The sequence below is a fragment of the Aethalodelphis obliquidens genome, unplaced genomic scaffold (genome assembly GCF_003676395.1).
Source record: "Aethalodelphis obliquidens isolate GAN/ISIS:26980383/991018 unplaced genomic scaffold, ASM367639v1 scaffold60, whole genome shotgun sequence".
NCBI lineage: Eukaryota > Metazoa > Chordata > Mammalia > Artiodactyla > Delphinidae > Aethalodelphis > Aethalodelphis obliquidens.
In genome coordinates this window covers 3,951,513-4,023,452 of record NW_020838004.1, presented here as the reverse complement: position 1 = coordinate 4,023,452, position 71,940 = coordinate 3,951,513, and the positions used below count along the sequence as shown (strand labels likewise).

The following is a 71,940-nucleotide window of genomic DNA, read 5'->3' as shown; positions in this document are numbered from 1 at the left end:
GCAAGCCCCTATCTCAGGTTCTGTTTGGAGGGAAGCTAGGCTAGTCTAGTTCAGTAAGAGAATATAGTATTCACTCACTTAAAACATATTTCATGCCCACTGTGGACCTAAGCATGGGTATTTGAATTTTATCAATGATGAAAAATAAATTAAAATATTTACCTAAACTCATCCTCCAAGTCAGCTGTAAAATCAGTTTTTCAGTTATTCAGTCCTGTGGTTGTACCTTAATTTTTTTTAATGATTTTTATTAGGAAAACACTAAATAATGACAACTTATAAGTGCAGACATGTTCAGATCAGCTAATTTATTTGTTCAGTGGTTTATCTGTGGCTCCTGCTAGTACAAAACTAATTTCCCAGGCACAGGTATAGATGGTTGAACCTGTGAAATTAGTGCATCAGTGTGTTGTCTTCTTTGGACCTTATTTCAGCAATACTTACTGGATTAATTTTGAACAGTCTCATTTTTTAACTCTTTATTTTGAAATATATCACATTTACAGAAATTTGCAAGACCAGCATAAAGAACCTTTCACCAAGATTCACAGGTTAATATTCTGACATATATGCTTTATTATTTCCTCTTCGTGTACACACACACACACACACACACACACACATACTTATATATATATACTCATGACCCATTTACAAAAAAGTTGTACACATAATACCCTTTGACCCCCTAATATTTTAGTGTGCATTTGTTAAGAATAACAATATCTTCCAAAAGATGGCAGGGTAGGAGGATGCAGAGTTTGCATCTCGTCACAACTAGGGCACCTACTAGGCAGTGGTGGGAGACCTTGGACACCTAAGGGGACAGGAGGGATCCCCACATGACCAGATAGTACGTGGGCAGAAAGAAAAGTGTAGGCAGAGTGGGACCAGCACCCTTGAGGGGGGCTGGAGGAGGGCAGAGGTTCCCACACTTGGAGGGAATCCCACAGCGAGGGAATCAGCAGGGACGGAGAGGGACTTTCAGGGGATCTGAGGGACATGCAGCCAGCATCTCAGCCACCCGCTTTGGCCCTGGCAAGCCAGCTGCTGTCTTGGGCCTGAAACCCCACCCCCAGGGCCCCCTCCAGCCACACGGCTCCCAGGCCTGAGCCCTGCCCCAGCCGGGGTCTCTTCCAGCCACATGGATCCCAGTGGAACTGAGTACCGCCCCTCACAAGGCCTCCATGGGCGGCAGGGTGCCCAACAGCCTGAATGCCACCCCGACAAAGCCTCTTCCAGCCAAGCAGGTCCCGGGCCTGAGCCCCACCCCCACCCGCATCAAAGCCTCTTCCAGCTGTGTGGTCCCAGTCCTGAGACCCACCTCTGCCAAAGCCTGAGTTCCACCCCCCTCCAAGGCCTCCTCTGGCTGTGCCGGCCCCTGTGGGTGCACCTGTGGAAGCCTGCACCCCAGCTGGCCTACTCAGACATGTGTGCTCTGGGCCAGCTTAAGGGACAGACACTGGCAAGAGGAACACAGGCAGAGGTGGGGCTGACAAGCGGGTCCAGAGACCTACCTAGAGGTCTTGGAGGACTACTGGGGAGGCGGAGGTAAGCTGTAGCTCACCATGGGGTCAAGGACACAGATAGAAGAGCACCAGGGAATTTTTTATTTTTTTTTAAAAAAAAATTTTTTTTCTTTTATTTTTAAATTTTATTTATTTATTTTTATCTTAAAATTTTCTTTATTTTATTTTCCTATTTATTTTTTGGTTTTGTTTTGTTGTTGCTGTTTCATTTTTTTTTAAACATCTTTATTGGAGTATAATTGCTTTACAATGGTGTGTTAGTTTCTGCTTTACAACAAAATGAATCAGTTATATATATACACATATGTTCCCATATCTCTTCCCTCTTTGTCTCCATCCCTATCCCACCCCGCTGTTTTGTTTTTATTGTTATTTTTTCTAATATATTATTTATTTTTCTAATTATTTTATTTTTATTCTTCATTATTGTTCTAATCTTTTCTGTTTATTGCTTTTTTTAAATTAATGGCACTATTTCTAATTTTTTATCTATGTATGTATGTATATATTTATTTATTTTTTGGCTGCATTGGGTCTTCGTTGCTGCACATGGGCTTTCTTTAGTTGCGTCGAGCAGGGGCTACTCTTCATTGCAGTGCGTGGGCTTCTCATTGCAGTGGCTTCTTGGTGCAGAGCACGGGCTCTAGGTGAGCAGGCTTCAGTAGTTGTGGCACGTGGACTCAGTAGTTGTGGCTCACGGGCTCTAGAGCACAGACTCAGTAGTTGTGGCACATGGACTTAGTTGCTCTGTGGCATGTGGGATCTTGCTGGACCAGGGCTTGAACCCATGTCCCTGCATTAGCAGGTGGATTCTTAACCACTGCATCACCAGGGAAGCCCCTGTTGCTTTTTTTGTTTTTGTTTTTTTCTGCCATGCCGCATGGCTTTGCAGAGTCTTGGTTCCCAGGCCAGGGGTCGAGATTGAGCACCTGTGGTGGGCGCAGCAAGTCCCAAACCTCTGGACTAACAGAGAACTTCAGGTCCCAGGGAATATTAATTGGGTGAGGTCTCCTGGAGGTCCTCATCTCAGCACCAAGACCCGGCTCCATGCAACTGCCTACAAACTCCAGTGCTGGACGCCTCAGGCCAAACAACCAGCAAGACAGGAACACAGCCCGACCCATCAAAAAAAAAAAAAAATGAGATGACCAAAATTATGCTACAGACAAAGGAGCAAGGTAAAAACTTACAAGACCAAATAAATGAAGAGGAAATAGGCAACCTACCTGACAAAGAATTCAGAGTAATGATAGAAAAGATGATCCAAAATTTCAGAAACAGAATGGAGGCACGGATTGAGAAAATACAAGAAATGTTTAACAAGGACCTAGAAGCACTAAAGAAACAGGGATGAACAACACAATAACTGCAATGAAAAATACAATAGAAGGAATCAATAGCAAATAACTGAGACAGAAGAACGAATAAATGAGCTGGAAGATAGAATGGTGGAAATAACTGCCGAGGAGCAGAATAAACAAGAAAGAATGAAAAGAAGTGACGACAGTCTCAGAGACCTCCAAGACAACATTAAATACACTGACATTCAAATTATGGAGATCCCAGAAGAAGAAGAGACAGAGGAATGGTCTGAGAAAATATTTGAAGAGATTATAGTTGAAAACTTCCCTAACATGGGAAAGGAAATAGTCACCCAAGTCCAGGAAGCACAGAGAGTCTGATACAGGATAAGCCCAAGGAGAAACACACCAAGACACATACTAATCAAACTAACAAAAATTGAACTCAAAGAAAAAAATATTAAAAGCAGCAAGGGAAAAGCAAAAAATAACATACAAGGGAATCCCTATAAGGTTATCAGCTGATTTTTTAGCAGAAACTCTGCAGGCCACAAGGGAGTGGCAGGATATATTTAAAGTAATGAAAGGGAAATACCTGCGATCAAGATTACTCAACCCAGAAAGGATCTCTTTCACATTTGACAGAGAAATCAAAAGCTTTACAGACAAGCAAAAGCTAAGAGAATTCAGCACCACCAAACCAGCTTTACCACAAATGCTGAAGAAACTTCTCTAGGTGGGAAACACAAGAGAAGAAAAAGACCTACAAAAACAAACCCCAAATAATAAAGAAAATGGTAATAGAAACAAACATATCAATAATTACCTTAAATGTAAATGGATTAAATGCTCCAATCAAAAGACACAGACTGGCTGAATGGATACAAAAACAAGACCCATATATATGCTGTCCAATTCGGACCTAGAGACACATACAGACTGAAAGTGAGGGGATGGAAAAAGATATTCCATGAAAATGGAAATCAAAAGGAAGCTGGAGGAACAATACTCATATCAGACAAAATAGACTTTAAAATGAAGACTGTTATAGGGCTTCCCTGGTGGTGCAGTGGTTGGGAGTCCACCTGCCCATGCAGGGGACACGGGTTTGTGCCCTGGTCCAGGAAGATCCCACATGCCGTGGGGCGGCTGGGCCCGTGAGCCATGGCCGCTGATCCTGCACATCCGGATACTGGCTCCACAATGGGAGAGGCCACAACAGTGAGAGACCCGCATACCGCAAAAAAAAAAAAAAGACTGTTATAAGAGACAAGGAAGGACACTACATAATGATCAAGGGATTGATACAAGAAGAAGACATAACAATAATAAATATTTATGCATCCAACATAGGAGCACCTCAATATATAAGGCAAATGCTACCAGCCATAAAAGGGGAAATTGACAGGAACACAATAATAGTGTGGGACTTTAACACACCACTTATACCAATGGACAGATAATCCAGACAGAGAATAAATAAGGAAACACAAGCCTGAAATGACACAATAGACCACAGAGTCTTAATTGATACTTACAGGACAGTCCATCTAAAAGCAGCAGAATACACTTTCTTCTCAAGTGCATACAGAACATTCTCCAGGATAGATCACATCTTGGGTCACAAATCAAGCCTTGGTAAATTTAAGAAAATTGAAATCATATCAAACATCTTTTCTGACCACAACACTGTGAGATTAGAAATCAATTACAGGAAAAGAACTGTAAAAAACACAAACACATTGAGGCTAAATACTATGCTAATAAATAACCAAGAGATCACTGAGGAAATCAAAGAAGAAATAAAAAAATACATAGAAACTAATGCCAATTAAAACACAACAACTGAAAACCTATGGGATGCAGCAAAAGCAGTCCTAAGAGGGAAGTTTATAGCAGTTCAATTCTACCTCCAGAAATAAGAAAAATCTCAAACAGCCAAACCTTACACCTAAAGCAACTAGAGAAAGAAGAACAAACAAAACCCAAAGTTAGTAGAGGGAAAGAAATCATAAAAATCGAGCAGAAATAAATGAAATAGAAATGAAGAAAACAATCGCAAAAATCAATGAAACTAAAAGCTGGTTCTTTGAGAAGATAAACAAAATTGATAAACCATTAGCCAGACTTATCAAGAAAAAAAGGGAGAAGATTCAAATCAATAATATTAGAAATGAAAAAGAAATTACAGTGTATACCACAGAAATACAAAGGATCATAAGAGACTACTACAAGCAATTATATGCCAATAAAGTGGATAACCTGGAAGATATGGAAAACTTCTTAGAAAAGTACAACCTTCCAAGACTGAACCAGGAAGAAATAGAAAATATAAACAGACCAATCACAAGTAATGGAATTTAAACTGTGATTAAAAATTTTCCAACAAACAAAAGTCCAGGACCAGATGGCTTTGCAGGTGAATTCTGTCAAACATTTAGAGAACAGCTAACACCTATCCTTCTCAAACTATTCCAAAAAATTGCAGAGGAAGGAACACTCCCAAGCTCATTCTACTAGGCCACTATCACCCTGATACCAAAACCAGACAAAGATAGCACACAAAAAAGAAAATTACAGACCAATATCACTGAAGAACATAGATGCAAAAATCCTCAACAAAATACTAGCAAAGAGAATCCAACAGCACATTAAAAGGATCATACACCATGATCCAGTGGGATTTATCCCAGAGATGCAAAAATTCTTCAATATATGCAAATCTATCAATGTGATACACCATATTAACAAATTAAAGAATAGAAACCATACAATCATCTCAATAGATTCAGAAAAAGCTTTTGACAAAATTCAACACCAATTTATGAAAAAAAACTCTCCAGAAAGTGGGCATAGAGGGAACCTACCTCAACATAATTAAGGCCATATACGACAAACCCACAGCAAACATCATTCTCAGTGATGAAAAACTGAAAGCATTTCCTCTAAGATCAGAAACAAGACAAAGATGCCCACTCTCACCACTATTAGTCAACATAGTTTTGGAAGTCCTAGCCACGGCAATCAGAGAACAAAAAGAAATAAAAGGAATACAAATTGGAAAAGAAGAAGGAAAACTGTCATTGTTTGCAGATGACATGATACTATACATAGAGAATCCTAAAGATGCCACCAGAAATACTTGCAAATGAAGAGAAAATATTTGCAAATGAAGCAACTGACAAGGGATTAATCTCCAAAATATACAAACGGCTCATGCAGCTCAATATCAAAAAAACAAACAACCCAATCCAAAAATGGGCAGAAGACCTAAATAGACATTTCTCCAAAGAAGATATACAGATTGCCAACAAATACATGAAAGGATGCTCAACATCACTAATCCTTAGAGAAATGCAAATCAAAACTACAATGAGGTATCACCTCACACTGGTCAGAATGGCCATCATCAAAATATCTACAAACAATAAATACTGGAGAGGGTGTGGAGAAAAGGGAACCCTCTTGCACTGTTGGTGGGAATGTAAATAGATACAGTCACTATGGAGAACAGTATGGAGGTTCCTTAAAAATCTAAAAGTAGAACTACCATATGATCCAGCAATCCCACTACTGGGCACATACTCAGAGAAAACCATAATTCAAAAAGACACGTGCACCCCCAATGTTCATTGTAGCACTGTTTACATAGCCAGGACACGGAAGCAACATAAATATCCATCGACAGATGAATAGATAAAGAAGAGGTGGTACATATATACAATGGAATATTACTCGGACATAAAAGGGAATGAAACTGGGTCATAGAGACATGGATGGGCCTGTCATACAGAGTGAAGTTAAGTCAGAAAGAAAAAAACAAATATCGCATATTAACACATATATGTGGAATCTAGAAAAATGGTACAGATGAACCTATTTGCAGGGTAGGAATAGAGACGCAGATGTAGAGAACAGACAGGTGGGGAGAAGAGGGGGAGTGGGATTAATTGGGAGATTGGGATTGACATATATACACATCCATGTGTAAAAGAGATAACTAGCGGGAACCTGCTGTATAGTACAGGGAGCTCAGCTCGATGCTCTGTGGTGACCTAGATGGGTGGGATAAGGGGATGGGAGGGAGATCCAAGAAGGAAGGGATATATGTATACATATAGCTGATTCACTTCGTTGTACAGAAGAAACTAGCACAACATTTTAAAGCAACCATACCCCTATTTTTTTTTTAAAAAAGTAAGTGTAAAAGTAACATCAGATTTTGTAACAGTAACTTGAATGCAAGAAAACAATAGATATTGTTTTGAAAGAAAAGAACTTCATTTTTGTACTTTCACAACCAAGCTATTATTGAAATGTGATAGAAAAATAAATGCCTTTTGGGGCAAAAGAAAAAGAATATCTTCCATTTCTCATATAAGCTCAATCCAGTTGCAAAATTTAACGTGGATAAAACACTGTTGTCTAACCTACAGTCAATAGTTACTTTTGACAACTGTCCCCAAATGTCCTTTAAAACATTTTTCATGTCCAAAATACAGTTAGGACAGGATAATACATTGCATTTTGTTGTTATGCCTCAGTCTTCTTTTATCTGTGACGTGAACAGTCTCTCTCTCTTTTTCTGTCTCTCAACAAATTGTAAGAAATAGGTTATTAAAATATCGAGAGAAAGAAAGATTCCCATTATGTATGATAACTGCTTAGCCATTGTGAAGGAAATCGTCCCAAAACATTTTATCTACCTCCTGCTCTAAAGGTCAATTAACTCCTTCTGGAGACATGAACTTACAAGCACTAAATATTCCATGCTGCAGAGGTGTTTCTGTTTATCTGTGTGTGGTCCCATTGTGCTCCAAGAAGGATTTACGATTATTTACACACATGTACAAGATAAAACAAAAGAAAAATGTTTACAGTGGAGAGCTTCTCTATTTCCTAGTTTCTCCCCTAGTTCTCTAGCCATTACCTTTACACCTTCCTCATCCAAGCACTCATTCCATGGGAAAATCCATCCATCTTCAGCAAGAAAACTCACTCCAATGACTGCAGGCTGCCATCTTGACGTTCCTTGGTCATAAGCACCTTCACTTGGTGGGTTCCTTTTTCAGTTAAAAATATTAAAAATTATATCTTATAAGTTAGACGATATAAAGATGAATATATTAATATTATATATTAGAACATTTTCTTGGAACAAAAAAATTGTTTCCTTTTCTAATTTAAAAGAAATCAAACATTTTCTTATGCCCCCCCCCCCGCAAAGTACTGTGGGCCTTAGACACTGTGCCTACTGCATCTAATGCATAAGGCAGCCCTGCTGTCACGTCCATATGCGTTTGCCAAGTTGAGTGATTTGATGTGGAGGCCTACTCAGGCACTACATCAGGAGGGTTATGGATGGCCCCTGGCTCCCAATCCCCACCAGAAGTGTGCAGAAGGTGCATGAAGGTGGATCCCATACCCAAGATCAACAGCCAAGGGTAGACGCAGGTCTTCCGGGTCAGATTTCCTTTGCAGTAGTCCCCTCTGTGTGAGTGCAGGTATGTCCGCTTATTTTATTTAATTATGGAAACTTTTTGGTTTTGTTGATTTTCTCTATTGATTTCCTGCTTTCAATTTCATTGATTTCTGCTCTAATTTCTTTTCTTCTGCTTATTTTGGATATAATTTGCTATTCTTTTTCTAGTTTCCTTAGGTGGAAATTTAAATGATTGATTTTACATCTTACTCCTTTTCTAATATATGCATTCAATGCTATAGATTTCCCTCCAGCACTGCTTTCACTGCATCCTGCAATCTTGATAAGTTGTATTTTCATTTTCCTGTTATTGGATGAAGTAGTCCATAGATGTCGATTATATACAGTTGATTGATAGTGTTATTGAATTCAACTATGTCCTTATGATTTTCAACCTGCTATCTGTCCATTTTTGAGAGATGGATGTTGAAGTCTCTAACTATGAAAGTGGATTCCTTTATTTCTCCCTGCAGTTCTATCAGTTTTTGCCTTATGTAATTTAATGGTCTGTTATTAGGTGCATACACATTAAGGCTTGCTGTGTCTTCTTGTAGAACTGACCCTTTTATCGTTACATAACGCCCTGCTTTCTCCCTGATAACTTTCCTTGCTTTAAAGTCTGCTCTGTCTTAGATTAGTACAGTTACTCTGGCTTTCTTTTAATTAATGTTAGCATGGTATCATTTTCTCCACCCAATTAACTTTTAATCTATATGTGTCTTTATATTTAAAATGGGTTTCTTGTAGACGGTATATATATATGTGTAGTTGGATCTCATTTTTTGATCTTCTCTGACCATCTCTGTTTTTAGTTGATGCTTTAGCCCATTGATGTTCAAAGTGATTATTAACATAGTTGGATTAATACCTACCATATTCATTACTGTTTTCTGTTCATTGTACTTATTCTTTGTTCCTACTTTTGTCTTCCATTCTTTCTTTGCTTTTGTGGTTTTAATATATTTTTATTGAAATATATTTGATATGTAACATTGTGCATATTTAAGGTGTACAACATGTTAATTTGATACATTTGTATATTGTAATATGATTGTCATTGTAATGATAATTAGCACTTCTATCACATTACACAATTATTGTTTCTTTTTACTAGTTGGAATACTTAAGTTCTAGTCTTTTAGCAAGTTTGATGGTTATAATGCAATATTATTGTCTATATTCACTATACTGTACATTATGTCTCTCTGGCTATTTACTACTTGTTATAAGTTTGTACCCTTAAACACCATCTATCCTATTCTTCAATCCCCTTACCATGATAACCACCATTTTCATCTTTGTTTTTATGGGTCTGGCCTTTTATAGATTCTATGTATGTGATGTCATACGGTACTTGTCTTTCTCTGTCTGACTTTATCTTGCTTAGCATAATGTGCTCAAGGCCCATCCATGTTTTTGCAAATGGCAGGATGTCCTCCTTTCTCAAGGCTGAATAATATTCCATTGTATACATATGCCACATCTTCTTTATCTATCCATCCATTGATGGGCAGTTAGGTTGTTTCCATATCTTAGCTACTGTAAATAATTTTGCAAGAAACATGGGAATGCATGTATCTCCTTGATATCCTGTTTTCATCTCTTTTGAGTATATACTCAGAAATGGGATTGCTTGATTATATGGCAGATCTATTTTTAATTTTTTGAGTAACCTCCATACTGTTTTTCATAGTGGTTGAACCAATTTACATTTCCACCAACAGCATACAAGCATTCCCTTTTCTCCACATCTTCACCAACTATTATCTCTTGTCTTCTTGATGGTAGTCATTCTAACAAGTGTGAAGTGATATCTCACTGTGGTTTTGATTTGCATTTCCCTCATGATTTGTGGTGTTGAGCCTCTTCTCAGGTACTCATTGGCTATTTGCATGTCTTCTTTGGAAAAATGTCTATTTAGTTCTTCTGCCCATTTTTCAATCAGATTGTTTGCTTTTTTGTTATTGAGTTGTATGGTTTCTTTATATATTTTGGATGTTAACCCCTTATCCAAATATGATTTGCAAAAATCTTCTCCCATGGGTGCGTTTTCATTTTGTTAATTGTTTCTTTTGCTGTGCAGAGATCTTAAGCTTGATGTAGTCACATATGTTTTTGTACCAGTACCACACAGTTTTTATTACTATGGCTTCACACATAGTATTGCTTGAAATCAGGAAGTGTGATACCTCTGGCTTTGTTCTTTTCCTCTGGAGTGCTCTTGCTATTTGAGGTTTTTTGTGGTTCCATACAAATTTTAGGGTTACTTTTTCTATTTCTGTGATAAATGCCATTGGTATTTTGATAGGATTGTGTTGAATCTATAGATGGCTTTGGGCAGTATAAATATTTTAACAATATTAATTCTTCTGATCCATGAACAGAGGATGTTTTTCCATTTGTGGCTTCTTCAATTTCTTTCAGCAAAGTCTTGTAGATTTTGTTGTATATATCTTTCCCTTCCTTGGTTAAACTTATTCCTAAGTATTTTATTGTTTTTGATTGTAATTATAAATGGGATAATTTGATTTCTTTTTCAGATGTTTCATCATTTGTGTATGGAAATGCAACTGATTTCTGTATGTTGATTTTGTATTCTTCAACTTTACCAAAATTGTTGATTTCAGTTCCAACCATTTTTTTGTTGTCTTTGGAATTTTCTATGTAAAAATCATATCATCTACAAATAGTGATAATTTTATTTCTTATTTTCTGATTTAGCTGTATTTTATTTCTTTGTCTTACCTAATAGCTCTAGCTAGGACTTCCAGTACTATATTGAATAAGAGTGGTGAGAATGGGCATCCTTGTCTTGCTCCTGATCTTAGAGGAAAGGCTTTCAATTTTTTTCATTGAGTGTAATGTTAGCTGTGGATTTGTCATACATGGCCTTTATTATATTGAGGTATGTTCCTTCTATACCCAATTTGTTAAGGTTTTTTGTCATGAAAGGATGTTGTAAATATTTTATCAAATGTTTTTTCTGCATCTATTGAGATGCTCATGTGATTTTTATCTTTCCTTTTATTAATGTGATGTGTTACATTTATCGATTTGCATATGTTGAACCATCCCAGGGATAAATTCCTCTTGGTCATGGTGTATAATCCTTTTAATGTGTCTTGAATTTAGTTTGCTAATATTGTTTTGAAAAATTTTGCATTTATATTGGTCAGGGATTTTGGTCTACAGATTTCTTTTCTTGTGGTTTCCTTATCTGGCTTTGGAATCAGGGTAATGCTGGCCTCATAGAATGAGTTTGGAAATGTTCCCTTCTTCTCAATTTTATAGAAGAGTTTGAGAAGGATTGGTATTAATTCTTCTTTAAATATTTGGTAGAATTTTCCAGGGAAGCCCTCTGGCCCTGGTTTTCTCTGTTGGGAGATTTTCATTATTGATTGAATCTTGTTACTAGTTATAGAATATGTTCAGATTTTCTTTTTCTTCCTGATTCAGTCTTGGTAAGTTGTGTATTTCTAGAAATTTATCCATTTCTTCTAGGTTATCTAATTTGTTGACTTATAATTGTTCTTAGTAGTCTCTTTTGATCCTATGTATTTCTGTAGTATCAGTTGTAATGTCTCCTTTTTCATTTCTAATTTTATTTGAGTTTTCTTTCTTTTTTTAGTCAGTCTAGCTAAAGGTTGGTCAATTTTGTTTATCTTTTTGAAAAACCAGCTCTTACTTTTGTTGGTCCTTTCTACTGCTTTTCTGACCTTTACTTCATTTATCTTCACTCTGATCTTTATTATTTCCTTCCTTCTGCTAAATTTGAGCTTAATTTGTGCTTTTTTCCTAGTTCCTTCAGGTGTAAAGTTAGGTTGTTTATTTGAGGTATTTCTAATGTCTTAATATATGCATTTATTGCTATTAACTTTCCTCTCAGAACTGCATTTGCTGCATCCCATAAGTTTTGCTATGTTGTATTTCTATTTTCATTTCTTTTGAGATAATTTTTATTTCCCTTTTGATTTCTTCTTTGACCCATTGGTTATTCAAGTGTGTTGTTTAGTTTCCACATATTTGTAGATTTTCCAGCCTTCCTTTAGTTGATGATGTCTGGTTTCATACCATTGTTGTCAAAAAAGATAGTTGGTATGATTTCAATCTTAAATTTGCCCAGATTTGCTTTGTGTCCTATCATATGATCTATCCTGTAGAATGTTCCATGTGCTCTTGAGAAGAACGTGTATTCAGAATACACACTATATTATAAATAGAACAACAATATAAAGTTGTTCTCTATATATCTAATTCCATTTGCTCCAAAGTATGTTTCAATTCCAACATTTCCTTGTTGATTTTCTGTCTGGATGATTTATCTATTGCTGACAGTGGGGTATTGAAATGTCCTACTCTTATTGTATTGTTGTCTATTTATCCCTTTAGATCTGTTAGTATTAATATATTTTGGTGCTTTGATATTGGGTACATATATAATATTTACGATTGTTATATCTTCTTGAAGTTTGACCCCTTATCATATTATAATGATCTTCTTTGTCTCTTGTTGTCATTTTAGGCTTAAAGTCTACTTTGTCTGACATAAATATGGCTACCCCTGCTTTCTTTTGGTTTCCACTTACATGGAATATCTTCCATCTCTTCACTTTGGGCCTATACGTGTTTTTAGAGCTGGAATGAGTCTCCTGTAAGCAGCATATAGTTGGGTCTTGTTTTTTTTTTGGGGGGGGGTTGTTTTGTTTTGTTTTTAATCCATCCAGCCACTCTGTGCCTTTTGATTGGTGAATTCAACCCATTCACCTTTAGAGTGATTATTGATATATAAGGCCTTACTACTGCCATCTTATCATTTGCCTTCTGGTTATTTTGTATCTCTATTGTTCCTTTCTTCCCTCTGTTTCTGTCTACCTGTGTAAATTGGTGCTTTTCTATGGTTATGTGCTCAGACTTCCCTCTTTTTATGTTTTGTGACTTTATTCTAGATTTTAGCTTTGTGGTCACCATGAGGATTACAAAAAAAACCTCAAAGATAAAGTAGTCCATTTTATGCTGACAGTAACTTATCTTCATTCTCCTATAAAATTCCACCCTTTTATTCCTCTCCCTTTATATTTTTGATGCCACAATTTACCTCCTTTTATACTGTGATTTAATTAACAAATTATGGTAACTATAGTTATTTTTAATGCTCTTCTCCTTTAACCTTTTACTATAATAAAGTGATGAAAACACCATTCTAATATAGTTACAATTTTCTAATTTTGACTTTTTATTTTTCACCTTTACCAGAGTATTGTGTACTTTCCTTTTATGTCACTAATTATCATCTTTTCATTTCAGCCAGAAGGACACATTTCAGCATTTCTTGTGAGGCAGGTCTAGTGGTGGTGAGCTCCCTCAGCTTTTGTTTGTCTGGGAAAACCTTTCTTTCTTCTTCATATATGAAGGACAACTTTGCCAGATAAAGTATTCTTAGTTGGCAACTTTTCTCTTTCAACACTATGAATATGTCATTCCACTATCTCCTGGCCTCAGGAGAGTTTCTTCTGAGAAATCCACTGATAGTCTAATAGGGGATCCTTTGTAGGTTGCTTTCTTTTCTTCCAAGGCTGCCTTTAAGATTCATTCTCTGTCATTAATTTTTGACAGTTTCATTATAACGTGTCTTGGAAAAGGTCTTTTTACATTGCGATAATAGGGTGTTCTATGAACTTCATGGACTTGTATTTCCATTTCCTTCCCCAGGTTTGGAAAATTCTCATCTCTAAATAAACTTTCTGCACCCCTCTTCCTCTCTTCTCCTTCTGGTATACTAACTATTCTTATATTTGTCTTTCCAATTAAATTTTATAACTTGTAGATCTTCTTCACCTTTAAAGTCTTAGCCTCTTCTGACTGAATTATTTCTAAATTCCTATCCTCCAAGGCACTTATTCTTTCTTCCATCTGATCTGCCCTGTTGCCTATGCTCTCTAATGCATCCTTTATCTCATGCATTGAATTCTTCAGCCCCAAGATCCCTGTTTGTTTCTTTTTTATAATTTCAATATCCTAGATAAAGAACTCCTGTTCAATGATTTTATTCCTGGGTTCATTGAATTGCCTGAGTTTTCTTGTACCTGGTTGAATTTCTTCATAAATTATGAATTTATTCATAATTTCTTTATCATTTAGAAAGCAATGTTCTGTGCCTTTGAATTTGGTTGCTGGAGAATTATCATTTTCTTTTTGTGAAATCGTATTTCCTTTATTTTTCATAGTGTTTGATAATATGCACTTCTGCTTTCACACTTGAAGTAGTGGACTCCGTCCTTAGTTAAGTATTTATTTACTTTGGTTTTTACAGTTCAATAGGCTGACAATTAGAAACCTTTCTTTTGTATTCCAGAAGGTGGCGAAGTTGCTGAAGTTTTTGATTTCTCCTACTGGAGCTGTTTCTCAGGGCTGCAGTCAAGGGCACACACAAGGAGCTGGCAGCAGACTGGGGAGAGGTGTGGGCTTAGCATCTGGGGCTTTGGGGGTGTCCATAGCCCTCACAGGGGGAATCCTTGAGTGGAGGACTCCCAGAGGTCCATAGTTGACAACCAGCTGAAGGTCCCAAGCATACAACAGGAAATGTGTTCCTTCAATGCCCTTTGATATTCTTGTCTGCCTCCTTCCTCTTTCCTCTCCCTCCCCCAAGTCACAGAGGTCCCTCCTCAGAAATCTGGGTGCTGCTGGAGAGAAATGGGTCCCTCCAGCTGCAACCAGGGTAGCAGAGCAGTCTGTCACTCACAACTTTTGCTTTCCATCTCCTCTGCTGGAGAGGTAGCCGCTGCAACTGCTCAGTTGTCCAGTGTGTTGCAGTGTCACCCTCAGGAAGGGGGCTGCCTTGGCCATGTCCTCCCTCTCCTCTGCCTCCAAACTCATCCCTTTCCCACTCTGATAGCATGCTAGTTTCTCCCATCAGGCAGGCTGGACCTCCACAAATTCTCTGTCTCCTGTGGTGTCTGCCCAGCTTTGCACTCTCCAGGCTCCCATTTTCCTAATCATGGTAAGTGGGGTGGGGCAGGCTTACCGACTCTCTTGGATTCGCAGCCCCCTCTGAGGTCCTATCTACCCACTTTTGGATGTGCAGGTGGTGTCCTGCTTTACCGTGCAGACACACTTTTGTTCAGTTATAGATGCCCCATTAGTTGTAAATCAAAAGGGAGAGAAGGGAAATAGTCAAACCATGTGATGCTGATGTCACTCCCCTCCCTATGCTTTAATAGGGTTTTAACAACCAAACAGGTATCTCTGTTAAAAATAAGTATGAACTAGACAAGGTTATATCATTCGCAGTATTGAAAAATAAGTCCCAGGCACCAATTGAGATCCTAGATTGGCCTAGCCGCCCTGGGAGGGGTGATAAAAACCACGACTAATTGGAACCAGCTATTTGTCTTCCATACTCTGACCATGACAGACCCATCTTTCCTTTAGAAGTATTGACCACCGGAGAAATACTCGTTACCTTGTGGCTAGAAATGAGAATTTAAAAGAAGCACATGACTACTGTAGAGGTGGTATCCCTTCTTCCCCTGAGTTAGCTCTCCCAGGCCAGCTAAGAACAGGTACATGAGGAAAGGAGCTAAGAGTTATGACATAATCATATTCAGATCTGCCCACAAACAACAGCCCAGGGGAGTAGGCCCTGCTCACCTGAGTCACTATGCCCATATAATACAGCCATAGCATCTGGTTTTGACATGAGTTCTTCAAAGACTTTTGTAATTAGTTTCCCTGGCATGGGCTCTTTTTTCCAACCATACCCTAGACTTTGTCAGGGTAGTTAGGGCTACTTTATCTGTTGCCCTTTTCTCTGGTTTCCTGGTATCTAGGCTGCTGTATGGCAGTGGGTTCCAGAGTCAAGAAAGCACAAGCCCAGTGGTGGCCCAGAGGCAGTAAGTGTCTTACTGGGCCAGTTCTGCATTATTCCAGGAGTCATGCCAGAAGGATATAGAACATACTGTTTCAGCATATCCAACATTCCTGAATTAAATCCCTTTCTAATTAAAAATAATAAATAAAGAAATACACACACACACACACACACACACACACACACGCAAAAGATAAATCCCTTCCTAATTAAAATACGTATAGTGGTACCTTATTTTTTCAAACCCAACTCAAATGTCTCTTACTTCTTGAAAGCTTCCTGCATATCCAAGAAAACATTTTTCATTCTTTGACTTCTTTAGCATTTTGTACCTTTCTTTCAGCACTGACCACAATAGTTATTGGTAAGCTTGTCTTTTCAAAGTTATTATTTATTTATATATTTTTGGCTGTGTTGGGTCTTCATTGCTGCATGCGGGCTTGCTCTAGTTGCCGCGAGCAGGGGCTACTCTTGGTTGCGGTGCACGGGCTTCTCATTGCGGTGGCTTCTCTTGTTGCGGAGCACAGGCTCTAGGCTCGCAGGCTTCAGTAGTTGTGGCACACGGGCTCAGCAGTGGCTTGCAGGCTCTAGGGAGCAGGCTCAGTAGTTGTGGCGCATGGGCTTAGTTGCTCTGCGGCATGTGGGATCTTCCCAGATCAGGGCTCGAACCCATGTCCCCTGCATTGGCATGTGGACTCAACCACTGTGCCACCAGGGAAGTTCCTCAAAGTTATTAAATCATGAGTTCCTTCAGCACAGGAACTAGCCTGGCCTCTAATCCCACCCTGAACTTAACACAATTCCTTGAACCCAGTAAATGATCAATAAATATTTGTTGAAATACTTGAATTGGAGTGTGGCTTTTAAAATTTTGAAGGTTTGTTACAGAAGAAAACAGAAGTATAAAATAAAGAAAACACAGTCTGCAAAAATGGCAATAGGTGACAAAGGGCATAACAAGCAGAAACGGAAAAACAACTTGCCCTCATGGAACACAAATAACTATCCTTCTGTTCTCAACAAAAACAACAAAGAGATATTATCAAGACTATAGGTTCTGGTTCAAAATGACCACGTAGGTGGATCCTGAGCTCACTTCCTCGTATGGACACACCAAATCTACAGCTATATATGGAACAATTAACTCTGAAAAAACAACCACCAAAACCCAAACTAGCTGCTGAGTGACTTCTACACATCAGGCAAACTAGGAAATTCCCACACTAAAGGAGTCAGGAGAGGCAGAGACACACCCTTGACGTTACCCCACCCCTGGCATGGCTACCTACAATTGGGAGGGAACTCTCACAAACTCAAGTCTCTCCCTGAGGAGTAAAGGCTTTGAACCCCACATCTAGTACCCCAATTTTTAAGAGCTAGACCTGAAAGACAAGCCCCTAAAACAGCTAGCTTTGAATACCATGAGACCTACAAGGCAATGGTGAACTGAGAAACAGCCTACAGGACTTGCCTATGCAGATTCACCCACCCAAGGGCCCAGCACAGAGGCGGCTGACTGAAAAGTGCCCAGACTTTCTGTGAAAGACACTTATTTGCTTAACTTACACCGTTAGCCTGAGGGACAGTCATCTAATTTAACATACGTCTAGGGGCCTACTGAAACAGTCTCCAAAGACAGAGATTGGTGGGTGCCATGTTTGCGCTCTCCCTCTGCCCTGCTCCAGCTCACGGTACCTCCCAGAAAGGAGCCTGTACCCTTGTCTGTTGCCTGGGTTTCTGCAGCTGTAGCTCTTTGATGGCCTGGCTCTGGTGGCCAGTGGGGCTTCCGTTTGTGGGTCCCATGAGACTGGTACAACAGAGGGACAGTTCTTAGCCAGCTACCACCAGCAGGGCATAGCACAGACAGCTCACTGACACACAGCCTCAGTCTTTCTGTGAAAGAGGCCTATTTGCTCATCCTGGAGCTTTGGCCTGAGGGGCAGGATTCTGGTTTGGCACACACCTGGAGGATACCGAAGGGTTCTTCATGTTCTCCCTCTGTGTCACTCCAGCCTGCTGGTATCTCCCAGAGAGGAGCTTGTCGCCTGGAGTCCCACTTTTGTGGCTGCTGCCCAGGGGACACTTCTAGATTGCCTGGTCCTGGTGGCCAGTGGGGCTTATGCTCATGGACCCCATAGGACTATAATCAATGGAGACAGTTCTTAGCCAGCTACCACCCCCAGGACTCAGCAGAGAGGCAACGGACTAAGGAGCCCATGGAAGAGCCCTGTTAGCTCATCGTCCCAGCTGTGGCCTGAGGACCAGTCTTCTAACTAAACACACATCTAAGGGCTGACTGTGATTCTATCCAGAGACCCCAGAGGGCAGGCCCGATCCTCTGCTGTGCTCCAGAGTGCCAGAATCTCTCAGAGGGGAGCTTGTACATGTGTCTGGTGCCCAGTTTGGGGGGAGGGGCTGCTGCCCAAGGGATGCCCCTTGATTGCCTTCATCTGGTGACCAGTGGAGCTTGCGTTCATGAATTCAATGGGATGGTAGCAAAGAAAGAAACAGTTCCTAACCGGCCATCACCCCACGGCTCAGTACAGAAGGAGAAGACAGAAATGCCCAACTCCTGTTGCAAATAAATTCATTAAGAAGGAGCCCTCTTGGGACTTTCCTGGCGGTCAAGGTGTTAAGACTCCATGCTTCCACTGCAGGGGGCATGGGTTCGATCCCTGGTCGGGGAACTAAGATCCCAGCTGCCGCAGTGCAGCCAGAAGGTGAAGAAAAAAAAAAGAAGAAGGAGCCCTGTTGAGGAGTAGCCAAGGTGCAGGATGGTGGAGGAGGAAGGCCCTGAGCTCACATCCTCCCGCAGGCACGCCAAAATGACAACTATTTACAGAGCAACTGTTGATGAGAAAAAACCAGAAGACTAGCCAAAAAGATCTTCTACAACTAAAAATACAAAGAAGGAACTCCAACAAGACAGGTAGGCAGGGTAGAGTCATGATATAGTCAAGAACCACACCCATGGGTGGGTGACCCACAAATGGAAGGATAATTACAACTGCAGAGTTTCTCCCCAAGCAGCGACGGGTCCAGGCCCCACATCAGGTTCCCCGGTCTGGGGGTCCTGAACTAGTAAGAGGAGCCCCAATAATGTTTGGCTTTAAGGCCAGCAGGGCTTATTTTAGGAGATCCGTAGGGCTGTGGGAAATAGAGAATCTACTCTTACAGAGCACACACCAAATCTCACAGCTCCTGGACCCAGTGCAGAAGCAGTAATTTGAAACGAACCTGGATCAGACCCACCTGCTGATCTTGGAAGGCCTCTCAGAGAGGCAAGAGGCAACTGGAGCTCACGCTGGGGACATAGACACTGGCAGCAGCCATTTTGGGGAGCGTGTTCTACCACGTGGACACTGGTGCCCGCAGGTGCCATTTTGGAATCCTCTCCCTAGCTTATTAGCACTGGGATCTACCCCGCAACCCTCACCAGCCTGTTGGCACCAGTACTAGGATCCCTCCAGCAAAGCAGCTCGCCAGGCAGGGACACAGCCCCACCCATCAGCAGCAGGCTTGCTGCCTTGAGAGGCCCTGGGCCCACAGCTGCCCCAGACCCAGCCCTTTAAGACAAACTGGCTCGCTTAGTGGAACAAAAGGGACTTCAGAGTCAGGTAGAGCTGTTTTAGAGTTCATAAAGAACAATCTGAACTTCAGTTACTTAAACTTTAGAGCTTCAATTTCCAAAACTGAATGATGGAAAATTACAATCTACCTTGTGAGGATTAGAGATAATATACACAAAACTCCAAGCAGACTATTTAACATACAATAGAAACACAAAATGTTTATCATTCACTTCAAAGCAAAAATGGCAAAATGATTCTTAATGATTGATTGTGGCTTCCTGGTACACTGTCATGAGAACAGTATGAGTTTGTGATTTGACTCAAGACCCATGGCCCAGGGTCGGTGAGAAATCTCTGTCTCGGGCTCAGTTAGAGAAGCTGAGTCACATTTAATTGTCATCTTCAAATTAAAACTCCTACTTGAGGGAAGGAATGGTAAATGGAGAGAGTAAAGTCTAGTTCCATTAACTCTCCTGAATCTGTGAATCAATCACTGAGTTAAGTCCAAACAATTGACAACCGTTCAGCCAAAAAAAAAGGTATTTTACAAAAATCTGGAACAGTGTTCACCACAGGCAAAGACAGAAGGCAACTAGCTATGGAGAGGAGATGACAATCTTAAAAGAAATAGGAGGTTACTGCAAAAAAAAAAAAAAAAATCAGTGTCAAAAGACTAAAGATGAATATTTACTGGTGGTTTTGTGACTGGTTCCCACTGTACTACCTGGGACATGCTTAAAGTAGTCGGAAAAATATTTGCAGAAATACTACATTTTGGATCAACAGGGCAGCAAGTATCAAAGTGGACAGCTGACGCCAGATGCCTAATTAGCATACCTTTGCTTTTCCTTCAGAATAAGTACATTTATGGCAAATGTTCTCTACTCTTTTTGCCTGGCATTCATAAGGCAGAAGCATAAACAGCAGTTCAACTACGTCATTACAATTACACCGTCAGTTAATATTACAAAAGGCAGTTAAGTCACATTTCCGTGTTAAATGCAATTATTTTAAAAATACACCTTTATTTTATTTCTTGGCTGGGCCATGTGGCATATGGGATCTCAGTTCCCCAACCAGAGATCGAACCCATGCCCCCTGCAATGGAAGCGTGGAGTCTTAACCACTGGACCACCAGGGAAGTCCCTGCAATTATGTTTTATTACAAATATTACAATAAAGGATAGATCTCTCAAAAAATCATGTAATAGGTCATTAATACCATTCTAAATAAATAAACAAAAATTTTAAAAACTGTTTTATTCCTAGTATAGTAAATGTTGCTTGATAAAACCTACATAAACAAACTTATGCTTAGGGTACTACCATATGATCCAGCAATCCCACTACTGGACATATATCCAGAGAAAACCATAATTAGAAAATGTACCTGCACCCCAATGTTCACTGCAGCACTATTTACAATAGCCGAGACATGGAAGCAACCTAAATGTCCATCAGCAGAGGAATGGATAAAAAAAAAGAGATGTGGTACTGGGAATTCCCTGGCAGTCCAGTGGTTAGGGTTCTGCACTTCCACTGCAGGGGGCACGGGTCAATCCCTGGTCAGGGAACTAAATCCCACAAGTTGCACGCTGCAACAACAACAACAAAAAAGATGTGGTACATATATACAATGAAATATTACTCAGCCATAAAAAAAAATGAAATAATGCCATTAGCAGCAACATGGATGGACCTAGAGATTATCATACTGAGTGAAGTAAGTCAGAGAAAGACAAATATCATATGATATCACTCATATGTGGAATCCAATTTTTAAGAATGATACAAATGAACTTACTTACAAAACAGAAACATACACACAGATATTGAAAACAAACTTATGTGATAATCTATATGAGAAAACAATCTGAAAAAGAATTAATATATGTATATGTATAACTGGATCACTTTGCTGTACACCTGAAACTAACACATTTTATTTTATTTATTTATTTTTTAAACATCTTTATTGGAGTATAATTGCTTTACAATGGTGTTAGTTTCTGCTTTATAACAAAGTGAATCAGCTATACATATACATATGTTCCCATATCTCTTCCCTCTTGCATCTCCCTCCCTCCCACCCTCCCTATCCCACCCCTCTAGGCGGTCACAAAACACCGAGCTGATCTCCCTGTGCTATTCGGCTGCTTCCCACTAGCTATCTATTTTACGTTTGGTAGTGTATATATGTCCATGCCAGTCTCTCACTTTGTCCCAGCTTACCCTTCCCCCTCTCCGTATCCTCAAGTTCATTCTCTAGTAGGTCTGTAACACAACATTTTAAATCAACTATAATCCAATAAAAATTTTTTAAAAATTATCCTTAGGGTCCTCACTAATTCTAAGACTATGTACATATAATATTGATTCAAAATGTTTTGAGAATGGATGAGTCATCTCCTGGGGCAGGACTAAGGGAGACAGTGTGACAAAGAATGCTCAAGGCAGGAGAGGGGTCGGGGCAAACACCAGGTCCTGGGTGTGGCTCTCAAGGTCTCAGGACCCGAGAGCAGTGTTTCAGATACAGAAAGCTCAGTGTTGGGTCATCCCCATCCGCCAGGAGGTTCACTTTTTCCCCTCACAATCTGTGTCAGACCCTCCTGCTAGAGTACGCGATCTTGCCCCAGTTCGCACTCCCATAGTGGGTCCGATTTCTGGGGAAGTCAACCAGGGTCACCGAGATTCTCGGTTAAGAGTCCGCACGGGCCGGGACTGATTCTTCCCAGACCCCCTGGATCCAGATCACGGCGCCCTAACCCTTCCTCTTGCTGCTCTCGGGGACGGGGAGGGGGTGGACGGACCCGGGAGAGCGGGATCAAGAGAGAAACGGCATTTGTGGAGGAAGAGCTAAGGGACAGCCTGGCCGGAGCTGAGGACCCCGGGGAAAGCCTCTTCTGCCCCGACCCTTCCGCCACCTGGACCCGGGCCCGGCCCTCCCCCGTGTCCCGCCCCCTCCTCTCGCCCACCCCTAAAGTCGCGGCCTCTCTCTGTCCCGCTGTCCCTTTCCCCTCTTCTCTACCCCCCTCACCCTCTCCTCCCCTCCCGGCCGCGTAGACCTCGGCCCCGGCACCAGTGCGGGGGTGGGGAGATGGGGGCTCTCAGCGCGTCCCCACCGCCATGCTCCCACTCTCTGCAGTGTTTCAACACTGCGTCCCAGCCGTTGGCCGGGAGCCCTGGTATTTCACCAGGAGCCTGAACACCTGCGCGGCTACTACAACCAGAGCGAACCCTGTGAGCGACCCGTGCCTGGTTCCAGGTCATGACCCGCATCCCAACAGATGGACCGCGGTCGCCCCAAGCTTCGCTGGGAGGCTGCGGCACCCGCCTGCCCAGCCCCTTCCACCCGGAAGGAGCCCGCGGCTTCTTTCACCCGGTTTCATTTTCAGTTTAGGCCAGCAGTCCCCAACTTTTTTGCACCAGGAACCGGTTTTGTGTAAGACAAATTTTCGTTCGGGAGCAGGGGAGCGTGGATGGTTCCGGTGGTAATGCGAGCGATGGGGAGCAGCAGATGAAGCTTCGCTAGCGCGCTGCTCACCTCCTGCTGAGCGGCCCTGTTGCTAACAAGCCGGGGACCGGGACCGGTCAGCAGCCCAGGGGTTGCGGACCCCTGGTTTAGGCTATAATCACTGCCCAGAGGTCCGGGAGAGGCTGGCTTTGGGGCGGGGCTAAGTGGGCAGGGCTTAACGTGGGCGGGGTTGTGTGGGCGTGGTTGGTCGGGGGCGGGGCCAGGGTCTCAGACACAAGAGTGGTTTGGTGGACGCGATCCGTCCCGTGTTGCGCGCCTCCTCCGCTGGGTACAGTGAATAAGACGCCTCTGATGGCGCCGGTTACCTCGCCCTGAACGACGGCGCGGTCTGAGCTCGCGGAGGGCAGGGCGGCTTACATCACCCGCGCGAGCGGGAGGCAGCCGGTGAGGCGGAGCGGCACAGGAACTACCTGGAGCGGGAGTGCGTGGAGTGGTAGCCCAGACACCTGGAGAATCTGACAGGACGGGGACGCTGAAGCGGATCTCCCCGACCTCCCCTTGGGCTGGGGCTAGTTTCCCACAAGGGGGAAAAGTGGAATCAGCGTCAGAATACCGCCCCTCCTGCTGCTCTGTAGAAGGAGAAGTCCACCTAGATTTTCATCTTCTGTACTACAGAGCGACTGGCCCAGAGGGCTCGCCTTTCTTTCTTTATTCCTTTTTTTTTCTATTTTTGTTTTTATTTTTAATTATCATACATTAAAATTGACTCTTTTTGATGTACAATTTCATAAATTTTAACACATGCATAGATTCGTACAACCATCACCATAATCCAATATATAAATAGAACAGTTTAGTCACCCCCAAAACACTCTCTCAGGCTTCCCTTTTGTGTTCACATCCTCCGCCCCACCTCCAACTCCTGGCAACCACTAACCTGTTCTCCACCACTACGGTTCTGTCTTTTTGAGACTGCTACATAAACCAAATAATACAATATAATTTTTAACGTTGGTTTCCTTAAAGGACTGTTAAGGAACACAGTCCCTCGCATTGGAGGGGGAGACGATCCCTGAAACGACTGATCAGCTGTTCCCTTTGACCCCGGCAGCTGTCTTGTGAACCACGACCTTCTCTCTCAAGCTCTTGTTCTTTGCCTGAGGACATCCTTGGAGGCCTGATTCCGGTATATCTAAGTCATTCACCCTCTACCCCGGTCAGGAACAGCAGTCTGTGTTCTCCTTCTTAGAGACTTGGAGCCTCCTACCACAGGCTCTCACCCTGATTTTAGAACTTTCCAAGGAGTAGAAGATTATCCCAGATTCGCCAGTCCAGGCTGATGTCTGGGGTTTCTGCTTCCTCCTTCTAAACCAATTGTCCTGTCCATTCTCAGGATGGGCAAGAGTGCTGCTTCAGTGGCCTGTGAAGGTAACCCAAAGTGGGAATTTTCTGAGCCTTCCTCCTCAGAATCCCCAAAGATGCACGTAGCCCACCACCTCATCTCTGCCCCTGAGGTCACCCTGAGGTGCTGGGCCCTGGGCTTCTACCCTGCAGATATCGCTCTGAGCTGGCAGTGTGACAGGAAGGTCCAGATCCAGGACATGGAACTTGCGGAGACAAGGGCTTTCCAGAAGTGGGTGGCCATGGGCATGCCTTTAGGAGAGGAGCTGAGATACGTCTGCTTAGTGCAACAAGCCCATCACCCTGAGATGGTATAAGGAGGGGGCTAAGAGGTGGAGCTTCTCAGAGAAAGCAGAAGCCCTTCTGGACACCTTCAGCAAGGTCAGGGCTCAAGCCTGAGGTCTGGGCCCCTCATCTCACCATCCCCACCATGGGCATCTTTTTTGGCCTGGTTCTGTTTGTGGTCCCTGCTGTGGTGACTAGAACTGTGATGTGAAGGAAGAAGCAGGTCAGGTAGGGAAGGGAGGGAGGGGATCCGAGTTTTCTTATCCCATTGGAGGGTTTTAAGCCTTAGGTAGAAGTTGGCCCTGCCTCATTAATGGGAAATATGATCCACACACAGGTACTTGCCCAGTCTGGAGCTAATTGCTAACCCTTACTTTTTTGTAGAGCACTTGTGAGAATGAAAGACAAAATTTTCACCTTGATAATTCTGGTGTGCGGACCTGATCCCTGACACTCAAAGATCGGAGGGGAAGGTCCCCGCTGAGGACAGACGTCCAGGAGGGCATTTGGTCCAATTCTTCTACATCCCCTTTCTTCATGTTTCCCCATCCTGCCCTGAGTCTTCAGTCACAGTTCTAGGAACTTCTCTGTAGTCCAGGACTGGGGGGTTTGTCTAGGATCTCATGGTCCAGTCTTCTCCCTGGCCTCCCACGTGATGTTTTCTTCCCACAGCCAAAAAACAGGAGGGAGCTCTGCTCAGGCTGCACTAAGTTTGGGTGGGGATGGGGGTTGATCCCTGAGAACCGTGGGAGGGTGTAGGCAGGAGCCCATGGCCGGGACCTCACCCAGCCCATAATTTCTCCCTTAGTCACATCTCTGGGCTTTGACCACATCCTGTTTTTGCTCTACCCCAGTCAGTGAAAATGATCAGTGCTCTGATGTGTCTTTCACAGATCCTAAAGGTGAGAGCCTGGGGGCCTGGAGTGAGGGAGGGGTTGGAGCAGAGGGGACATAACAGGGTTATGGAGATTCTTTGAGTGGGACATTCTGAGCACGCGTGGACTGTTGAGAATGTCAACAGTTAGTGACTGGCCTGAATTTGTTCGCGGTTGTTTTCTTCTGCGGTGTGAGACAGCTGCCTCTGTGTGAGACCAGTGATGCAAAATTTGTTCACTCTCTTGCCATGTGACATCAAGGTCCCCTGACCTCTTTTCTCGCAGCTGGTATCTGAATGTGTGTGTTCCTATTAGCATCACGTGAGGAGGTTGGGAGACTGGCCCACCCCTGCCCACCAGGACTCCCTCTCCACATGACCTGTGTTCTCTTCCCTAGTCAGCTTTCCTGTTCCATCAGAGGCAGCGCTGGGCCATCTCCATCCCTGACTTGACCCCACGTTGTACTAATAATGTTTTACTTCCTTATGGAAAATAAAAAACCGGATATGAATTTCTCGTTTCTAATTTGTGTCTTGTGGGGTTGATGGGTTAATAAAGGAGAAGAGGGGCTTCCCTGGTGGCGCAGTGGTTGAGAGTCCGCCTGCCGATGCAGGGGACACGGGTTGGTGCCCCGGTCCGGGAAGATCCCACATGCCGCAGAGCGGCTGGACCCGTGAGCTATGGCCGCTGAGCCTGCACGTCCGGAGCCTGTGCTCCACAATGGGAGAGGCCACAACAGTGAGAGGCCCGCGTACCGCAAAAAAAATAAATAAAGGAGAAGATTCCTAAAGTTTGAGGCGGGAAGTAAACGGAAGCACTGAGAACCTTCCAGCATGCACGTGTTTGCTGTTGGGGGCCGGGGTGGGATGGGGAAGACTGAAGAGCGAGCGTGGACGGGGCGTGCATCAGTGCCCAGTGCACCAGTGCTCAGTGCATCCTGGGCTTGGGTGTGGTCACTCCTCGGCTGGGTCATCTTCTCTTCTCCTTTGTCCTTGTCCCTTTGGTAGAGCCTTGTCCCACCAGCACCTGTGATCACAGGGACTTAGACATCACCTTGTTCCCGTCCTGTTTCTAGGACCATGGGCAGTGAGGGCTTCATGTAGCCGGGTCAGCCTAGGTTCAGGCCTGGGTCCGGCCCTCAGCTCCCATCGTCTGTGTGTTTATGTTTCGCTTCTGTGGTGTTCTTTTGGATGATGCCTGTTCTTTTTCGTGTTTAGAGTTCTGGTCTCATTCTCCTCGGCGTGTCCCCTCTTTCTGACAGTAGCAGGAGTCATTTTGCCTGTCATCGTCCCCACAAGTCTCAGGGAAGCCCCTGCACGCAGGAGTCTCTGTGGTATTGAGATGAATTTTCAGACTCATCCAGCTCTTGCCCTTTTTCTAGGGGTGTTTCTTGGATTATTCTTCCCATACTTTACCAATATTTTTTTAAAGAACCAGATCTTGGAATGAACAGAGAAGAGGGATCTGGTAGTTTCCCATCTTAATTAAATTCCCGTTGGGTTTCTAGCATCTCTGCAACCTGCCCCCTCTCTCTGCCCTTAGCTCTCATAATCGGAGTGCTGGCTCCAATGCAAACTCATGGATTTATAGAGTCTAATTCAACTCACAGTTGCTTAGAAAATGGGAGCTACAAGCCTAGGCTCATCGTTTCTGAAGAGAGAAACTGAATTGTGTGCTGTAGTATGCAGGAGGGTTGGTGTGAGAGGGGGAGCTTGGTGGAGGGAAGGGAAGGCAGTGCTCGTGAGGAAAGTACAGGTGGCACTGATGTCAGTGTGAGTGGCTGCTGTGCTGCCGCTGCCACGCAACAGCATTTGGCCTGAGGTTCCATTAATAAAGATACTGTCTCTAGAATAGGGAGGTGCTCTATACTGATCATTCACTCAACTGATATCCGTTGTGTGTCAGATATATGACACAGTATTTTTACACCTAGGAAACCTCGGTGAGCTAAAAACAAGCAAACATTGCTGGCCCTGTGGAGCATATGTTCTGTTGGTAAGAGGGAGACTATACTATAAGCATAGTAAATGAGGGAAGTGTTTATGTTAGAGGTTGGTTAGAGCTTTGAGGAAAGTGATTCAGAGTATACACGTGAGGGGGAGGGCAGATGGCTATTCTACTGGTGTGGTCAATGCGGGCCTCATTGAGAACGTGACCTTTGAGAAAAGATTTGCAGGACATGAGAATCGTCTAAGAGGATATCTGGGGGAAGTTCTTTCCAGACAAGAAAAGCCACCAGTGCAAATGCACTAGGCAGGAGTCTGCCTGTGTGTTCAAGGAAGAGTGAGGAGGCCGGTGTGGCCAGAGCAGAGAGGAACTGACATGAGGTCTGATCATGTCAGACCTGCCTAGATCATGTAAGGCCTCAAGGATACTGGAAAGGTTTTGAAACAAAAACATTTTGTTTTGTTTTGTTTCTTTTTTGAAACAAAAAAGAAGAGCAGTTATGTTTTCTAGTCTCCTTCCCCAGCCCTACTCAGAAGACTTAGAATCTTCTCTAGCTTTTGCCAACCTTATCCACCTAGGGACTGGACCCCATTTCTGCACGCCTAGCCCATTGCTGTGATCCTGCTTTAAACCTCATGGACTGACCACCTGAAACAGCAAGGCTGCTGCTACCCATCTGGCCCCAAGTCATGTCCACCTGGAGACTCTTGTACTCAATCCACAAGATCACAACTGCTATTAAGTTGATACTGGCCCTCACCATGAGGTCTCCAGGCTCTTGTCAATACCATGGTAAGAGCTGCTGGCAACCACCCAAAGGCATTGCCTCTAGTGAGTCTGTTGACCTGGTCTAAGCCCTCTGCAGTTCTAGCTCCTGCTTCTTTCCAAATGTCCAGACACTGAAGTCCCAGCAAGCTTCCTGGTAAGCCAGCGCTACATATGTGCCCCCATATTTTACAGATGAGAAAATGCAGATTCAGAGTAGTTGAGAAGATTACCCATAAAAGCAGCAGAAGATTGGCAAAATTTATGTAAATTAGGACAGAGGGGCACACATCACAGTTACTGCAAAAGTTGGACTTAATGAAAGAGTACTATAACAAAAGATTTGAAATTAAATGGACATGTATTAGAATCCTGGCTCAGGTACTAGCTGCAGTATTGTACATGCCTAACCTGTTTCTCAGTTTTCTTACCTCTAAAATGGGGGTAATACCTGCATTAGTTATCTAATACCCCCAAACAAACCCTAAAACAACAAACATTTATTATCTCATAGATCCTGTGGGTCAGGAATCTGGGCCTGCCTCACCTTGCGGCCTCCGGAATCTCATCTGAAGTCTCACGCATCTGGGAGGCCAGACTCAGTTCCTCTTGAGCTGTTGGACTGAGGGTTTCAGTTCCTCACTGGGTTGGCCAGAGGGCCTCCCTCTGTTTCCTGCCCCAAGGTAGCTCACAGCAGGTCAGAGCAAGCAAGCTAGAAAGCAGGAAAGGGCCCTGGAATGTTAAACCAGGCTTTTTATCTCCTAATCTCTGAAGTGTCAGTCTTTCACTTCTGCCATATTCTTCTCTTCTTTAGAAATGAGTCACTAAATCCAGACCAAACCCAAAAGGAGATAATTACACAAGGGTGTGGACACCAGGAGGAGGAGCCAATGGGTGTCATCTCAGGGGTGAATCTTAGATTCATCTTAGGGACTGACTACCACAATGCCTTTAATGTAAAGACTTAAAAAATAGAAAAAAAATATGTACAGCATCCCGCAAACAGTAAGAGCTTAATAAATAACACATATTGGTGAACTACAATTTCTAGCAAAGAATCCTTGTTTAAAACCACAAATGTATACCTCCCAAAGAAGGAGGCTTTGGGCTTCCCTGGTGGCGCAGTGGTCGAGAGTCTGCCTGCCGATGCAGGGGACACGGGTTGGTGCCCCGGTCCGGGAAAATCCCACATGCAGCGGAACGGCTGGGCCGGTGGGCCATGGCCGCTGAGCCTGCACGTCCGGAGCCTGTGCTCCGCAATGGGAGAGGCCACAGCAGGGAGAGGCCCGCGTACCACAAAAAAAAAAGGGAGGCTTGATAAGTCCTTAGATGAGACTCATTTTTATCAGAAGCTGTTTCTGTTTGATCAGTAAGATGGTTGTGCTTCATTGTATTTCAGAATAAGTTTCAGGAAGTGAAACAGAGATTTCTAAAATGTTTATCTGACATTATAAGAAGGAGAAAATCATAGGGTCAGGGTAGGTGTGCCTAGTTGCTAGGAGAGCAAAATCCCTTTAGAAATTAGTCATTTTGAAGGTGATGCTTAATAATGGCATTTAGTTTTAACTGTAGTGTTAGTGAAAATAATCAGGTAGATAAATGTTGAGACTAGAGGCTGTCGCACTTGTATTCTTCATAAAGAACATTACGAAGACTTAGCCTGTGATGGAGGAAGTTCGTTCCTGACATGTGCTCCTCCGACCCCTCTGAGGCTACTACTGAGAGTTTGCTTTCTGTCCCCTTAAATTCTGTGATTCTGCACATGATCTAATACGTCTTTCTGTGACGTCTTTCTTATGACAGCACTTATGTGTTAGAATTGTTTGTCAAAATGTGTTTCTCCCAGTAGAACATACACTTTTTGAGTGCAGAGTCCTTGCCTTAGTTTTATTTACATCCCCAGGTCCTAGCATAGTGCCTGCAGAGAAGACACCCAAGAAATGTATGTAAAATGTTGCTGAATAGTCCATTTCCCCCTCTTTGCAAAATAATTCAGATTAAGATTTTAGCACTCGACCTGACAGGGCATCATTTTTTAGTATATTTAGGGAAGCTTCAGTAATTTTCAGAAACATTCATTTGACAATCTCAAAAAATCCAATTCTTTACAACTTACTTGAAATAGTTTTATAGTAGGGTTCCCCATGACACTAATAAGGTATCAGATGTTCTGAATCCCCTCCAGATTTCCCAACGACCCTTCTTCAAAGGAGTCAATTGATTACGGCTATCTTAAAAAATAATAAATTTCTCTAAAAGTAGATATTGAGGACAGTCCAAGTATGCTGACTGGAAATTTAAAGAAAAAAAAACCCAACAAACAAAACAAAAACTGCAATGAAAGTGATTTTTCCAAGATGAAAAAGAAGCAATCAGAAGAATCTGTTGTAACTGTTTATATTTCTGCTGAAATGTCACTTTATTCCTTGTTAAGTTCCTGACTCCTTGTCATTTCACTCCCCACTTGCCAACAGATGCTGCATTTCAAGTTGGAACAAAGGTTTCTTTTGAGGAAAGTGGCATCGAATGGTAGATTTTACTCTCTTCTCTCATTCTCCGGGCACATGTTCCTCCTTTATCGTACTTCTTTGTCATTTCACCCTCATCTTCCCTCTCCTCTTTTTCCATCGAATCTTCTCACTGTCTCTTCAAGCACTTCTTACTCATTTACCCCAATGTCTTTCCTTTTTCCTCTTCACTCCCCACATATATTCACCACCCATTCTGCTTTATAACGCATTTTTTTTACCTCTTTCGTTATTGAGTCCTCTTTTCTTGTCACACCTGCTTCTACCCTCAGCTGGCTATCATCATTTTTCAAACTCTATACTTAAATGAGCACATCAGTGTGCATCTATTGGAGAAGGGAAAGTAAATAGTGTTTTTCTAAGTTCATATTTTCCCCTTTTAATAATTTGAGCATAAGCTGTTAAGAAGAAAGATGCCTCTGCCCACCATCACATTCCTAGTCTTTATTCTACCTCTTTAATTTTTTTTTATTTTTTGGCCGTGCCGTGCAGCTTGTGAGATCTTAGTTCCCCGACCAGGGATCGAACCTGGGCTCTCAGCAGTGAAAGCAAGGAGTCCTTACCACTGGACCGCCAGGGAATTCCCATTATTCTACCTCTCTTAAAAATGGCATTATTTAATTTAGCTCACAGGAGCTAGAGACAGTACAGAGTGCATCAGAGCACTCAGTGAAGTCAACTGGAATGAGAGAAAAGGGTACACTACTTAAACCCTTGGAGATGAGTCACTAGGTTAAAGGGAAGAAGCCAGGCAAGAAAGAGCAGAGGACGAGTTGAACGAGACCTTGTGGAATTCAGAAAAGGCAAAGCCATCACACTTCAGTCACCATTCTAGAACCAAAGAACTTACAGAAACCCCTTGACCAAGAAACATCCCATGTATCATTGTTGAATACATTAGTGACTGGGAAATATACATTATAAACAAGGAGTCATTTTCCATCTTTAATCATTTTGTCAAAATAATCTGAACATGGGTACATAAATACTTGATTTGTTATAAGAATGTGCAGCATAAAAGTCCCTGAAACATATCCAAGAATGACTTGAACTGTATTCGTTGCAATTATTCACCATACTAATTACCAAGGGCTGGGCTCCCTTCCCTGATATTTAAGGCATGTTATTAAAAAAAGATATATATCATATATACACACATATATAAAATATAATAATTACATATTATATATAAATAGATATATATTTTACTAATGCTACATCAGAGTCTCCCTCTCTGGTGCCTGGATTTTCCACCAGTTTACTGATGCTGTGTAGTAAGTCATTTCCAGACTGTAAAGAAGGCACTTAGGGAGGTAAATTAGTTCTTTAAGCCCTAGGGTGCCAGTTAGTAGAATGAGGGCAATGGAACTAGAAGGTCCCAAGAGAAGATGTTGTCCAACCCCCTCCTTCTGCAGTTCAAGTGACAGAGGCTCAAAGGAGTTGTGACTTGCACAAGCACGGCTGTTTCTGCCGCTATTACTGTAACCTTAGGTAAGTCCTTAACCAGGTCCCTCTTCTGTAAAATGGACTGGTGATCATCACAGCTAACATCTTCCAGGTGCTTCCTGTGTGCCCGACGTTGTTCTGAGTACTTTAAGTGTCTTTTCTAATGCTCCCAACACCTCCATAAATTATATATGATTACCTTCAATTAGAGATGAGAATTTCAATACGCAGAAAGCTTAAATAATTTACCCGAGATGAGACAACTAGGAAACGTTGCAAAGCTGGTCTAGTAACTGCCTCCAAAATTCTCTAATTCCAATGCGTAAAAGAAATCCCCCGCAGGTAGGTTCTCAAATTCCTATCTCTAAAAGTCTAGAGCAGAGTTAACAAACTATAGCCCACAGGCCAAATCCCGGCACCGCCTCTGTTTACAGATTGTCAGTGGCTGCTTTTCGTACTACCAACAGCAGAGGTGAGTAGTGGCAGCAGAGGCTGTATGGCCGGCAATGCCTGAAATATCTACTCTCTGGCCCTTTACAGAAAAAGTGTGCTGATCCCTGCTCTAGAGCTTTGAAAATTTGGAGAATCCTGTAACTGTATAGCACTTTACAATGTACAAAGCACCCTGGCAAACACATTTAATCCTTGTTTTGCAGGGGCATTCATGCATTATAAAGGAGGACGCTAATTTAAGTAACTCGCCTAATCAGGGCCACAGGGGCAGAAAGTGGCAAAACCACACACCCAGGTTTTGACTCCAAATTGCGAGCTCTTTCCATGAAGCTACCCTGTCTCCTCTAAATTACTGCTGAGGAAGTGTTTGGAAACTGGAAAGGACCTGTGAATACTGAAAGCAAGTCAGACTGTCTTCTTGATGCAAATATTTCAGGCGTACTCGTGTAATTAAAGTCATCGAGCACTAAAAATATTAAATTAAATTTGTAATACATTTGAAAGAAAAGTTTATGAAAGCCATTTTGAAACACATGTGATGCATCTCTATGTATTTTTATGTTAGCGTATGTGAAATTGTAACCTGCTCAATTTAGAAGGACTTGAAAAATGAAATCATATAAAATGAGCAATTGCCGCATTTCTCTGGCTGTTTGATGAAATTAGCCTAAAAATATATTGTTTGTTCCTTACCCCAAATTTGCACATAAAACTGCAATTATACCTTCCTCATGCTAAGTATTCAATAAATAACATGGTTAGTTTTAAATAGAGTTAATACCAAGGAGAGCATTAGTAAAATAATACTTATTTAACAATATAAATTAACCAGAACAAAAACAATTTTTTAAAAAAAAATTCACAGAAAGCATAGTGCTTCTTCCTAGTCTGCAAATTCTAGCTCAATCTAAATGGCAGTAATGACTCTTGAAATAGTACGGCTGAGCTTTAGGGATTCATTTGAAATACATGAATAAAAAGGAAGGCCACTTCCTTTTTATTTCAGATATATTCTGTAACATACCCTGAGATTTAATTCTACAACCCCTATAAATGGATAAGGAGGCACCCTGAAACCACTGCAAGAAGGGAAATAAACCTCTCTCTCTGTCACCAATTGAGCCACCACTATGTGTTAGGCACCTTATTACTTTATTTCCTGAACAGCTCATAAGGAGCTGTGAAGTCATTTCCTGCCCCATTTTACAGTTAAGAAAGCTGAGACTCAGGGTTATTACTAATTTGCCCAAGGTCACATGGCTGGAATTCAGAGTTAAGGCAGGTTACCTTCAAACTATCCCCCACTGTCCCATGTAGATTCCCAATAACACCAAGACCACTGACCAATAATTCATAAATACTTATTTTAAGAATAGAATCTTTCCTTCTTTATTGGGGGTTCTATTTTGATATAATTTGATAATTTGATAATTCTCAAATTATTGATAATTTGATAATTCTGCCCATACTATAATATTTTAATGAGGACATTTTATCCAGGGATTTCAATTTCTCCTTTTAAGGAAAAGGGAGAATTGAAGCACCTAGACGTTAGTAAGCGTTTCGAACAAATGCATAGAGATAAAAGTTACTTTATGATTCAGCTAATTGTACTAATCAAATGCAAAATTACTGTTTACAGCAGAATTCTGTATAAACCTAATTAATCTTGGACCTTACCCACAACAGTCACTGAGGGTGCTTATTATAATAAATCAGGGAGAAAAAAACCCCATCATTTCAGGCTTTAAATCAACTGGCTTTCTAATAATTGATTTATGGTATTATTAAGAATGTCACTTTACTCCTAATTTATCCCTCCCCCCCCAAATTAGGAGTTTGGGATTAACAGATACACAATACTATATATAAAACAGATAAACAACAAGGATCCACTGTACAGCACAGGGAACTATATTCAATATCTTGTAATAACCTATAGTGGAAAAGAATCCGAAAAAGAAGATATATTATCTATAATATATATGCTATATAGAATATATATTATATATATATACTACATATATAATATATATATTAACTGAATCACTTTGCTGTACACCTGAAACTAACACAACACTGTAAGTCAACTAACTATATGTCAATCAAAAAAAAAAAAGGAAAAAAACCAAAAAAAAACCCCACTGGATTAATGCCCAGTCAACATATTTGGGCTTCCCTGGTGGCGCAGTGGTTGAGAGTCCGCCTGCCGATGCAGGGCACACGGGTTCGTGCCCCGGTCCGGGAAGATCCCACATGCCGTGGAGCGGCTGGGCCCGTGAGCCATGGCCGCTGAGCCTGCGCGTCCGGAGCCTGTACTCCGCAACGGGAGAGGCCACAGCAGTGAAAGGCCCGCGTACCACAAAAAAAAAAAAAAATGGGGGCTTCCCTGGTAGCGCAGTGGTTAAGAATCCGCCTGCCAATTCAGGGGACACGCGCGGAGCAACTAAGCCCGTGCACCATAACTACTGAGCCTGCAATCTAGAGCCCGCGAGCCACAACTACTGAACCCGTGTGCCACAACTACTGAAGCCCACGCGCCTAGAGCCCGTGCTCCGCAACAAGAGAAGCCACCACATTGAGAAGCCCACGCACCTCAACAAAGGGTAGCCTGGGGCTTCCCTGGTGGCGCAGTAGTTGAGAATCCGCCTATCAATGCAGGGGACATGGGTTCGGGCCCTGGTCCGGGAAGATCCCACACGCCGCAGCGCAACTAAGCCCGTGCACCACAGCCACTGAGCCTGTGCTCTAGAGCCCACGTGCCACAACTACTGAGCCCGTGTGCTGCAACTACTGAAGCCTGGGCGCCTAAAGCCCGTGCTCCACAATGAGAAGTCACCGCAAAGAGAAGCCCGCGCACTGCAATGAAGACCCAACACAGCCAAAAATAAAATAAAATAAATAAATTAAAACAAACAAACAAACAAAAAAAGAGTAGCCCCCGCTTGCCGCAACTAGAGAAAGACTGCGCACAGCAACAAGGACCCAATGCAGCCAAAACTAAATTAAATTTTTTAAAAAAGAACGTTACTTTAAACAAATAAGTTCGGCCAATTGATTTATCAAAGTCCACTATTTACTTTTTGACAGTGGTAGATTATAAGAGCCTTAAAGAGAGGAACCTAGCCTTACACATTTTTGTTTTTCCCGTGGTGCAGGTACATGGTGACACCTAATATGCTGTTCATTCAACAACTTTTAAAGTCAATGCATATATTTTCAAAGTTGGTCCCACAGCACAGTCTCAAGGGCACTAGAAATGTGAGGATGTACCCACTGTACTACTGGGCAGACCAGGAGGGGAACCTGGTGGCCCCAGGGAGAATTGCAGATTTCTGTAACAAAAGATAAAGTTTTTACTGCAGGCACTGATTAAGTTCTATTCCCTAGCAACTAAACATTTAACTTAAAACAGACAGAATCAAAAACCGCTATTAACAGACGGGAAACTTTCTTCCTTTTGCATGATTCCATAATACAGTGCAATCCCTTTCATTGTTCTGCAGACAGGTAATGCCAGGACCCCATGGAGGACTGACTTTCCAGTTTTAAATTTCAGCTCCAGTAAAGACACAAAATAAATAATTTTGTGGAAAGTGACACTGTGGCTTCCTTCTCTTCTGTTTGTAAACACAGGCTGGTTTTCTGGGAGGAAGGGAGAAGAAGGTTGCTTCTGCTTTATTTTCACATCTGTAATTTTAATATGCTTTTTAAAAGATCCAGGTTATAGAAAAACATAGACACAGAAAAAATCAGTTAGCAGATGATTATTCACATTATAAAGGGATTCTCCATAGGGTTCCATTAAATATTGCGCTCTTCTAAAACAGTGAATTTGATTTAAAAGCGGCTTTTCAAGAATACATTTGTGTAAAGTGAGGTACACCAAATATTCATCCTAACTCTTCTCCAAGGACAATCCAGCATCTTGTTTCCATTCATAAAGCAAGGGAACAAACAACAGCACTTGTTAAGGAAGTCAGTGGATTCTTGGACCACCCTCCTCACCTTTCTTAGGAGATGACGCTTTGAGAAATCCAGGCACAAAGAGAAAGACCCACCTGTGGCCACAGTCCTTTCTCTATCCTGCAACAAGGCTCTTTCTGAAACCAGGGGTTTGCCGCATTCGGCCCAGTCACGTGAGTGGAGGAGCATTGTGTGAGATTTGGACTCAGCACAGGCCACAAATATGGCCTGTGGCACATGAGGAAATTCAGAGCCACTGACAATTGTTTCTTGTAGGTAAGCTGTTTCTTCACCTCTGCACTGGTTACAAGGGGAGGAAGGCCCCCATCTTCACCCCAGAGCTCAGATGCCCTTGGACAGCAGAGGAAGCCCAACTGCTAGTTGTCCAAAAACCATGAGCACCCAGGACCCTTCCCACCCAGTCTTTGTGCTGAATAATATTACTTGGTAAGTCAACTTTAATCTATGGGAATAGATTAAAAATGGGTGTTTGGAAAATACAGTCCCATGATCCGGCAGTTAAGGAGATGCACAGCGGAGGATCCGGAGGATCCAAAAGCCGACGACTTGGCCTCCCTGGGTTACAGCCAGGGGAGGGTGGCTTCACCGCTGAAACCAGCCAGCCAAGTTAGGGACGCTCTTGGGCTGGTCCCCAGACATCTGCACAGCCTGGCAGGCCCGGCACCAAGGCTCGTCCCAGAAGGAGGTGACGTGCACGGCATAGCTCCGACGCCAGCTGAAGTATCCGCGGTAGGCAGCTGGGTTTCGATCGAGGAATTGCAGGTGGGCCGCCAGGGAGGAGGCATCAGGGAAGTCGTCCACGTGGATGAAGGCACGGCGGGGCATGAAGCGCTCGTAATTGGCACGGTCTGGGCCCAGCACCACCGGCACCGCCCCAGCCAGGAAGGCGTTACGCCACAGCTTCTCCGTGATATAATCCAGGTGCTGCGAGTTCTCGAAGGCCAGGTAGAACTTGTAGCGGGCCACTGTGTGCAGGAGCCCGACGTCGGGCAGCGGCTGCCCGGGCCCACCCTTGCCGAAGACGTCTACGGTCACGTACTGGCTCAGCTGGCGGTAGTAGCGGACCCGCGCCTGGCGCTCGTCCCAGTTGCTCACCACCCAGGCCACCAGCCCTTGTTTCCGGGCCAGCGGCGGGACCAGACCCGGCGGCTGCTCGCTGGGATGGGTCCTGGGGTAGAGGTAGCCGTAAGGCACGAAGATGTCCGAGTCGGCCCGGTAGGAGAGCGTCCAGTTGAAGAGGTTACCTGCCAGGCTCTGCAGCCCCGGGGAGTGGGTGGGCGACTCGAAGTTCATCCACACCCAGCGCTGGCCGGGGGGCCTGGGGCCCGAGGCAGCCAGGGCTAAGGCCTCCGCGGCTTCCTCCTCGTCGTCCATCAGCACCTGCTGCTCCTCCGCCGGGCGCACGTAGACGCCCCAGGGCGGGGGCCAGTCCTGGGGTCCCCTCACCAGGTCTCTGTGGTGGAAAAGCACCGCCTGGGCCTCCCCGTAGGCCGCGCGATCAGTGAGCAGGAGGCAGCCGCTGATGTTGAAGCGCAACCGGCAATCGGGGTGCGGCCTTTTGGCTCTGTGCCGGCCCCCGAAGGGCTCCCACCACAGCAGCACGCTCACCCGCCGCGGCGGGACGGAGGAGGCCCAGGGCAGGGGCGGCAGCTGCTTCCAGCAAACATAGACGACCACGGCGCTGCACACCAGGCTGGCGGCCATCAGCGCCAGATGGGCCTCGGACCGCCTCAGGCCTCCACGCGGAGTGCGCCGCCCGCCCCACCGCGCGCTCATGGCGAGCGCCGGCAGAGCCGCCACCGCCTGCCGCGCGGCCGCAAGCCCGGAGCGGCGGCGACCGCTCTCATGCTGCCACTGAGGGTCCAGCCTTCGTTGCTGCTCGCCGCCCGACCTGGAGCGGGAAAGGGCGGTCCCAGTATCTAAAGGCCCGCAGGTCTTCCTCTCTTCCTCAACACTCATCGCCCGGCAAGGGTCCAGGGCGACGGAAGCAGACGCGGCGGCCCAGCCCGGCGCAGCCCCGTCCCTCCCCTCAACTGCGCGCCCGACCAGACCAGCCCGGCCAAGCCCTGGACGCCTCCTGCGGCACCTCCGCCCACTCCCCGGCCCCTCCAGGGTTCCCGGACTCCCCGGCAGCGCCCCGCCCGCGACTCCGGATGCCGTCGCCGTGATCCCGGACCTCTCCGCGTACCCCACGCCTTGGCCTGGCGCTGGTGCTCTCGCCCGCCGGGGATTCCCTCCCAGCTGCGCCCGAGCCCTCAATCGCGGCCGCCCAGATCCTTGCCTTCCAGAGTGAGGGCCCGGTCCATCCCTGGGCGCCGGCAGGTGGCGCGAGACCCTCCAGAAGCCGCGGCGGCGCGAGCGCAGGCGGGCACGGGAGGAAGGCGGCCCAGGGGTGCCGAGCCTCCGGGCGGGATCGAAGATCCGCTTCCTTCCTCTCGCCCCATCAATGGCCAGCGACGCCTGCCGGAGGGAGGGAGCCCGCGAGGCCAAGGAGACGTGCTGAAAGAGGCGCAGCCTACGCGAAGCCGACCTTGACCTCGTGACCTGCCGCCGACGCAGGCAGGTAGTGCAGTCCGCTCCCGCGGCGCGGCCCACAAAGGTGGTGCATTTTGTGAAACCAAGTTTTCAAGGAAACCCTACTGTCAGGAGAACATTCGCTTTGCCTACAGCCCCAAAAGAGGAAAGAGAAGAATCGAAAATTTTCTGAGCAATGAAAACACGTTCTTTTTCTTCGCTCCCCCACTGAATGAACGCTTCTGCCTGCTGGCTCATAGCTTTCTTTGTACCAGAGCTATGAATTTCCTGCCTATTCAGTGGGATGAATGAATGAACAACACCATTAATTTTACTAAGCACTTAAGAAACAGCGTAGTATCTGCACTCATGAAGATCCAGCGAAACACTCTGAACTATAAAACGATGACTAAGATAAATATTATAGCATCCAAGTTTAGGGTATAAAGGGTAAGTATCACAGTGGCCTCTTCAGGTTTATCAATGAAGCAACTGAGGCATCTACTTCTACCTTGACTTAAGGAGTTTTTTTTCCCTGATGGCTTGAATTTGAATTTCTGGATTTTGGCCTTCATTTATGTAATTTAACTTTTATTCAGCAAAGTTCTAAATAGGGCATGGGTGGGCTGCTGACCTAAGGAGAGGAGGCAGTTTTGAGAGAATTTCTAGATCACAGCAGTGCATTGGTGGTGCCCCAGCCCAGTGCCATGTAAGTTACAAGATGTTAGGGAATAAGTAGACTTGCTGGGAATGGGGCCATCCTTTCAGGTGTTTTTGATGTTATGCCATTTGGATTTATTGTGCAGAACTTTTTCATTGAAAACCAAGTACAGATTGTAAAAGCTTCTATAAAAATGGTTTCATTTAGGTAGTTTCAAGTGGCATTACCTGCCCACCCACAGTGACAATTTGGGAGCTGAATGGACAGCGCTAGGTGCTCTGGCTGTACCCATCAACCTAGTGATACTTTCTCCTACACACCAAAAACTTTTACAATGTTTTTATAGAATCATTTTTCAAGCTAGTTAAGCAAATTGTCTTTGAAATTAGAAATTTCAGTGATTCTCCACTCTTATTTTTAATTAGAAAGAAAAAGCTATAAATGCATGAATAACTTTTTTCAACCAAAGGAAGGAAAGGACATATTGGCTTTTCTTTTTATGCAATTCAAAAATCTATACCTTTATGCCCATTCCTCCCCAACTTCAGTTAAATAAGACATCATAGATAGAGCCTAACATTGTGTTTGGCATTTGGTAAATGTTAGCCTACTTGCTTGTATCCTCCCCCCACTCCCAGTTTTCCCTTAGATCCTTCAGATATTCCAATTAAAGCAACTTTATACTGGCAGAACGGCTCAGATCTCATGAATATCAATTTCCATTGTGTCCACTTATCTTGGTAGGGTGCAGGACCACAAACTGTCCCTACTTCAGTCATATCTTGGTGTATGCGAGGGGATACCAAGCAGAAGGTTGTGGCTGGATCAGTGAAAAAGTCATGACTTACCTACAAACTATATGCATTTATTCACCGGGCAATGGTTTGTTCTTGCTTAAAAGGGGTGGAGGGGAGGAGGCAAGAGGAGGAAAGGCTTTAAGGGAAAGTAATAAAGCCAGGTGTTCTCATTTATTCATTTAGCCAACTGGGAAACTGGGATGAAAAACACTATTTCTACCTTTCAGAATCTATGGAGAGGAAGGGATCTTGGAAGGTTTTGAGAAGGTGGTTCCTGGAATAATTAGGAATGATTAAAATGGGGGAGGAAGAGGGCTGAGACATTAGTCTAAACAGAAGAAGCAGCATATGCAAAGGCCAGGCAGTGAGAACCAGGATAGTAGGTTAGGAATTACAAGAGTTTAGTTTGGCTGAGGAGATAGGGTTTTATCCTGAAGCCTGTGGAGAGTCCTTGAAAGGCTGTAACAAAGCAAGGGAGCAATATAATGAGATTAGTATTCTTTTTTAAATTTATTTATTTTATTTATTTTAGTTTTGGCTGCGTTGGGTCTTCGTTGCTGTGCGTGGGCTTTCTCTAGTTGTGGTGAGCGGGGGCTACCCTTCGTTGCAGTGCGCGGGTTTCTCATTGCGGTGGCTTCTTGCGGAGCATGGGCTGTAGTTGCACAGGCTTCAGTAGTTGTGGCTTGCGGCTTCTAGAGTGCAGGCTCAGTGGTTGTGGCACACGGGCTTAATTGCTCTGCGGCATGTGGGATCTTCCCAGCCCAGGGCTCAAACCTGTGTCCTCTGCATTGGCAGGCGGATTCTTAACCACTGTGCCACCAGGGAAGCCCTGAGATTAGTATTTTTAAAAACTCATTTGTGGGAGGAGGTGAGTATACAGAAGAGGACGTGAGATGGGCTTCTGGTGTGGTGGCCATGTTTATTGATGTGGGCACTGGTTAATGGGTGTGCTTGGTTGAGGAAATTCATCAAGCTGTATGCTTACATATGTAATTTTATGTATGTATATAATATGTCAGTAAAATGTTGCTAAGAAACAAATCATTCCGTCATCACTAAAGAATGAGTTGGATATTAGGGACCAGGATAAGAGTAGAAGTATCCAGTCCAGTTAGAAAGCTCTTGCTGTAATTCAGATGTGAAACAAAAAAAGCCTGAACTAAGACAGTAGCTGTGAGGATGAGATTAAATTAAAATTAAAGGAGAATAGATGCAGAGGTACTTAGGAAGCCAGTCTCTTTCTCCAGGAAGCCTTCCTGGACACCCATATGAACACATCCAGGGTAGGTTGCATGCCCCTCCTGTGTGTGCCCATATACACATCTTTCAGAACATCATTGGGCAGCAATCATGGCTGTTTCAGTCAAACTCCATCTCTTGCACAGAACCAGGCATCTAGTAGTATTCATCATCTCAATGAATACTTGAATGAATGAATGAATGCTCTTAATGTATTATTGAAATGATCTTTTGGTATCACTGTTCCCCAACTAGAAAGTGGGCCAGTATCAGGAGAAGCTGACAATATGAATGACTTGCTGTGACCTTAAGAAGCTCCTTAAGCTTTCCGTGTAAAATGCTACACATGTACTAATCAGGACCCCGGGGACAAGCTTCGGAAACTCCATCAGATTAGGCTGGGTCTCGGGGCTTCCCTGGTGGTGCAGTGGTTGAGAGTCTGCCTGCCGATGCAAGGGACACGGGTTCGTGCCCTGGTCCGGGAGGATCTCACATGCCGCGGAGCGGCTGGGCCCATGAGCCATGGCTGCTGAGCCTGCGCGTCCGGAGCCTGTGCTCCGCAACGGGAGAGGCCACAACAGTGAGAGGCCCGGGTACCGCAAAAAAAAAAAAAATTAGGGTGGGTCTCATTGGCCCAACCTGGACAGGGTGCTCATTCTCGAAGCAATCACTGTGGTCAGGGGATGTGGACTCTCTTTACACCCTCTTCTGGATCTAAGGGGTAGAATCAGTCCCATGTAAACCTCGTGGACTAATAGTGGGGTGAAGGTAGTTGCCCAAAGGAAAAAGTGAAGTGCTGTTCCTTGAAGAAGAGGGAAGGGATGGTGGACAGAGGCCAACACAACGTGTCTACCAGCCTTGTGCAAGGAATTATTATTATTCTAAATGAATTCTAAATCAATTTAGAACTTTAAACATTCTATGATTCTTTTTAATTTGGTAATAATAAACAAATGTTTCTGTTGTGTATTTAAAGGCCTCCCAGTTTCCACAAAATATTACACAGGAAAAACTGGATCTCAGTCGCAAGCACGATGACAAAGTCAGGTATCAGGAAGGGCTTTTGGCCCCTGAATTTGCTAAAGATGTGTAGAGGGGAGCTCCGAAATTCAAGGCTCATTTTTTTTCTTTTTTTAAAAAATACGGAACACTTCATGAATTTGCATGTCTTCCTTGTTCAGGGACCGTGCTAATCTTCTCTGTATCGTTCCAATTTTAGTATATGTGCTGCCAAAACGAGCATTCAAGGCTCATTTAATCAAGATAGATGAGGGCTCCATGCACAATGGGGCCAAGAATGGCCTATTCAGTTCCAAATTCTCTGGGGGCAAGAACCAGGCCAACTGTGGTTCCTCGAAATCTAACTCGTGCTTTGTTCTTCCCCAGGGAAAGAATTCATTTTAAGCCTGTCCTACTGCTCTTCGCCAGAGACGGTTGCTGTTTTCCAGGGATGCCTCAGAACGTGTTCTGACCGCCTTGAGTCTGCCCGCGAGCACCAAGCTCGGTCAGCTGCAGGTGCATGAGAAACAGGCTACCCTCTAATGGGTGGCTGTTTTTCGCTGAGATTTCTGTGGCTGAACATTGACCTGCCAAGTATACTTCAAATGTTTTTCTTGAAGAGATAAAATGGCAAAGTTCCTCCCAGTATTACGTACTTACCGGGAAATGGGGAGCGGCCAGTGAGCAGGTGCAACTGGAAAAGCTAACCCGTATGCAAAAAAAGATGGGCTTATTTCTTTCGTCAGATACAAGTTTTTAACTGTGTATAACTGGGCAGATGATTATGCAATGATTGTTAGTTTAAAAGTATTAGGAATTGTATAAATTCCCCAACAATCCACAAGTTATTGGTCATTGCCCTATTAATTCCTTGATAGAAAAAGAAAACTAACACCAGCTTTTAAGGTCATTTCTTTTCATCTAAGTGCAAAAATTTACTGCCCCTAAAAGATATTGTTATGAATAGTCAATATGAGAATTTATTACATTTATTTTAGGGTTTTACTCGTATGCACTCAAGTTCTTCCTGTATTCTTACTTGACTGAACAGGTAGTGCAAGAATTTTGGATGTTCAGAAAAAGGTACATTGTGCAATTCTGGTTAAAGTCAGAAATATTCGCACCATATTTAAAATATTTATAGGGCTTACTTCTGCATTCTTCTTGTTAAACTACTCTTTCCTAAAATAGAGTTTATTTGCAGTCACATGTAGAAGTTATGGAATACAAGACTTATACAAAAGAAAATTATTCTGACATTGCAATAAACATGTTAATATCACACAGTGCAATGCCTGGCACATACGAGGTGTTTAATAAATGTTTGTTAACTAAATGAATAGATGAGTGAATCAATGAACACCACTGTTAATTTTACTTTTCATGAGGCACTTATGAAACAGTTCACTTTCTTCATTCATGGAGAGTATGCAAAAGACTTTGGACTAAAAAGTAATGACTAAGATAAATAATATAGCACAAGTGTAGGGTGAAAATGGTAAGTATCATACTGGCCCCCCCAAATCCTCTTCAGGTTCACCAGCATTATCTCTGCACCTCACCTGAAGTCTACTTGGGTCCTCAGTCAAATGAGTTAGCTCAAATTCCATACGGCACTGCAGGAACCACTTCTATCCTGGAAGCACCACTGGACTCTGCAAAAAAAGGGAACTTCTTTGAGTGAGCTCGCTGTTCAAAGACTTAATTTCCAGGATCATCTAAGACAGGAGGGGAATAACAGCCCCTCTTGAGGTCAGAGAAGAGAAATTAGATGTGAATAAAAGCCATAGATGCTGCCTGACCACCATTCACACATTCTCACCGTTCGTCACTGGAAATCTGCTGTGCCTCTTTAGTTCCCTTGAAACTCTCAAGGGCCCATTTCCCTGTCCACAGTTTGAGAAAGAACTTTGGGGGTTGTTGTTAGAAGATTTTGATATGATGACCCCAGGATTGGCTGTGTTCCTTTAAAAGGTAAAATACTGCAGTGTTTCTTTATTTGGATTTATTATGACGACTCCTTTGTCGTTATCAGCTTGCAGAGCTATTTTTCAAGTGTGTTCCAGGAAATACAGGACTGAGAATCGTTCTATATTGACATTTGAAGGGCTCCATTAGGGTCAGACCTTGTTTGGGCTTAAAAACTTGCAAAGGCTATAACTTCATGTAGTAACACTTATTGGATGTCCATTATGTGCCAGACACATGAGGTATATTTGAACAAACAGACAAAAATTTCTTCCCTTGTGGGACATGTAGCTATCACACTCAACCCACCCGCGTAAATTATAGCTTTAGAGAAATTCCAGATCTGAAGAATCCAAAGGTAGACTTCAGAAGCTATGATGTGTTAGGCCTTTAGTCACCCTGCCTATTTGCTTCTTGAGGCAACATTTCCTTGATTGCCTTGTCACTTTGTCATTTGTCACTTCTGAACTGATCAAGTGTCATTATCAGAGTGGAAAGGTCTTTCAGACACCTATCTTTGCAACTTTCTCATATCCATTTATAAATAGTTAAGCAAGGTTTGTTCATATTATCAAAGACGTTTTTCAAGTTAAAGCAAAGCAATGTTTTTTGAGGGGTGGGGTGTACACCTGGGTCTCTCCACCCAAAAGTTTCCACTCTAACCCCTTTAGCTATAGAGACCTGGAATTATGAACCGGAAGGAAGCTACTTAGCTGACACACGTGCTCCAAGCAGGTATTATAATTAAGTCAGATAAAACTAAAGGCAGTTGTACTACTAAGGATTCTTTTTGTTGCCGTTACAGTGACTTACTAGAGACAGATTTATGATGACTGTTTTTTTTTTTTTTTGGCCACACCGTGCAGCATGCAGTATCTTAGTTCTCTGACCAGGGATCAAACCCGTGCCCCCTGCAGTGGAAGTGCAGAGTCTTAACCACTGGACTGCCAGGGAAGTCCCAGCTTTAGACCAAAAAATAAAAGGGCAGGGTTGGGGACAAAATTTACCATCATGTAAGAAGTGGGTCTCATAGAAACCCACCTTTTTTTTTTTTTAAAATAGTTGAAGAGTTTTATTAAAAATAGTAAGGAAAAAAAGCTAATGTAATTAAGTTAAAGAGTCATTAGGCAGAAATTTCCTTAAATGATGAGAGACTTAACCCTTCCATGAGTCCAAAGGCCCCTCCACTGAGGGACAGTCTCCAGTGATGCCCTACATGTCCACTGGTTCCCAGGCTCTCATCTGACCAACTCACGGGTAGGTAAGGCCTTGGTGTCCTGCACCCAAGGCTAGTCTGTGACAGAGAGCTCCCTTGAACAAAATTTACTATCTTGCGAGAAGGGGTTCTTACAAAGCCCAGGAGGAGGACTACAGGGCAGAGAATGCTGGCAGAATGCTACATCTGCTTCTTTCCCTCGGCCCTGCCACCCCTATCAGCTTTCTGTGTTTCTCCAGTTCACTGGGCAGAATATGGTTCTCCCTAACTCCATAGTTCTCCAACAGCAGAGTCTGACAAGCAGATTTTGAATCTCAGTTTTAAGTCTTTGGCAGCAAAAATCTGACTGGACTACCTTGGGCCTGGTGTCCCTCTAGTGAAATTAGCTATGGTCTGGCACTGGGTCCAGAGCAGTGGTGGTCAGTAGGTGGTTTGGGGCAAGGAGTGGGCATACTAGTTCTCAGAGAAATGAACACCTTTGTGAGCTGAACAGAGGGGTCTGCCTCTTGTGTTTGTTCTGATTTTGAACAGATGACCAAGGAAGGAACTTTCTCAGTCTTTCTATTATTTCCATAAACAAATGCTCCCTTATGTCTAAAATAAATACCTGCAAACAACTTATTATGAAAAACTATAAACACAAAAGTAGAAAGAAAAGGGTGATGAACCCCCAGTTCCCTTTATCAAGATTCAGCAATTATTAAGATTGCCCACTTACGCGCCACCTAACCATTTTTCTTTTATTTCTGTTTTCAAGTAAATCCCATATATCATCTTTCATTCCTTCATGATTAAGTATGTCACCTACAAAGTCTACTTACCAAAAGAGCTGAACCTGAATCCAATCAAGCCACAGGTAACTTCACACCAGGCGGCACTTGGTGTCCAATTGTTGCACTTGTGTGATGTTAAGATTAATCACAGGTTCTTGTGGTGCCCAGCCTTCTCTCCCAATGAGGAATCTCCCATCAACATTTGTCTAGGGCTTCCCTGGTGGCGCAGTGGTTAAGAATCCACCTGCCAATGCAGGACACACGGGTTCGAGCCCTGGTCCGGGAAGATCCCACATGCCGTGGAGCAACTAAGCCCATGCGCCACAACTACTGAGCCTGTGCTCTGGAGCCTGCGAGCCAACTCAATGAGAAGCCAGCACGCCGCAACTACAGAAAAGCCCGCGCGTAGCAACAAAGACCCAGCACGGCCAAAAATAAAAACAAATAAATTTAAAAAGACGAAAAAACCACATTCGTCCAATGGTTTCACCCATGGATGAGCAGAGTCAGTTAATGTTTTGGGGATTATAAAATGGTAGCTTCACTAATCTATCATTCTTTCCACACTTATTAACTGAAATTCTGTAAAGAGGACTTCCCTTAATCTACTAGGGCTATTTGGTACCTAAATTACCAAATTGTTCAGAAAAGGTAGGATAATAGATAATTCTTTCTTTTCAGTTGCTGCCTTTGTAAGTAAGAATTAATGCCTTTGCAATCTCGATTGGTGTTTAGTGAAGCTGGGTTTGTTTTTGTTGTCGCTGTTTGCCTTATTCTCTCTCATTTAAAAAATATCCTTATGAACTCATGGCTTTTTATATATTCAGTGAGTGCCAATTTTTTTATGCTAAAATTTCCCCATCTTTGGCCAGAGGATTCGTGGTGGCTCCTAAGTCCTTTGGATATGACCTATTAATTTTGGAAACTTCCCTGTTTTCCGTACGAGATGTTCCAAATTCGTCCTGGAGATTTCCTGCCTCAGATCTGGAATCAGACATTCCTCCAAGGAGCCATGACTTCTTTTTTAATCTAAGTGATTTTTTTTTCCTTTGGGGGTACGTGGGCCTCTCACCGTTGCGTCCTCTCCCCTTGCGGAGCACAGGCTCCGGACACGCAGGCTCAGCGGCCATGGCTCACGGGCCCAGCCACTCCGCGGCATGTGGGATCCTCCCGGACCGGGGCACGAACCCGTGTCCCCTGCAACGCCAAGCGGACTCTCAACCACTGCGCCACCAGGAAAGCCCAATCTAAGTGTTCTTAAAAATCAACTTTATTGAGGTACTAGGGGTTAGGATTTCCATATAAGAATTTTGGGGAGACATAATTCAACCTATATTCAACATGGGGAATTTTTTTAAATGTTATGAACAATATGAATTGTTTAACTTACCAGGTTTTCCTTTCAATATTGGCTACCAGAATCAAACTTGATAAACTTTAAATTAGAATTTAAATGAAAGAATATAGTGAAGTAAAGATCAGGATCAGGGGGAAAAGACACAGCTTAATGATCTAGGCACACTTACAATAGAAAGACCACAAATCTCATTGTTAAAGAATCTGAAGCCGTAAATCTTTTTACGCGCAGGCTCAGTGGCCATGGCTCACGGGCCCAGCCACTCCACGGCATGTGGGATCTTCCCGGACCGGGGCACGAACCCATGTCCCCTGCATCGGCAGGCGGACTCTCAACCACTGCGCCACCAGGGAAGCCCCGTAAATCTTTTTTGAAACTCCCCAGAGTATAAAGAAATAAAGGGTTGCTGGGGAAGGAAGAAAGTAAGGCAGACAGGCAGTTAGAAAGAAAAGAACGAAGGAAGGAAGGAAAAATGAGAAGGAAGAGAGGAAAATGAGAGGGAGTAAGAGAGGGGTGGAGAAGAGAGAGAGAAACAGAGACAGAGAGAGAGAAAGAGAGAGATTAGGAGCTAATCCAAATCTACATTGTTGGGACACAACTAAATCTTAGGCCCAATGACGTTGCACCCTACCCCCATGTCCCTGGATAATTAGTTTGGGTATATTTTTCTTTTTCATTTTCTCTTTACATATTGTAATACTATTTCTTAGGAAATAGGTAATACTATTAAATAAGAATATAGAAAGCCCAATTAGAGTTTCAACACAATCCCAGCTGCAGGGGAAATCCTAATCTCTTTGCTTTTTAGCATTCCGAGAAGCAGTCCTTTCTTTCCCGAGATAATTTTCCTATGCTCTGTTTTGTTTTGAAGATATACATAAAGAACACAAAACTTGGGCTTCCCTGGTGGCGCAGTGGTTGAGAGTCTGCCAGCCGATTCAGGGGACACGGGTTCGTGCCCCAGTCGGGAAAGATCCCACATGCCGCAGAGCGGCTGGGCGCGTGAGTCATGGCTGTTGAGCCTGCGCGTCCGGAGCCTGTGCTCCGCAACGGGAGAGGCCACAACAGTGAGAGGCCCGTGTAGAACACAAAACTTAAGCACACAGCTCAGTGCTTTTTACATGCAACACACACAAACTCTTACAACTACCCAGATAAAGATATAAAACACGACAGGATCCTTCATGCTTGTTTCTAGTCAATAGTTCCCAAAGGAAACCACTATTTTTCATAGTTAAATTTATCATTTTTATTGTTTCTGACTTTCATATCATACTTAGAAAATCATACTTCTCCACCCCAATATTTTCTTTAAAATCTGCCCATATTGTCTTCTGTTACTTTTATTGTTTTATTTTATTTTATTTATTTTTAAATTGAAGTATAGTTGATTTACAATGTTTCAGTTGTACAGCAAAGTGATTCAGTTATACAGATATGTGTGTGTATATATATATATATATATATATATATATATACACACACACATATATGCATTCTTTTTCAGGTTCTTTGGAAGCTACTATTTTGACTTCTGTCTCTATAGGTTAGTTTTACCTGTTTTTCAAAATCTGTACCTGGATTCCTCCAGTATGTTCTCTTTTGTGCCTGGCTTCTTTTTGTCATCATAATGACTGTGAGAGTCACTGGTCTCATATGGTTTATTCTTTTTTGTTTTCTTGTATCTTTCCACTGTATAAATATATTACAATTTATCTAGTCTCCTGTTGATAGACATTTGGGTTGTTTCCATTTTTAGGCTATTTTGAATAAAGCCGTCATAAACATTTTTTCACTGTCCTTTTCAGTGGCATCATCTATTGTACAGGCACCATAAAAAAATATGGGTTTGTATTTAAGAGATATCATTACCATTTACCATCAAAAGGGTATCTAAAAAGAAAGAAAACAAAGCTAAAAGTAACTGAGACATGGCAAGAAATAAAATATATAAAATTACCTTGGTGCGGTCAGGGAAGATTATTTCATAGCATTTATTGTGTTTGTCTCATATATACAGCACATATTTACTATATAAAAATTTTTTTAATATAGAAAATATAAAGAAGATAAAGAAAATATTGCTCCTCCCCCAACTCCATCCCCAGATAACCACTGTTTGTATTTGGGTATTTAACGAATATACAGTATAATATAGTTTATATACATATGTAGTTTATATATATTGTGTATTGGGCAGAAGTAGAGTGGAAATGAGGAAGGAAATCCTTGAGCACGTGTTTGTAAAGTAACCCTGAAAGCCCAAGTGCAAACAGGGCATCGTTTCTAATGGGTGAATAAAAGTCAATACTCCCCAGCCACTGCTCCTTTTGTGTGGCATCCTAATATACATGCAGAAAGGTTGATTGTAAGAATCTGGGGGAGGTTAAGCGTTTAGATTCGTAAGCATTGTAAATGTTTTACCCCATTTTCAGGTAGTTTGGGGTGTTATATTTCTTGACTAATTGAAGATGTAATCTCTCCAATTTTAGCCACTGGCTCACAACACTGTTTTTTAAGTAGCCAATGATGAGAGAGTTCCATTAACATGGTGATGGCTGGAACTGGCTTACATGTAGGATCTCTTAATGTGTATTAACTAAATGGAAGTTTTTGTATTAAATCTGGAAAAGTTTGGATTTTGACTCAAGAGATTATTGACTGTTTCACAGTGTAAATATTTTTAAGTAGGGAAGAGATATACCCAGTCAACAAATCTTTGTTGAGCTGACTTGATTTATTTCATTAAATCTGAGAAATAAACTTGAGAACCACAAATTGGAGGAAGTTTTCAGATGAGCTTAAGAGAGGAAGGAGAATGAAACGTGTATAACCAGAATACTAGGAAAAAGAACTTTTTAAGTGGGTGAGGGGGTGTAAGTAAATCACAACAGTTATGTATAAAATGAAAAATCTGAAAAATCCAAAGGTCCAAAACATAGAGTAATAAATGCAAAAATAAATAGTTCAAACATATAAACATTTTTAATATAATTATTCAGTTATATTTTAATGAGTGGGAAATTATATGTTGTGTTACATATACCATACAATGTGATTCAAATATTTCCTATGCATGTAAACTAAAACATGCATAGGAAAAAAGAATAAAAATATATCAGCATGTTATCAGTGGTTATTTCTGGGAATTGAATTACAGATGGGTTTTTTTCCTTTATTTTTCTTTATTTTCCAATTTTTCTATACAGTACATATGTTACTTTTGACAATTGGGGGGAAAGGAAGGTTAGGGGTTTTTTCTCCTTTTTAACCTCTTTTTACCCCAGTAGTATTATAGTATTTGTAAAATGGCCCCCTCCCTTTAAAATCTCTTCATAAATTTCCTGGCTCCTTACTATTTAGTGGACAAATTCTAGAGAAAGGATGAGCTCTACCAAGGCTAGCATTAAAATGGTTGTCTCTGAGTCAGAGACTTTTCATCTCTGCCATTCACTTACTAACCTTTACTATACCTGTAATTTTCTTTTAATGGATGACCATAATTATATTACAGTGAAAGGTTAACATCTATAATGTTTTCCTTGAAGTAGACTCAATAAACATGCCTTTGTTTTATCATATTTGACATACTTAATAAAATAAGCTGAAATAGAAGCCCAGTGTATCCTACCTGTGACAACTAAAAATAAATATATTTTCCTCCATTGTTTTCAGGTGCTTAGCAAACTTTACCAATAGTCTTTCATTGCTTTGGATTAATTTATAGATAGGAACTAATACCAATAATAGGAATTACAGGCTAATATAAATGTTTTTAAACACATCTAAACCGTGAAACAAGCGTGGGTTTCTTCTGTTTTTTTCAGACCTCAGGAGAAAGAGGTTTCTTCTCAATGGAAAAATTGTTCACCTTATCCTAGAGTAAAGAAATGAGTGAACAAACAAGTAAGTTTTTACTTTGGGGAAATGCTTTTTAATTCCAACCCCGTTTTCATCTAAAATTGATTTATTTTTCTTAACAGTGCTTCATTTGGTAGAGCAGAATATAAAAGCCATACCCATGTGATTCAAGTAACTGGAGAAACCTCGGTCTTCTAGACCCTCATTACTCAAGAGTATAGTGTCTGAACGTGCAGAATCAGCATCACCAGGGAGCTGGTTAGAAATGCAAAATCTCAAATCCCAGTCCAGATCGACTGTATCAGAAACTGCTTTTTGATAAGATACCTATGTGATTTGTAGTCACATTAAAGCCTGAGAAGTGCTGGGCTGGACAACTTTACTATTATTATTTTGTTGTTGTTACATGCCACAGAATAAGAAGAAACTGATCAAAGTAAATGACTCAATCTTGTTAGTATGATGAAAGCAGGAGAGGCTTCCTAGTCTCTAACCAAAAACTGTTTTAGAATTTAGAACTACAATTAGATGATCATGATTCTAAATTTAAATTTTAAATGACATGTATTAAATGTTGGAGGAGTTACAACTACAATGATCGTGTTGTTCATGAGAAAAAGGAAAAAAAGCACAAGTGAATAGGAAAAAGATGACAGTGAGGATTGCCCAAATTATCTACCTAAAGTACACTTTATAGGAGAGGTTTCTGGAAATATTGTATTCCAAGGAAAACCTCTCTTTGAAAGCATCAGTGTGTATATAAGATATGCACAACTTTTCATGACTCACACACTAAAGTCAATGGGTTCCCTTGCTTTTCCTTCTATTGTTTACATTGTTTCATTTAGCATTTCAAAGAGGGAAAACCATATACTTTTGTGGAGGGGGAGACGTGTGGGGTAGCAGCAAGAAGGTTCCGAACATACAGGAGGCATTCAACATGTATGTATTTCCTGTTTCATCATTCGCGCGGTCATTCTTGTGACTGATAGTGATTGAGCACCTACCGTGCCAGGTACCGTGCTAAGTGCCAGACAAACAGTGGTGAGTGAAAGAGACATGGGTCCTGCCTTCATTGGGTTTCTGACAGTGTTTGAATTAATACCGACCAACTTTTGAGAGTTATCTGTGGGTTTTGTTCATCTGTGCTATTGCTGTCTTGCATCTAACTTTCCTAATTGATAATGAGAAATATCTAATTCTCAGTTATCAGCTAATTCTTATGGATTCATCAGTTGTGATTTGTATAGCAGATAGTAGCAGTTTAAATGCCAAAATGCAGCCGGTAACTTACAGAGATGAAGCTAAAACATACAACAATGTCAGTTACATACGATAACATGACCACTGTAAGGGCTTGATGCAGGCTGGAAATAGAGGGCTGAGGGCCGCTAGGAAGGTAGTGTGGATGAGTATCAATGAGCGGGAGCTGCGAATAAGTTTCTCCTAAACCGTATGGGTGAAAGTAATGTAATTATGGTCAAAATCAAACATGTATTTTTTATTATATGCCCCCAATTGATAAATCGGGTAATCTGTTGCACTTCTGTGTCTTCAAATGAAGGTAATTTGTTCTTCAAACCAGTCTTACAGCATTTAGAAAATCATCTCTAAAATAAATTGCTTTGTGAGTTTTCTTGGAATGATGGATTTGCCCACTAGAGCTGGGACCTGACAAATTGGGTGGAAAGCTGAAATAAACAGCCCCCACTGGGCAAGTGTCCCAGACTTGGGTGGAACAACCATTACTTCAGGTCACATCTCTGTGGATTTTGCATGTAGTTGACTCCCAGGTTCCTAACCCTGAATTCCCATGGCCCTGGCATTTGTGCCTGTTTAACCACTACTATTCCACCCTTGTTTTCTGATGAGCAAATTCTCTGCCATGATGGCCCAAAGGTTGAAGCATAGTCTTGGAGTCAGATGGAAACAGGTCTGTAGTTCTGGCCTCACTACCCCCTAGACATAGTATCTTGGGTAATGTAATGTCTCCAAGCCTCAGTTTTCTCACGTGAAAAATGAAGATTGAAACTCTCATCTCATGTGACCCTGTGGATTACATAACTATAAAAGACTGCCATGCCTGGCACATGATAAATGGTGGCTACTACTTTATTATTATTAAACCCAGGTCTCTATTACTGGTTCCTTTTCGCTACACGAATCCCCTTAAGTAACAAGTTTTTTGTTTGTTTATTTTTTCACCTTGTGTCCCAGTCTTTAGTGGCTGTATTTTCCTCCTACTGAATCCATATTCTGGAGGCTTCCTCCCTGGGGACCCCCCTCTTTTGTGGCACTTGGGCTGAGCCCTCACACCATTCCAGATTCACCAGACAGCCCAGTTCCTGTGTACCGTTGGCTCACAGAGTTGGTGGTGCCTCATGACTTCTACTCACTAGCTGAACGACTTGGGTAAATTATTCAAACCTTTTTGTGCCTCAGTTTCCTCATCTGTGAAATGAACTGTACTTGTTTCATGTGATTGTTGTAAAGATTTAATATATAATTATATATGAAGAATCTAGAATATGAAGTGCTATATAGCATTTGCCAGTATGACTCATATCTTGGTTAAGAGGACCCAAGCTTGGCACTTACCCACTTCTTTCCTCTCAGCCCAGGGTTCCCTCCCAATTGTAGAGCTGTTTTCAGGACTTATAGACCCAGTTGTATGTCCGTACACTACCTGGACACTGCTTGTGCTTCCATGTCAGAACCCCTGCCTTCTCCACATCCTGCCACAAATATCGCTGGCAGACATCGGCTGGGACAGTGAGGAATGAGTAATAGCTTTTCCCCAAACATAATGTCTGTGAGGAACAGTCTACTGGGGCCAGCCTTGGTGGCCTCCTACCTAAAATAGGGTAAAACTAATGGAACCTAGCAAAGCAGTTGCCTTATTCTTCCTGAATTCCCTCATCTCCCTTTCCTCATTTCCACTAGTAAACGCAGATCATCTGTCTAGAAGAAAGGGCAGTGCAAGATTCCTTCCCACTGAGCCCGTGTGCTGGAAGGTCTTCTGTGGATAAAAAGGAAAGGAAAGAGTCAGGAGTATAACTCAAGAGTGTGAACTTCTATTGTATCCGTGGAGTAAATTGGTTACTTAAACTATTACTATTTAAGTTCCACAATGAGGCAATGTAGCCAAACTACAAGTAACCTGAGAGAAGCAAATCAAAAGAAGATTGGCTTTCGACTGAGAGCTGTAAATAAAGCATATACCACTGGTTTATAAACCGCTCAGTATCCTCCATGCTTGGGGTGGAAGTCAAGGGTATCCAGGTCTTACTTCGTAGCCCTCCGTGCCTCGAATAGTACTTGGCTTGTGGCAGTAAACTGTTTCTGCTCGGCAGTCCTGGCTTCAAGCCTCCCACAGGGAGATTCCTTTCAATGCTCCAAATCCCTTCCAGGGCCACTGTCAATATTTTCAAAAGCAAGGTAATGATTATTAGCTCCTTCTCTTTTCAGCACAAAATGTTCGTAAAGTATTTACTTGGTGACTATTTTCTTTAGCCATTTGGGTGGAGGTTTATTTGGTTTGATTGATTAAACCACCCAAGGTCTTTAGCCTTTGTTTAATCTGTAATTCTAGCTCATTCATTGAATTATTCCCTATGCAATTTAACCTCTACAGTGTTATTAATTTAACCTGCCCCTAAAGAAATAGATGAAAAGTCAATTAAGAAATACAAATAGCAAGATGCAGAGAAATCCGGAATAAATAATCATTAATATATGGACTTCATCAGCAATCTTATCTGATTCTGCTTTAACTCCTGGAAGCACAAATATTTCCAAAGATAACATAACCCAAAGTTACCAGAGTAATAGATCCAATAATCTTCTAAACTAGAGGTTGTTTAATCTCCCCCTTGAAAGAAACAGTAAACTCACTGGAAAACAGCATAACAAAATATTTGTAACGTGATGTCTATGCACTGTACGAGGCAAATTATAGTCCTAAGCCCTGATACCGTCAATAAGTATTGGTTTAGTAATGATTTGCACTGGGCTTTTCTCCATATCCTAAAATCACATGTTTAGATTCTGGGAATCAGTTAACAAGCATTTAGTGAAAATCTACTGTGTAGAAAACTGTGACCCAAGTCAAACAAAGAAGTGAATTCAGGTAAAGGCCATAAGTCGTTTTTCCCATTTCTGAAGCTGCAAATGTCAATGCCCAATATTCTCCACAGATCCAAGTCTGCCCACTGGCATACACACTGACATGATCCCTCCCTAAAGGAGTCTGTACCATGCAATGGGTAGGGGCACAGCCTTTGAGTTCAGAGGAGATCTGGGTTTCAGTCTCTGCTCTACCACCTACCAATTCTATGACTTTGGGCAAGTTATTTAATCCACGATGTCTCAGTTCCCTCATGGGGATGACAATAATATCTACCTTGAAGGATTATTATAGCATTTGGATGAAATGAAATGCTTTGTACTCAATAAATTGTAGCTTTTTTTTTTTTTTACAGGAACGATGATTTTCCTGTACAAGCATGGACTCAGATTCTATTTCCAGAGGCACAGTCACTGAGCTGACTCACCAGGCTGAATGTCAGTCCTTTCCCCTCCTTCCTGGCTCCTGAACGGAGCGGCTGGAGCTATCTGTCAAGATTCGTTTCCTCCCTCTTCTTCAAAGACCTTCAAGGAAGACTCCAAGACTCCTTCTGCCAAGACCTTACAAAGTTCAAGCTTTTCCTTATATCTAACACAAATCTTCCCTTACTGATCAAGCCAGTTTCCTTTCCTGCCCCGTCTAGAGATAGAAAAGGGTAACAAACTCTCAGATGTAGGAGTCCACGAACACTTATTCAATACCCCCCGTGACACCCTGTGAGAAACCAAGAAAATAGATTTAGCTTTGTTCCGCATTGTGGGAAGGTCTGGTAAATGGAAAATGGTTAAAAATCCAGAGGTAGAACTCTGTAGAAAACCCACATCAAATTAAATAGAATTGTACCAGTCTAATCCAGTTGGCTCTTTCAGATGCAATCACATTTATGGCTTAATAGAGAAAATACCTGAAATGTAAATGCATATGCCTAGAAAGGCATGGGGAAAAAACCCTCAAAGCAAAATGTTGTTACACGTAAGTGTTTACTGTACTTGGGGATAGAGGGTGCTGGGAAAAGTAGCATGACTTTGATTTGATAGGATATTTGGATGAAGACATTACGGAAAGTGATATATTCAACTGGAGGAAAAGAGGACCAAAAAGAAGTGTGAATATCCTTTGAAGCAGAGGCTTCTTTAAAGGGAAATTCAACTCTCTCAGCTCTGGGCAAATGCTTTCCAGGAGGAGGAAGGAAGACAAAGGGGGTGTGTGCAGAACGGGGCCAGAGAGACCTCAATGTTGGCGGCCTAACCTGAAAAGGAAAAGGGCAGTAGGCATAAGAGAGACGCTAAGAGAAAGGAATCAAATCCTTTCTTGAAGCTCGGAATCTTAGAGATTCTTCTTCTCTCTCCTCTTCTCATGCCCCCAAACCTCTTCTACTCAAACACCTTTTTAGGTGTGTCTTTATCCTGAATTTTAAAGTTACAAAACCAAGTCTTTACGCTGAAAATTTTAGCCAATGGGATCTGACCTGGTCTATCAGAAGGTCGCCCTTTAAAAATATTTTTGTTTCCCCAGCTGTCTCAGGACTGTGAATAAGGAACATGGGAGCTTGAAAAGCCAGTTTAAAAACATATTGTCTATGCTTCCTTTGTATAAACATGGTCAGAGGAAGAAAATTTTAAGTAATTAAAATTTATGTTTGGTGACTTCTAAGCTCAGTAATTATCTTTTTTTGGGGAATTATCTTGACATGTCTTTGGTGTCTAGTAAGTTCCTTGTATATTGTAGGTACAAAAACATTTTTGTTGAATGAATTAATGAATAGCAAAAATATCGACACTTGCTGGGAAATGTTTCACATTTCTTAAATTTGTACTAAACATAATAAACAAACCAGACTCAACGTTAAGTGTGCGTGCATTCAGGCACATGTAGACACAAATGAATGCATCTGAGAGTACACTCTTGAAATTCATTGGGAAAGGAAATGTATAAGAGAACACTAGTGAGCTTCATTAATCAAATTTTTCATGACTACTATAAACTCTGCAGGTTTTAGCCTGAAAAATACAAAAGCCCTTGCAATTTGAAAACATTAAAGTAGTACATTACTGTATTTCCACATGGTCCTCTATAGAAAATTTTCAAAATGTAGAAATAGCTTTAAAATAAATGGCAAAATGAATGCAATAGTCCCATAATGCATGTCTCATAAACCTACCTCTTCTTTTTAAAAAAGTTGTAAGGAGGGGGAAATCTTCAGGGAACCACTAAGAATGTATGAATTGTGAGGTTAGGTAAATTCTTACTTATCCAGAAGGCTCCACAGGTGGCCCAGGTTCCATTTACACCTGGCAGCAGATCTGATCAGAAAATTGCATTTTTTCCTTTCATCATTTCAGGATGATGAGACCCTGTAGATCCAGGCCCCTGTGCTTGGGGCAGGAATGTGTAAAGCCTCTAAAACCTCTTCTACCTCAAGTTTGAACTTAAACCTGGAGAAGATCGTGACAACTTTGTTGTTACTGAAGAGAATACTATTTGCTACCAGTACAGTTTCAAATCTTTTCTCCTCTAAGAAAACATAATCTTATATTTTAAAGTATATCCCAATGGCTAAGAGCAAAGACATCAGCTTCTGATGAGCCTACATTCAAGTATCAGTTATTCCACTGTGTGACAACAGGCAAGTCATTGTACCTCCCCCAAGCCTCAGCTTCCAGAGCTGCAAAATGGGAATAATAATGACAGGGACAGAGTACAGGGACAAAGTAGGTGATTAAATAGTTAATCCCACGAAGGGATCATAAGTAAAAAAAAAATGTATGGGAGACCCCTCTAAGTTAAACGATCACGCAAGAAAGCAGGCTTGCTTAACAACAAAACCAAGTGGGCTTGCTTAGCTCCAAAACCATGCAACAGAAGCATTAGACGTGTCCCCAAACAATAAAACAGTGGTGGAATGAGACCCACATCCTGTCCAGTGAGGTCAGTAAGTTAATGATTCCTAGGACATGCTTCTCTGTGCACATTAAAGACAAAAATACAAGGAAAAGGTGACATTAAACTGAAACCTGAGATGATTTACCATATTTTAGTCTATGTAACTGCCTTTTCACTTATTTCCATTGCTGCACGATAGTCCCTGTTTGACCTTGTAGGGACAAGAAAACTCCTGCCCAATGTGGAGGAGGAACTGACGATGGAAGCTTGACGTCTACCCTCCCCACTTTTCCTTTGATTATAAAACTGCAGCCCACTAAGTTCTTGGCGTGCCACCCCTCTTGCCCACCCACTTGTAAATCTCACAAGTGTCCTATACTAATAAACTCTTTCCTTGCCTGTCACTCTGTCTCTCACTGAATTCTTTCTGCACGGAGACAGAAGCTCTACCAAGCTCTATGCTCTACTAAGTCCCAAAACGCATTCTGCAGTTTCAATAAGAGCACGGGGTTGTTGCAAAGATTGAAAGAGGTAATTTGTAAAAACTTTCACGTCCAGGAGACACACTGTGAATGATGGCCAATATAATAAGTGAATAAATACAATTATTAATGATTACCTCCATCATCATCATCATCATCATCATTAGAGAGACTCCCTTCACCCACCTACCCCTCCCCTTCTCACTGAACCCATATAGCTCTACGTCAGGAGGCTGGAAGGACTCAAAAACCCAGAGAAGGGAAGGCTTAGAGGCCTGGCAGTCCATTTTTCTTGTTGTCACTGATGCCATTCCCCAGACCCAAGTATGGGGTGCACAGTAACAATCACCTGGGACATGTTGGCCATTGCAAGGTCTTCACAGCTCTTATTAACTGTTGTCATACACGACCACAAGAACAGGTGGGATAGCTCAGTCACCTGAGGGTCCCTCACTGAACGGCTTTTTCCTGAGTCCCTTCTTGCTACCCAAATAACAATATTCTAAAATAAATGTAATGTTCACTGTTAAACATCCTTAAAACCTAACTTCTGGATCTTTTGACATTTGCTTGATATTGTTCAACCCAAAGAGAAGAAACTTTTGACCTTTTACCAATTTCATTCAACCAAAGGAGAAGAAGAAGGACAGAAATAACTTAAGTCCACTGCTCTGGGGTACTTCCATTATTGTCATCATTAGCTCCATCGGAAGTAAAACATGCTATCTTTTAAGTTGCTTAACTTCAGAACAAATGCCCCTCAATAGACGGTATGATTGAAACCAGGAGATTGAATTTGATCTTCAAGATCACTGCATTTGACCTTCCAGAAAAAGGTCATTTGCAATCCGGAAAAGAACAATTTCCCTGCACTCATGGAAGCAAAAGCCTATTTGGGATGGGTGAAGGAGCAAACGATAAGTAAAGAAGTGAAGACAATGAATGGGTCAAGCATACTTCCTCCTAACATCTGGGAATAGCTACTATATAAGTCATACAAGCCCCTCAGAGTTTTATGCAGAATTATGGGTGTATGTGACAAGGTGTGTTTTCCAGCAAGAGAGGCCATAGCTTTCTTCTGATATTTAAAAGAGTGTGTCACTGAAAACCTCCTTCTAGAAGGTCCAGTGGCTGACCCGAGCTGCCAGCCCTCTGGGCTAGGCTGGAAGAGTGTGACACTCTCCTTGGGTGCTAGTTTCCTATTCTGGCCAAGGACGTGGGGATTCCAGCCATTAAAATAAGGAGAAGAAGAAAATGAAAAGAAAAAATATAGTAGGTTTTTGTTTTTCATCAATAGAGCCCTTTAAGACTTAACCTTACAGAATCAATCCTCAGCTTTGAAAGATTTTTCTAGGCTAAAATAGCACCTCCGTGCGACCTCTGGTGGATGTTATTAAAAATGCAGCCCCCCATGCCCCCCCAAGCAGTCTCCATTTTATATGAAGAATATTTGAAAACACTGCTTAGAAAAATGAATTTTTATAAGCCGAATGATTTTTCCTAATCATTTAGACAGTCTCATAATCAAACGTATCCATTAAGAATAATACAACGTCCAACTAGTGTATAAATCAGCTTTTACGTAATCTCTGAAAACAATGAAGGTGACCCAAAATATAATAGTATTAACTTAAATATTTTTTTTAATCACCAGGGAAGTAGTATATGTAGATTGTGGTTCAGAGAAGTAATTTAGTAGGTCATTTTGCATCCATCCATAAAGTTCAAACTCTAAGACTTTAAACTTTCCTTCAAGACACTATATGATCATATGTATATGTATAACTGATTCACTTTGTTATAAAGCAGAAACTAACACACCATTGTAAAGCAATTATACTCTAATAAAGATGTAAAAAAAAAAAAAAAGGCACTATATGAACAGAATGAGCCGTTTTGTTGGTCTCTCTTTCTGTGAGAATGGGTGACACAAGAAGCCCTAAAAGGTGTTTCTATGCTGGTTTTAAAACATAAAGTGGGAAAACATTTTTAAAAAAAGAAAAAAAAGACTTATTATAAAGCTATAGTAACAAAGACAATGTGGCACTGGTATTGAGATCAATAAATAGATCAAGAAGACCAAATGAAGAGTGAAGAAATACGAAAAAAAAAAAGTGGGAAAATACACCATGGAGTCTGAAAAGATGTACCTCTGGGCCTGCAGCATCTTCTCTAAGGAATCCTTAGTGAATTGGGGTCCCACCAGACTGTCGTACAACAGTCCTCCTCAGAAAATGTCAACTTCTCTGAGTATAGGAGTTGTGCCTTACAGTTCTTTTATATCTTCAAGCAACTGCTGGTACCCAAGAGGGTTGCAGTAAAAACCTGATGGTTTGAAAAGCACGAAATATGCACCTAGCAATCAGAGAAGGAACTATGAAAATGAGGGGCTCCAGCAGTTTCAAAATAACATCTATGAGGGATTCTTGAGAGCACATCTTTTTTCAAATGAACCATCAGTGCAAGCTATCAATGCCCAGGCCATGTAACTCATATACCATGTGTATGTGGGATAAAATCCTTGGCTGCTTTGACCAATTTAAATGACTTAGATTCTTCTGGGTCAGTGATTTGCAAAGTGGCGTCCCTGGACCAGCATCTTCAACGTCTCCCGGGAACCTGATAGAAATGCAAATTCTTGGACCCCACCCCAGACCTTTTTTTTTTCCTTTTAAAAATTTATTTATTTATGTTTGGCTGCATTGGGTCTTTGCTGCTGCGCGCAGGTGAGAGGGGGCTACTCTTCATTGTGGTGCGCAGTCTTCCCATGGCGGTGGCTTCTCTTGTTGTGGAGCACGGGCTCTAGGCGTGTGGGCTTCAGTAGTTGTGGCACGCGGGCTCAGTAGTTGTGGCTCATGGGCTCTAGAGCGCAGGCTCAGTAGTTGTGGCGCACGGGCTTTGTTGCTCCGTGGTATGTGGGATCTTCCTGGACCAGGGATCGAACCCGTGTCCCCTGCATTGGCAAGTGGACTCTCAACCACTGCACCACCAGGGAAGTCCCTCATCATCTTTTAAAGAATAAACCTGAATTGTAGTAGTGAGCCACTAATAGACATAGGACTTTTTCCTGTCCTCTAAACCTGCCCCCACAAGAGAACACTGCTATAGTTGAGGATGGATTATTTGTTCTGAGTACTTTAGCTACATTTCTTCTGCTCACCCCGGGGAGCGCTGCATCATTTGAGCCCTTCCATCTCTCTAATCTGTCCTGTCAGCTTCTCTCTCTTGCTCTCTGAGCTCCAGCCACATGGCCCTGCTGTCCATCCCCACATGGAAGCCTTTGAACATTCTATTTTCTCTGCCTGAACTGCCTTTCTCCTAATTTTTTTTCCCCGGGTAACTTCTACCTGAATTTCAGGTCTCTGCTGAAATGTCAGTTCTTTAAGGAAACCTTCCTTGGCTCCACAGTCTTGAAATGCCCCTGGTTACTTTTTCTCATAGTACTCTCCTCTTTTCTTTCATTTGATTTATTGTAATGTGTGTGCAGCCTCATTTCCTTTATATCCAATTATTTGTGTAACTATTAGTTTACCATATGTCTCCCTTACCAGGCCATAAATCCCATAAGAGCAGGGATGTTGTCTGTTCAGTTCATTAGAGTCCTAGAACAGAGTTTGACATAATAATGGATGCTCAACAAATGTGTGTTCAAGTGGAACTAAGCATTGTTCAATTAGTGAAAGATTCCTCTATAGGCATGTCTGCGCACGCAGCCTTGTGAACAACAGGGAACCAGTATTTCTAGTCCTAGTGCCCAAAAGCCCAATCCAAGGAGCCATGGAAAACCTAACTAACCAACACAAAGATATGGCAGGTGTCATCTTTTCCTGACTAACCGATAGGGAACACAAGTAAATAAATTTGACTTGTGTGCAGACTGACCCAAATAGGGCAAAAGACCTGCTGCGTATGGCTGTGGGGCTGGTTCATTCCTGGTCATGAGACCCAAACACACCCTCAGACATGAACAAGGCAGAGTTAGATACTTTCTGCATCTTGTTTCCCCTAAATTAGGAGTCATATGAATAAGAGATGAGTGAGGGTCAGAATTACTCTAGCTTAACTTTGGTTTACACTTTTTTGGTTAAATCATGATCTTCAGGCAGAAAAAGGGTTTAAGAAATGTGGCTAAGAAAGAGCTGTAATAGTTCGGAAGAGAGGAAGAGATCACTTGCTCTAAGTTCAAGTCTCTTGACAAATTTCAGCCCTTCTGTTATGAGAATTTACAGAGGAAATCACCAAAGGTTTTGAGGAACTACGAAAAATGAGACAGTAGTAAAGAGCTAGTATAGGCAGATATTCCCTGCTCCAAGAAAGACAGAAAGAAAGAAAGAAAGCAAACAAGCTGGCTAATAACAATTGCTACAATTTATCGAATGCTACCATGCCCTAGGCATCTTACATATATTATCTCTCTTCCTGACCATCAACCTATGGGCAGGTATAATTATTCCTATTTTATAAATGAAAAAGTAACTTCCAGAAATCATAAAAATTAAAAGCATGCCTACCTAACTCTCTCAAATCAAGTTACTAAACTAGACAGATTAGGGAGACGCTGTAGCCACAGTGTAGTATGTGCCTTTCAGCAAGGCATTTGATAAAGTGCATTTCTCTTTGGCAGAGAGTGCCCATGCCAAAGATGCTGACTGACAGATCAGGGACTTCTAGAGACTCTACTTGGAACTGTTGGGATCACCATTTAATTTGTTAATTTGAATATAGGAACTTTCAGCAAACTCACCAAATGTGAGAATGGCACAAAGCTGGTGAATGGTTTATGTGCTGAATGGCAAACTCAGGCCTCAAAGGGCCTTCTACACCTAGAATGAAGTGCTGAAATTCATAGGACGGTATTGTTGGGGATACATATAACGACCTGTATTTAGGACCAAACAAAGGAATTGCGTAAGCATAGGATAGAAAAGGCCTGGGTCAAATGTTTTCAGTTGGACAGGGGTGGAAAGAGAAACTAAGGATGTCACAGACTGCGTTTGTTATGTGTGTTAATAATATAATGTGTCTGTCTAAACAGCTCATGTAATTTTAGATCCACCTAATAGAAGTATAATTTTCAGATCAAGGGAGGTTATAGTCCCACCACATACACTAACCTGATTGTACTGGATTCAGTGATTTAATAAAATGGAGAATACTGGGATAGTTCAGCCAGTGTGGTGAAAGCACTACAAATTATTTTAAAGGTAACACTGAAAAAAGAAAAAAAGAAAGGTAACACGGAGTCTATGAAAGATTTGGTGGGTGCTCAAATAGCCACCACTATATAATTCAAAAATGTTTCAGTGGGAAAGCACCACATTTTATCTGTATATTTGGGAGCAGATGTGTGATTAGGGAGTAGAAGCTGTACAGAGACTGGGGACCTTTCCAAAAACTAGAGATTGAAGACCTTTCAAAAAAAAAATTGAAAATTGAATGGATACTTTGTGCAGGTGTAAATATTCTGTCTCTATTTCAGCTGAGGCCAGGAACTCTTTATATGCCCCCCACCCTGACTTTGTGAGCTCCTGAAAGTCTGGACACCTGCCTTAATTCATTACTCATTTCCCAGCAACCAGCCCAATGCCTGACATGCAAAAAGGACTCCACAGCTGTCAAATTGGTGAGTGAATGGTTAAGTCCACCTTTTACTCCTACAGTCACAGGGAATACAGAACCTTTCAATTATAGCACCTTTAACAGGAAAATTCCCAGGTAGATAGAATTTTAAGTCGGCGTAAGGAATTACTTAAGTATACTGAATACTTATATATAGTGAATTTAGCTGCTCTAGACAAGGTCTCTGCGTGCTGTTGACAATAACAGGAATGAGGTATCATAATCAGGCACATTGTGGCTGATGCTGAGGGAAGAGGTCCTTTTACCAGGTGGCAGCAGTTCTGTGGCTCCTCGGGGGGTCTCCGTCTCCCAGGAGGAGGGTGCGTGGTCGCTCGAGGAGCGGAAGCTGAGCGGCTTCAGAACAACCCTCGCTCCTCTGTTGTCCTGGCACAGAGGGAGCCACGGTGCTCTAGAGAGGCAATCAAGGAGGTGCTGCAAAAGGGCTGGGAACGCTTGCCTTCCTCTTTGGCCTATTATTTTCATCTTCATCATTCCTTACCACCTACTGAAGACATGTGGGGCACAAAGGGCTGTGAAACATCTGTAAATTTATGGAAGAGCACTTGGACCTAGCGTGGACTCAACCATGTTGGCTGTGACTGTGAACCAGAACTGCTTTTACTTATTTGAATGTTGTTTGTGTGTTTGGCAGGGCAGGGAGGAGACAACAGCAGTGTGTTAAAACGTGGCCCATAATTGTGAGATTCTAAAAGGATCAGGTAATCATAATTTATGAACTGATAATCCAAGAGATGGGGGTTTAAGTGTTTGAAGGATTTCTCCAGCACTGAGTGACGGTAGGCAAGTCACTTCCTTTCCTCTAGTGTAGACCTCAGTTTCCTGGTCTGTAAAATGAAGGAATTGAGAAAAATGATCTGCATATTTCCGTGTGTGTATATAATTTATGTATTTAAAATATAAACTTCATAGTTTTATTATGTGTAAAATTTAAATTTATATATTACATTTTACACATTTTTATAATTTAAACATATTTTTAAATATATTTAAAACTTAAATATATATTTTACACATTTTTATAATTAAGATATATTTTATAATTTAATATTTTTAATATCATATGTATGTATATATACACACACACAATTTTTTTCAATACCTTCCAGGCCAATGCCACTACCAATTAAGTTGGAGGATACCTGGACTCAGGTAGCCTTTTATGAAGGAGGGCTTGGGGAAATGGACCAGATGCCTTTGGCCACAAAACCATCACCCCTGCCTTTGCCAAAACAGCAGCTCCGCCCCCTCCCTCCAAAACCTTTGCGGCTTCAGCTAGTCTTAGTGCGGTTTCCCCCAGTTCACCTTTCACCGCTTCTCCTCGCTCACGTACCTCCCGCGGGGTCCGAGGCTGAAAGAGAACTCACACTGCTTCCGGGACTCCTGGGGGCCGCGGCCTCCGGTCTCCCCGCGCGCCCCGCATCCCAAGCCTGCGGGCGGCAGAGGCTGCTCGCCGTCGCGGCCCGCCTCGGGCATCGCCACCGCGGTCACCGCCTCCTCCCCCCTCATGCCGCGGGAGTCTTCTTCGCGGCGCGCGGCCGGCTGGCCTTCTCTGCTCCGCCGCAGGCTGCTGGAGAACGCGAGGCGTCTCCGGTTGCCATGGTGACTGTGGATCCTCCCCGCCCCCAGCCGCTCCCAGTGGGCTTGTGCAGGTGACCCGCGCGCCCAGGAAGGCGCTGGAGTTGGGGAGCTGCAACTACTTACTGACCAAAGCAAAGGATTTTCTTTCCATTTATCTCTCGTTTGTTTGTGACACCAGTTTCGCAAGAGGGGGTTTACTATTCCTTGGTAGGGAAACTGAGATTAAGAAAAGCAGAGGATATTGTCCGAGGTTACACAACTAGAAGTGCCACAGCCGGAATCCGAATTCCGAAAAGTTTGGCCCCAAAGGCTAAAGAATAAATCACCACCTGGAACAAGTAGGGGCGGGAGGAGGGACTGGACAGTGAGTTCAAGGAAAGGTCTCTGGTTTCACGCAGTGCTTTGCTTGTCGTGTCCCGCTCCCTGCTACACTCACATGATCGAATAAATCAATGTTGAGGATTCCCAACTTTTGGATTGTAAGTTGTTGCTGTTGTTATTATTAATAAACAACTCCTGTAGTGTCTAAGCACTTTTGTATTCACAATCTATTTGAATCCATATAAAAACTAATTTTACACATGAGAAAATCAAACTCAGAAAAGTTTAATTTGAATAGCAAATGGGAAAATCTAGGGCTTTATTTGGAGCAAGAGGTTGCTTTTGTTTTGTTTTTGCAGTCTCTTTTTTTGTATAACACTTTGGCCTTATACCATGGATGCAATATCTTATCTGTCTAAGGATATTAATGATACACTTCATTTCCAATGTTACTTTCTTCTTGTATAATTGTTGCTTCCCCCAAGTTACCAGTTCTGGTTTCACCTACCTTCAGGTGATCTTTGACTGTCTTGCCCTATCTCGTAGTGGACATATGACTCTGTGCACACAGGTGGGCTTATCAACTGGGGGTTTCACTGATGGGTGATCTGTCTCGGCTGTTCAGTTGGGGAAGCCCTCATGTTGGTATTTTAAGGTCTTATCTCGTGAACTGCTCTGATTCTCCATGGAATGACTCCTCCGGTCTCCCTGCTGGAGGGAATCAGTCTGGTACCAGCACCCTGGGAAGTGAGGGGGAGAGGAGAACTGAAGGCTTAATATGTAGAATGTAAGTATTCATGAAATTCCTGTTTCAGTATGGTGGTTCTGCCTTCAACTGTGCTTTGTACGTTCCATCCAGAGAGCCTGTTTGACTTCCTTCAGTGAATTACCTCCAATCTTCTGCTGGAGTGGAGGGGGGGGGGGTCATCCATCTAGCTGCTAAGAATGGGGGATCTGGAGGTATAACTGCTTTATTTTTATTGTGATAAAATGTACATAAAATTTACTCTTTTAACCATTTTTAAGTATACAATTCAGTGACATTAAGTACATTCATAGTGTTGTACAGCCATCACCACTATCCATTTCCAGAATTTTTTCATTATTCCAAACAGAAATTGTACCCATTAAACAATAATTCTCAATTTCCCCCTCTCTCTGCCCTCTGGTAACCTCTGTTCTATCTTCTGTCTCTGTGAATTTGACTACTTTAGTACTTAATATAAGTGGAATCATACAATCTTTTCCTTTTGTGTCTGGGTTATTTCATTTAGCATAATGTTTTTAAAGTTCATCCATGTTGTAGCATGAATCAGAATTGCATTCCTTTTTTAAGATTGAATAATATTCCATTGTATGTACATACAGCATTGTGTATATCTGTTCATCTGTTGATGGACGTTTGGGTTGTTTCCACCTTTAGGCAGTTGCAAGTAATGCTGCAATGAACACTGGTGTACAAGTATCAGTTTTGAGTTCCTGCTTTCAGTTCTTTTGAGTATATACCTAGAAATGGAATTACTAGATCATATGGTAGTTCTGTGTTTAATTTTGTGGGGAACCATTAAACTTTTTCAAGTGGCTGCACCACTTTACATTCCCACCAGCAATGCACAAAGGTTCCAATTTCTCTATATCCTTGTCAACACTTGTTACTTTCCTTTTTAAAAATATAACAGCTAACTATCCTAATGAATGTGAAGTGGTATCTCTTCGTGATTTTGCTTTGCATTTTCCTACTGACTAGTGATTTGAGTATCTTTTCATGTGTTTACGGGTTGTTTGTATATCTTCTTTGGAGAAATGTTTATTCAAGTATTTTATCCATTTTTGAATTGGGTTTTTTGTTGAGTTTTAAGAGTTCTTTGTATATTCTGGATATTAATCCCTTATCAGATATATGATTTATAAATATTTGCTCCCATTTAATGAGTTGCCTTTTCACTTTGTTGATAGTGTCCTTTGATTTTAAAAAAGTTTTAATTTTGATGTAGTCCCATTTATCTATATTTTTCCTTTAATGAGGTGTTTTTTGTGACATATCCAAGAAATCATTGCCAAATCTAATATCATGAAGATTTTTTCCATTTGTTTTCTTCTAAAAGTTTTATAGTTTTAACTCTTACATTTAAGTATTTGATCATTTTAATTTTTGTATTAACATTATAGTGTGATGTAGGAGTCCAACTTCATTCTTTTGCACGTGGATACCCAGTTTTCCCAGAACCATTTATTGAAAAAGGCTATTTTTTCCTCCATTGAATTTTCTTGACACTATTGTCAAAAGTATTCAGTGCTCCATAAATGTGACGGTTTATTTCTGGATTCAAAATTCTGTTCCATTGATATATATGTTTATCCTTATGCCAGTACCACAAAACGTACTAGCTTTCTAGTACGTTTTGAAATAAAAAAGTGTGAGTTCTCCAACTTTGTTTTTTTTTTTTCGAGATTGTTTGGCGCTTCTGGCTTCTTTGCATTTCCATATGAATTTTAGGATCAGCTTGTCAATTTTTGTGAAGAAGCTAGCTGGAATTTTGATAGAATTGCATTGAATCTATAGATCAATGTGGGGGGTAGTGCCATCTTAACAATAATAAGTGTTTTGATCCATGAAAATGGGATGTCATTCTGTTTATTTTGTGCTTCTTTAGTTTCTTTCAACAATCTTTTATAGTTCGCAGAGCAAAAGTTTTGTACTTCTTTTGTTAAGTTTATTCCAAAGTACGTTTTTTCTTGTCAATGCTATTATAAATGAAATTGTTTTCTTAATTTAATTTTCAGTTTGCTCATTGATACTATATAAAACTAAAGTTGATTTTTGTATATTGATCTGGTATCCTGGAGCATTGCTGAACTCATTTATTAGTTCTTATAGTTTTTTCCCAGTGGATTCCTTATGATTTCTCATATACAAGATCATATCACCTGCATATAGAGATACTTTTAGTTCTTTTCCAATCTGGATGTCTTTTCTTTTCTTTTCTTGCCTAATTGCCCTGACTAGAATCTGCAGTAAAATGTTTAATAGAAGTGGTGAGAGCAGACATCCTTGTCTTCTTCTTATTTTTTTTTGAAAATGTGACCTGTTTTATTTACTAGGGGAGCATTTGAAACTTTGAAAGAGAACATCCATTTTTTTAAAATTAATTTTTATTGGAGTATTGTTGCTTTACAATGTTGTGTTAGCCTCCACTGCACAACAAAATAAATCAGCCATACACATAGAGATATCCCCTCCCTTTTGGACTTCCCTCCCATTTAGGTTACCACAGAGAATTAGGTAGAGTCCCCTGTGCTATACAGTACGTTCCCATCAGTTGTCTATTTTGTACATAGTATCAATACACAGTATATGTGTCAATCCCAGTCTCCCAATTCCTCCCACTCCACCGCTTTCCCCCTTGGTATCCATACATTTGTCCTCTATGTCTGTATCTCTATTTCTGCTTCACAAATAAGATCATCTACACCATTTTTCTAGATTCCACGTATATGTGTTATTATACAATATTTGCTTTTCTCTTTCTGACTTACTTCACTCTGTATGACACTCTCTAGGTCCATCCACCTCTCTACAAATGACCCAATTTCATTCCTTTTCATGGCTGAGTAATATCCCATTGTATATATGTACCACAGCTCCTTTATCCATTCCTCTGTTGATGGATCCTTGTCTTATTCTTAACCTTAGAGTGAAAGCACTCAGTCTTTCACCACTAAGTATGATGTTAAGTTTTGGGGTTTTTTTAGATGTCCTTTATCAGGCTGAGGAACTTCCTTTCTATTCCTAGTCTGTTGAGAGTTTTTATCATGAAGTTTAGCTGTAACTCTTTGCTTTGTTATTTTAGTGGTTGCATTAGTGTTTATGGTATACAACTTTAACTTTTCATGGGCTACCTTCAAGAGATATTATACCGCTTTAGGCATATTTTAAGAGCATTCCAAGGACTTCCCTGGTGGCACAGTGGTTAAGAATCTGCCTGCCAATGCAGGGGACACGGGTACGATCCCTGGTCCCAGAAGATCCCATGTGCCGTGGAGCAACTAAGCCCATGTGCCACAACTACTGAGCCTGCACACCACAACTACTGAAGCCTGCATGCCTAGAGCCCGTGCTCCGCAACAAGAGAAGCCACTGCAGTGAGAAGCCTGTGCACTGCAATGAAGAGCAGTCCCCGCTCACCGCAACTAGAGAAAGCCCTCACGCAGCAACAAAGACTCAATGCAGCCAAAAAAAGAAATTCCATTTCTCTCCTTCCAGCCATTATATAACTGTTGACATATATTTTACTTTTAGATATGTTATAAACTCTGTAAAAATTGTTAATATTTTTCTTTAAACAGTCAATTATCTTTTAAAGATAATTTTCCAAATCTGTATCATAATATTTACTTGTAAAATTGAGACCATTTAACATACTTTGACAATCACAAACATTTGCAATTATCTTTTCTATATGACTAATAGTTTTTTTAAACCATCTTAACCATTTTAAAGTGTTGAGTATATTTACATTGCTGTGTAATGGATCTCTAGAACTTTTCATCTTGCAAAACAGAAACTCTATACCCATGGAACACCAGCTCCCTATTTCTCCCTTCCCCCAGA

The 71,940-nt window shown here is 42.1% G+C and overlaps 2 protein-coding genes, 1 long non-coding RNA gene and 1 other non-coding gene across 5 annotated transcripts; all 4 read right to left on the bottom strand.

Annotated features, from left to right (window-relative positions):
• Positions 1-22,739: 22,739 nt before the first annotated feature.
• LOC113610031 (uncharacterized) lies at positions 22,740-45,731 on the bottom strand. Its single transcript, XR_003428903.1, has 3 exons — positions 45,721-45,731; positions 29,047-29,063; positions 22,740-24,646 (listed from the first exon to the last, which is right to left on the bottom strand). It is a non-coding gene; the product is annotated as an uncharacterized LOC113610031 (long non-coding RNA).
• FUT4 (fucosyltransferase 4) lies at positions 36,678-39,356 on the bottom strand. Of its 2 annotated transcripts, XM_027087806.1 has the most exons (2): positions 39,195-39,356; positions 36,678-38,804 (listed from the first exon to the last, which is right to left on the bottom strand). In XM_027087806.1, the coding sequence occupies exon 2, from the start codon at positions 38,687-38,689 to the stop codon at positions 37,496-37,498; it is 1,194 nt and encodes a 397-aa protein (XP_026943607.1). In that variant the 5' UTR covers positions 38,690-38,804; positions 39,195-39,356; the 3' UTR covers positions 36,678-37,495. The 2 variants fall into 2 exon arrangements, with proteins under 2 accessions (XP_026943607.1, XP_026943606.1); XM_027087805.1 differs by having other exon boundaries at positions 36,678-39,356.
• Positions 43,261-43,367, bottom strand: LOC113610046 (U6 spliceosomal RNA). Its single transcript, XR_003428915.1, has one exon. It is a non-coding gene; the product is annotated as a U6 spliceosomal RNA (small nuclear RNA).
• Positions 45,732-54,096: 8,365 nt separating the features above from the next.
• CUNH11orf97 (chromosome unknown C11orf97 homolog) lies at positions 54,097-66,935 on the bottom strand. The gene is made up of 5 exons (XM_027087807.1): positions 66,739-66,935; positions 66,615-66,621; positions 63,234-63,244; positions 62,205-62,227; positions 54,097-55,716 (listed from the first exon to the last, which is right to left on the bottom strand). The coding sequence occupies exons 1-5, from the start codon at positions 66,933-66,935 to the stop codon at positions 55,448-55,450; spliced, it is 507 nt and encodes a 168-aa protein (XP_026943608.1). The 3' UTR covers positions 54,097-55,447.
• Between the last annotated feature and the right edge of the window lie 5,005 nt (positions 66,936-71,940).

What these genes read in the sequence shown, in the direction of transcription:
- CUNH11orf97 (XM_027087807.1), bottom strand. Translation starts at nt 66,935, where the DNA reads ATGAGGGGGGAGGAGGCGGTGACCGCGGTGGCGATGCCCGAGGCGGGC. An exon ending in TGCTCTCAAGAATCCCTCAT is followed by an intron (nt 55,717 to 62,204) that starts AGATGTTATTTT and finishes TGAAAATATTGA; the next exon opens with CAGTGGCCCTGGAAGGGATT.
- FUT4 (XM_027087805.1), bottom strand. Translation starts at nt 38,872, where the DNA reads ATGAGTGTTGAGGAAGAGAGGAAGACCTGCGGGCCTTTAGATACTGGG.